The sequence below is a fragment of the Diabrotica virgifera genome, chromosome 1 (assembly GCF_917563875.1).
Source record: "Diabrotica virgifera virgifera chromosome 1, PGI_DIABVI_V3a".
In the NCBI taxonomy this organism is placed as follows: domain Eukaryota; kingdom Metazoa; phylum Arthropoda; class Insecta; order Coleoptera; family Chrysomelidae; genus Diabrotica; species Diabrotica virgifera.
Genome location: NC_065443.1, coordinates 3716132 through 3788220, shown reverse-complemented (window position 1 = coordinate 3788220; position 72089 = coordinate 3716132). Strand labels below are relative to the sequence as shown.

Here is a 72089-nt window from a genome sequence, read left to right as displayed (position 1 = left end):
ACTCGTATAAAATTGATAAAATTTGATATCTGATGGTTGAGTTTTAGATTTTTGCCTATTCAGAGCATTTTATGAAGAATAACTTTTTTTCGTAAAATTGATAATAAAGAAGTTTTCCGTGTGGTTCCTAGCTACGCAGACATACTGTATAAGAGCTTCTGTATAAGAATTTTCAAATTGCAATGCCATATTCGGATTCAGCATAATCAAAAACAAAATAGAAACATATTTGATCAAAGTAAAATGATGAATTTAACGATATTTTTAAAATTATTAATACAAAGAAATTGTTATGGTTTAAACAAATTAATAAACAATTAGCGGCCAAATCCTCGAGTAGAACTTTTTACTTTAACATGTATATAAACTAACAAAAAAAGTTTTAGAAAAATATAAGCTTGTTTCAATTTTTCCGAAACAATGCATGTTTTCGTTCTAATTGCACTCCCCTAAATATAGGGGAAGTGCGGGTATTGCCGCCCACTTAAGCAATTTACTGAATTATTCAAAAACTACAGGTCTTGATAAAAACTGTCAACTGTCAAAATACAGTCAGTTTATCTACTTCTAATTATTTAAGCCTTAAAGTATTCATTTATTTTATTTTGCGGAGTATGACATTTATTTTCACAAACCTACACTTGGGCGGAATTATCAGACTATGCGGGTAATAGCGCCCACTGATGGTATAATACCGCCCAGGGTTTACATTGTATAAAAATCAAACACAAAATAATTATTTACGCACAAACAACATCTATATATTTTTTATATAAAAAAACATTCAAAAAAATACTTAAGTAAAAAAACATTTCAAACTACACTCTATTTGCAATAATCGCATATAAAACTTTTGTGATTATCTTAACCACTACATTCTTTATGCGCCCATTTATGGCAAACTCCGCATCTGTACCACATTTCCGATTTTCCATATTCGCCACAATAGATGCACTCTTCTTCTACGTCGCTGCTGGGATCATCGGAACTGTGGTCATTGCAAATCTCCATTTCATCGTGTAGGGATGAACCGCTTGAAGAACTATCATCGAAGACTTTCCTCGTAACACGTTTAATTTTTTTATTAACGTGTTTTACATTTTTTGAAAGTTTTTGCTTTTCTTTCTTTTGTATTTTTCTATTTTCTTTTTGCTCCAGTTCTATTTTTTCTGGAGTTGCCGTCAAAATCTTTGAAATGTCTAATTTTCTACCCCTCTTTTTTAATTTATTTTCAGTTATGACACACAACGGTGTCATTTCTTCAATCGATATATCTCCTTGTCTTTCATTTGTAATTCCTGATTTTGATGTTGAAGGAGTGACATATGCATGAGCTTCGTTGGCTTTTGATGTACTTGGAATAACATTAGGTTCATTTGTTTCCAAGACTGCATCTTTTGAAGGCACTCGATTTGTTTCAGAGGTACAGGGAGTAAGTTCAGTTTCAGGAAGTTGTAGTTCAACAGCGGGAATATTAGAAAGGGTAGAAGGCAAAAAATCTTCGTCCGTGAAAATATTTGGTCTATATGGAACAATACCGCTTATTTCAAAGCCTTTTTGAGCTTTTTCCATGGTAGCTACACGAACGAATGCTCGATTCAAAATTTCAGATACATCAAATAGTGTTATTTTTTTGTGAACATATCGTCTCATATAGAGTGAACATTCATTTGAATAGGCAGATTTTAGCGGCCCAAAAAATGTCAAATCTAGTGGCTGTAGCTTATTGGACGTGTGGGGCGGAAACGATAACATAATGATCCCATTTTCACGGCAAAATTCATAAGCAGCTAAAGAACAATGACTGCTGTGATTATCTAGCAACAGCAATGCTGGGTTGTCGTTCGAAGTAGATGCGTGTTTATTAAAATGTTTAAGCCAAATCAAGAATAATTCTACAGTCATCCAGCCTTTGGCCGAGCATTCATATATGGCACCTACCGGTCCATTGCGTTTAAGCTGTTCCGACATTCGGATTCTAGGATAAATAAACATCGGAGGTATATATATCCCTGATGCACTTACTGAGCAGCACAGAGTTATATTTCGACCTCTCTCCCAACTTACAGCTTTTCCCAGTTGTTTGACACCTTTTGGAGCTACAATTTTGGATGGAACCTGCACCGTGGTAATGCCTGTCTCGTCAACATTAAATATGCGGCAGGCTTGAAAGTTATATTTTGTTAAAACTATATTTAAATTTTTGAAAAAAAGGCCTACACTTTCAGCATTAAAACCCGAAATTCTCCCTAAACTGGTTGCCTCGGGTTTCCTCAAACTAAGATTTGGATGCCGTTTTAAGAAAGCTTGAAGCCAGTCTTTACCGGCCATTTTTTTGTCATCGTTGAAGCAGTGTTTGATATTATTTTTAACCGCAAACTCGTAGACGATTTTTCGTAAATCAGTGGCCGTTAGACCATAGAACATCTTTGCCAAATAGATGCAGCGATCAGCCACTCGCTTTTCTTGTTCAGTGGAAAATATAGGATGACGACCTAGTTGTGCTGCACAAGCATTGTTTGTATTTAACCTATCTTTTAATGTAGAATATGGGATACCTGAAAAAAGAACATTAGAAAATGGATTAAAAAATGAAGATCATATATTACCAAACTCTCTTGCACTTTGCATTTTCCCCTTTCCGCTTCTAACTGCATTTATAGCTTCCTGAAGCTGTTCTGCGCTCCATGTTGCCTTTTTCCGCGAATTCATCATTGTCTTTGGCATTCTTAATCCTAAATTAAAAATGTATAAATCAATGTATAATACCGCCCACTGGAGGGTAATGCCGCCCAAGTTGGGCGAAATTACCCGCCATCGCCATATTTCAAACAAAACAATTGTTAATCGTTATTTCTCAAAATATTGAAAGAAACTGTTTCGATTCATATATATAAGAGGACCGGTTACTAATTAATAAAAAAATCAATAAATTAAGTATAAAAATAAGTTACTCACAAATTATTTTCGAGCTCCTAAAAATTATAGTGGCACCACACAAAACACGTTGACTTCTCTGAAACAAATAAATATGCTTATGGCCGGCGACCTTGTTGCACGGTTCTCTCAGTAGTATCGTGGCGTCATTTCGATGTTGCCAAAGTTACTATTTCTCTATATTTAAGATATTTTATAGAGTGGGCGGTATTTGCCGCTGGGCGGTAATACCCGCAGTTCCCCTAGTCATTTAAATGAAATAGGTATAAATATAACAAAACTAAAAAATTAAGGTAAAAATAAAATAAAAGCCTGTGGCTAACGGATCTAACTGTATCCAAGCCATCTTTTCACACACACACACACACACACACACACACACACACACACACACACACACACACACACACACACACACACACACACACACACACACACACACACACACACACACACACACACACACACACACACACACACACACACACACACACACACACACACACACACACACACACACACACACACACACACACACACACACACACACACACACACACACACACACACACACACACACACACACACACACACACACACACACACACACACACACACACACACACACACACACACACACACACACACACACACACACACACACACACACACACACACACACACACACACACACACACACACACACACACACACACACACACACACACACACACACACACACACACACACACACACACACACACACACACACACACACACACACACACACACACACACACACACACACACACATAAAAAATATAAGCAAGTTAAAAAAGAACGTTAAGGAAGTTGATACACATCCTATCAATTTAACAACAATATGTACATTTTTGAAAAACTTTTAAATGGTTTTTTCCCTAATATCTTGGTGGCTCAGGCTTGCTAACCTGAAATAAACACTGATGATGGAATTGTAATTCCAAAAACGTTTTGTTTTTATGTAGCCCTTTTTAGGGATTTTATAAATATACCTTTTTACAAACAAATTGAACCATAATAAACAAAGGTTCTAAAATATATTTTATGTATTTGTGGACTGCATCACCTGACAATAGCGACCACCTTTATATAACGGCCAATAATTTTTCATTTTTAGTGGCCGTTATTGAGAGGTTTTACTGTATAACAATTTATATTTATTTTCTCTTTAGAAATATTAATATGTATGTAATTGTTTTTATTTTCAGATAGAAAAACGCTCTGCCTGAAAACTACACTAAATCATCAACCTCAACAATGTAATAAGATAATAAGAATCCGTCCATTTACTTCATCGATTGCTCATCACTGCTCAAAATGACGCTCGAAGTGTGCAGCTCTATGGAAACCATAGAGCACTGTGATATCCAATTCAACTTTCAGGCCATGGAGCCCGATCAAGAAACGGAAATAGCCGCAGAAAACCTACAGAATATAAACAAAGAGTTAATGTACCAGACTAGCACAACTGACATAGACGCGAGTATGGAGTATCTGCCGGCTGATATACAGAGCTGCGTGGAGATCGAGTCTAGTAACGTTATAAGTATACCAGAGAATCAAATAGTAGAAATACAATTTCAAAATGAGACTGGTCTGATCAATACAGAGTATATAGTCAATAATAATCTAATAGAAGCTGATAATATTATTAACTTAAAGGATGGTGTTTATGAAAAAATCATTCCTTACGAAATCTATGATTCTACAGAGCCTAGTACTGAATCTTTTGAAGTAGTTCAAGAAATGGAAGAGCCCAAGTTTAAATCAGAAATATTAACTCAAAGCATTATTAATATTCCTTTGTTGAGTCCTCAAAGCGAAAACGATGAACAAAACGAGACAGACCTGACCAGTTTGACTTGGCTGCACAATATCACTAACATTATGTCAGTTCCTAACATTCCTACTCCTCCTGTATCTCCTACTCCTAAACCAAAAAGAAAACCCACTGGAAATCAAGAAGACTTAACGATTAACATTAACTATTATAAAAAGAATGGCGAGAAAAAGCCACCGTTTTCGTATGCCACTTTGATATGTATGGCAATGGGGAAAAACGGTAACAAAATGACTTTGTCTGCTATTTATCACTGGATTAGAGAAAACTTTTTGTACTACAGGAAAGCTCATCCTAGCTGGCAGGTAAGTACCTAGTAATTTCTTGATGATAATTTTCCGTAGAAATTAACCATTGTTTTCTTCTTCTTCTTCTTCTTCTTATTATTATTCTTCTTTTTCTTCTTTTTCTTCTTTTTCTTCTTCTTCTTCTTCTTCTTCTTCTTCTTCTCCTTCATATTTTAAAATATCAAATAGTACATTCTTTCACGGTTTTTGCTCTAAATTTTAAAGAACCGCTTGAATTGACATGAAATTTGGCTCAAAGAAAAAAAGTGATATTGTGCCGATGTGTGCTTTTGCCATGGGGGTGACGTTCACCTCCTCTTGGGGGTGAAAAAATATATGTCCAAAATAAGTCCGGAAATGGATAAACTGACTGTAACTTTTGTTCTATAGAGCTTTTTCGCCAAGTCAACACTTTTCGAGTTATTTTCGAGTAAATATGTTAATTTTTCAACAAAATAACCACATTTTTAGACGGTTTTTTGCAAATAACTCAAAAAGTAAGTAATTTGCCGAAAAAAACGTTCTTAGCAAAAATATAGCCTGTAAAAAAAGTAAAAAAAAACTATGTGTGTGTACTTTATACGCACGTAAGAAGTTATACTTCTATTATATAACTTCAAAGAAATAAATATACTTAACAGGTTATTTGTATTTTATTTAAATATTAAACTAATTTTCTTACCTACCACTTTTAAAAATGTTTTATTAAAACGATACCAAAAAAAAATCGGGACCTCTCGATCTCCGGTCACGCGCTCTACCACTGCGCTATACTCCCTTTGCTTTGACAAGTTACAAGATTTCTCATACATACTGACAAATTTAATAGACCAAGTGAAGTACATATACAAAAATAGACACAGACACAAAAGTGATAATAAATAATACATCTACTAAAAACACTAATATCCTTTTAATGACTTATTTGCGCTGACAGCCCTGATACATACATATCTTGAAAGATTAGCAACGAACTACATACTCTCTGTGTGCGCATGCGCCCGGTATTATAAAATTTCACTCTCGATCGTAAAGAAGTATAACTTCAAAAATGGTGTAAGCTTCAGGTCTCTGGACCTCGTAGAACCAGAGTTAGAGCCATTAAAACTCATTAAAACTTTTTTAAAGTGTTTAAAAAAAGCTTTATTTCTGTTTTTATAAAAAGTTTCTAGCATCAAATTTAAGCAAGTTACGCTCAAAATAAAGTTAATCCCTTTTGTTTTGGCAAAAAAAATCGGGAAGACCACCCCCTAATTAACAACTTAAATGAAATTAGTCGTTACCGCTCCACAAATTATTTTACTTATGTTGTGTTTATATGATCTGTAAGTTTCATCGATTCAAAGTACTTATTTTTGAAAAAATTTGGTTTCAAAGTAAAATTTTCAAAAATTTTAATTTTGAAAAATATGCTTTTTTCAAAATAACTTAAAAATTGTTAGAGATACCAAAAATCTCGAAAAACAAAAAAGTCAGCATTGTTTTTCTAAATATCCTGTATTCTTTTGTTTTTTTGTAAGACAAAAGTTGATTAAAATTTGGTGTTTCTAAATTTGCATACATTCGTGATCAGTGACTCGTTCAACCCCTTTTAACTACAGCCATTTCAAAAATAAGAACTTAGAACAGATTATATAAACAATACATACACGAGTCAAGAAACTTGTGAAGTCGTAACGGTTAACTTCATTTGAGATACTAATTAGGAGGTGATTTTCCCGATTTCTTTACCAAAAAGAAAAAGGGACAAACTTTATTTTGAGCGTAACTTGTTTACTTTTGATGCTAAAAATTTTTTTCATAAAACAAAAATGAAGCTTTTTTTAAACACTTTAAACACGTTGTAATGAGTTTCCCCGAAAAGTGCTTCATTTTTGGTTATTTCACGTTAAAGTATTCCATTTGGAATTTGACGAATATGAACCTATTTTTCATTAGCTATAACTCTGCTTCTACTAGGTATAGAAACGTGATATACACACCATTTTTTTTTAATTAATTTTTTACAGGCTATATTTTTGCCAAGCATGTTTTTTCGACAAAATACTTACTTTTTGATTTATTTGCGAAAAACTGTCTAAAAGCGTGGTTATTTTATTGAAAAAATGAACATATTCACTGACAAATAACTCAAAAAATATTGACCTAATGAAAAAACTTTATTGAACAAAAGTTACTTACAAAGTAAGTTAGTAAATTTTTTCACCCCCAAGGGGGGGGGGGGTGAAAACCACCCACAGGGCAAAAGCACACATCGGCACAATATCATTTTTTTCTTTGACTTGTTAGCTATGTGTACGCCAAATTTCATGTCAATCCAAGCGGTTCTTTAAAATTTACAGATTTTGCAATATTTTACCATTAAAGAACGTACTAAAAAGCCTTTTCTATATCAAATGCAACCACTATGACGTCTTATTTGCACTAAAAGGAGTTACTGACAAAACCTGATGGTGGTAAATTTATTATTTTATATTTTTCTAGGAACCATAGGAGTCTTTTATTGATCATTTTCTTCATAAGTTTGCACATTGTGCATATGAGAGAAATTGGTCTGTAGGAATTTGGATCACTGAACAGTTTTCAATATTTTTTTCGTCTTCCTCTTTTTCAATGCTGCTTGTTCATTGGAGGATAGATACCTCTATGGAAGGTTGTTACCCCATCTTTTGCGCGATCGTCCGATATTTCTTCTGTCGGTTTGTCATTTATCTCTTGCTATTTTGATCATACGGGTCTTCCCATTCTGCTTATGTGGTTATTCCATTTTTTTTCTATTTAGTGTCCATTCGTTTATACACTGTACGTTACATTTTCTTCTAATATCTTCACTCCTCTTTCGATCTCTCTTATTTTCTGTAATTCTCAGTACTCACATCTTTGCCGTTTCCAGTAGTCTTTGTGTCGTTGCTCTGTCGGGCCTTTATAAATTCTGGACTTTATCTAAGTGTTAATACTTTATTTTAGTGTATGTCGGTCTCGCCATATAGTGTTGTTACGGCATCCTGCCAGTCTATTTGTTTTCTGTACTTGATCTCTCATTCTTTTGTCCAGGTCTTTATAGCCGGAGAGCCGGGAAAGTGTAATTTCAAGGTATTTTATTTCCATTACTTGTTCAATACTGATGCCATCAATTTCTATTTTACATCTGATTAGTTCTCTGCTTGATCGATTACTATTTTATACTTCTTTGTTTCCCATTCTGTATCATCTTCCTTTGTTGACAGTTTTGATGACCTTCATCCATGATTAAATTGAAGAGATGGGGCTCAATGAGTCTTATTATGGTGCCTATGTCTATAGGATCTGTAAGTTGTCCATATATTCTGACTTCCATTTCGTTGTTTCGGTAGATGTTTTTAATAGTTTTTATGATCTTTAGGGGAACTAATTTATTACACATAGGCTAGATTACATATTTCAGTCCTACTCTGTCAAATATTTTCTTTACTTATGCTTTATAACACGGGCGTTAAAATCACCCATAATGATTATCTATTAAAAAAAAAACAGTAAAATCCTTTATAAAATGTATATATTTAAAATCCCTAAAAAGGGCTACATCACAATCACATAACTAGTTTTCGATTGGTTTACCAGTCATCATCAGTGCTTACGTGCAATGTACATGCTAACCACCAAGATAGTATTTAACAAAAATATGTGGGTCAAAGCCCAGTAAAAGAAGTCCGTCAAGGAAACATTGGTTTAAAAAGCTTGGTTTAAAAAGCATTGGTTTAAAAAGCTAAAAAGCTAAAAAACGTTGGTTTAAAAGGCTTTTTAAACCAATGTTTCCTTGACGGACTTCTTTTACAGGGCTTTGACCCACATATTTTTGTTAAATACTATCTTGGTGGTTAGCATGTACATTGCACGTAAGCACTGATGATGACTGGTAAACCAGTCGAAAACTAGTTATGCGATTTTGATGTGGCCCTTTTGAGGGTTTTTAAATATACCTTTTATACATGATTTTACTGTTTTTTTGTATTACATGGTATACAGCCAACCACAGGAAAACTTTTTCCTTGTGAATGATTATCTATTTGTCATTTAGGGTCTCGTTTATTACATTCTGAAGATGTTCATAGAAGTTTACTCTTGTGGTGGTATCTTTTAGGGCAGTCAATGAGAGTATTTGGCCCGAATTCCTTCCTACTATATCGATTTACTTGATATGTTCACAGTAAGTAGGGAATAGCTTAAGAAACAAAGTCTACCCTATGCCAATGTGTGCTATTATCTTGGGGGTGGTTCCCCCCTTCTCGGGGGTGAAAATTTTTTTGGTTAAAATAGCCACGGAAGAGGCTAGAGAACCGAATTCTAAGCAAAAACTGTTCTATAATTTATTTTCGAGAACTCAATACTTTTTGAGTTATTCGTAGTTGAAATAGGGCCATTTTTCATTGAAAAATGGCACCTTTTCGGACGGATTTTTGCGAATACCTTGAAGACTATGCATCTAACAAAAAAAACTACATAAAATATTTTTGTAGCTTATAGAAAAACAAAGAGATTCGTTCCTTCATAAATCTTCTAGTTATAATACAAAAGGGGACATGATAGGTGAGAAGAGTTTGTTTTTTTAGTGCATGCTCAAATCGGTGTATTCAACTTGAAATAACAGAGAAACGGTCGATTTTAAGTGTATAATGATACTAATAACTTTTGTAGTTCTTGAGAAGACCTTTAAAATGAGCAATATTAAATGTCGATTACATTCAAACTAAGCGAGATATGCTGCAACAAAATTTATGACTAATGTATTTTCAAAAAGAAATAATAATAATAATAATAATATAATAATAATGGAGTTTATTCGTAGAAAATAAATTATACATATAATAAACTCAGTTCCTCACTGAAGTTGTACGTACAACTTGTGCGTGAGGGTTCAATTTTGATTGTCTTAAACAACAAATGAGAAGTATATTTAAGCCCTCATCCATCAGAATTTAAATACACTGTTTTCCTTCTAAAATACTTTTTATCCTAGTGTTATTTTTATGTTCAAAAAGTTGGACTGGTTTAAAATGAATGGTTTTTGAAAAAAAATAAAATCAAATTATAGAGAGCATTTTTAAATTTTTTTAAAAATTTTCCTTTTTCTCCATGTAACTCGAAAATGATAAGAGATACGAAAAAAAGATACCCCACAAAAATGTAGGGTTTTTTGGATAAAAATTTCGTTTTCATTTTTCATTACTGTATCTATTATTTTTTTCAAGTTACATGGAGAAAAGGGAAGATTTTTAAGAAAATTTAAAAATGCGCTCTATATTTTGATCTTATTTTTTTTTTTCAAGAACCATTTATTTTAGTCCCGTCCAACTTTTTGAACATAGAAATAACACTATATTAAAAGGTATTGTAGAAGTAAAACGATGTATTTACATTCGGGTGGATGGGGGTTAAAATTACTTTTCATTTTTTTTAAAGTACCTACATTAAATCAACTTTGTTTGCAGCATATCTCGCTTAGTTTGAATGTAATGGACCTTTAATATTGCTCATTTTAAAGTAGTGCGGCCGATATGTGAAACAATTGCACATTTAATGATACAAGCATATAATTTGCACCACATATACTACACATTTAAAGGTTCAAATTTAGATATGAGGATATCTCAGATTTTGTCTTTTAAAAAAATGGCGGGCGTTCAAAATGGCGGCTATACTTATGTGTTTAATAGTACCATAACTTTTGAACGAAAAGTCCGATTTCAACCAAATTTGGTATATAGGTTTTCTTTTTGATTTACAAGAGGGATATGGTGAACCGGAAGAATCGGTTTACCAGAAGTTGTGTTTTTACTGGTTGTTTATGTAAAAATATGTTTTTTTTTCAATTTTTTCCCTCTGTATATATTAATTTTTCAAAAAGGTAATACCGCAATTGAAAAGAGCGTAAAAATATTTATAGAAAATATTTTGAACTTTTTAGTTATGTTAATTATCATTTAATAAATGCATAACGTATCATCACAAGTACCTATGTGTGGCAAATTCGTGCAAACATTATAAGAATTATTGTGCATTTAATGGTAGAAGCATATAATTTGGACCACATATACTACACACATCAAGGTTTAAATTTAGATATAAGGCCATCTCAGATTTTACCTTTTACAAAAATGGCCGGCATGCAAAATGGCGACTATACATATGTGACTTATAGCACGATAACTTTTGAACGAAAAGTCCGATTTCAACCAAATTTGTTATATAGATACTTATTTTGATGTGTTAGACCAAGGTCTTGAACCGGAAGAATCGATTTACCAGAAATTGTGTTTTTCCTGATTTTTATGTAAAAACATGTTTTTTTACCAATTCTTTCACCCTGTATATATTAATTTTTCAAAAAGTTAATACCGACGTTGAAAAGAGCGTAAAAATATTTTCTAGGAAATATTTTGAACTCTTTAGTTATATTAATTACCAATTAATAAATGCATAACGTATCTTAACATGTACCTATGAACCTATGTGCGGCGCATTCGTGCAAATAATATAAGAATTATTGTACATTTAATGGTAAAAGCATATAATTTGGACCACACACACTACACATACAAAGATTCAAATTTAGATATGAGGCCATCTCAGATTTCGTCTTTTACAAAAATGGCACGCATTCAAAATGAATCTACCGCACATAGGTACATGTGAAGATACGTTATGCATTTATTAAATGGTAATTAACATAACTAAAAAGTTCAAAATCTTTCCTAAAAAATATTTTTACACTATTTTCAATGGCGGTATTACCTTTTTGAAAAATTAATATATACAGGGTGAAAGAATTGAAAAGAACAACAACATATTTTTACATAAAAAACAGTAAAAACACAACTTCTGGTAAACCGATTCTTCCGGTTCAAGACCTCGATCTTATTCATCAAAAAAAGAAACTTGATACCAAATTTGGCTGAAATCGGAGTTTTCGTTCAAAAGTTATCTTGCTATTAGTCACATATGTATAGCCGCCATTTTGAATGCTCGCCATTTTTGTAAAAGGCCAAATCTGAGATGGCCTCATATCTAAATTTGAACCTTTATTTGTGCAGTATATGTGGACCAAATTATACGCTTGTATCATTAAATGTGCAATTCTTATAATATATTGCACGAATCTGCCGCACTAAAGGTCTTTTCAAGCACTATAAAAGGTAGTGCAGTCATTGAAGGTTTTCACCTCCGATTTCGTTGAACCTCCATCGATTTTTATGAAAATTGGTGAGTAGTTAGAGGATACCTCAAGGAACAAAGGTGACATGATGCCAACTTGCGCTTTTACCCTGGGGGTGGATGCCACCCCTTGTCGGGGATGAAAATTATTTCATTAAAAATAATACCATAAATCGATAGAGGGCCAAATTCTAAGCAAAATTTGTTATATAAAGTTATTAATATAAATCAATACTTTTTGAGTTATTAAAGATCAAAGATTTTATTTTTTCGTAAAAAAATGCATGTCTTAAAGCTGTTTTTCACGTACAACTCAAAAACTTTAAGCTTTTGCAAAAAAGTTATTATTACCAAAATTAAAAATAATAAAAAATTGAATACATTTCTCATTTAAACAACTACACTAATTTTAATTCAAAGTAAGTTATGTGTAATTGAAAGTATATTTTTTTCGACGAGTACGCAAATCTAAGTATTCAAGCCTAAATAACGGGAAAACGATGCATTTTATAAAATATACCTACCAAACACTTGTCAAAGTACTTCAGAATACCTATCAAATGAGGTCCATAAGACGTTAATAGCATCAAAATTAAGCAAGTTATGATGAAAATAAGAGAACTATTTGGAATTTTTTTGGAAAAAGTGAAAAATAAAACATCGCCATTTCCACAAAAATTAAAATTTATAGAAATCCTTATAAGAGTTTCTTTATATTAGCATAAGTAATGATTTCAACAATTTTGACCGGTTTAGAATGCATATTTTTGAAAAAAAAACATATAATTTAAAAAAATCAGAATTTTTCAGATTATCGTAATTTTCATTTTCTTTTAATCATAACTCTAAAAATACTCAATATACGAAAAAAATTATATATTATCAAATTTTAGTTTTTTCTGTATCAAATATTTTACCGTGTTTACTATTTCTGTAGGGTACAAAATAACCGAGATAGAAACGTTTTAACCTTAAATTTTGCCTGCGAGAACCATGTAGCCGGGCAATTTAACCTTTTATTTTTAAAAAAGTAAGGGGTTTAAAAGATTAAATTCAACTTGGTTTAAAAGCCCTTAGTTTAGCTTTCAAATGATTTTTAGGCGAATCTCATGTCTCAAAATTAACGGAGTTATTTAAAAAAAAACAATAACATTTTTTGAAAAAAATTTTAAAAGATAACTTTTGAAAAATTTTTGGAGCATAAATTTTAATGCTATCAACTTGTTCGTAAGCTCATCTGATAGATATTTTTAAATACTTTGATAAATGTTTAATAAGTTTGTGTTATAAAATGCATAATTTTCCCGTTATTTAAGCTTGAATACTTAGATTTGGGTAGTCGCCGAAAGAAAAATACATTCAATAACCTATAACTCACTTTTAGTTAACACTAAAAGATTTTTCTATACTCCGTCTACCGAACAGGCAAAGTAATCACTTGAATAAATCATAATATTTCTTCAAAATACCTTAACTCACGCCCTTGTACACAATACCGATCACAAGGTATTCGGTATTGTTGTTATCAGTATTATGTACAAGGGCGTAAGTTAAGGTATTTTAAAGAAATATTTTGATTTATTCACGTGATTACTCCGTCTGTTCGGTGGACGGAGATTAGTAAGGAATTTATTTGATTTTTTATTATCTTCAATTTTGGTAATAATAACTTTTTTGTAAAAACTTGTAGGTTTTGAATTATTTATAAAAAAATCGGTTAAAAACATGCATTTTTCTCAGGAAAAATTAAAATCTTTAATCTTTAATAACTCAAATAGTTATGATTAATTTCAATAACTTTATATAACAAATTTTGCTTAGAGTTAGTCCCTCTATCAAATTATGGGGTTATTTTTAATAAAATAAGTTTCACCCCCGTGTATTAAATATTGTGATGTTAAAATGCCTTTTAGGTCCAAACTAATTAAAACTCTCTTTCTTGGTTTCTTATACATTATATTTACACTCAACTCCATCAATGACTAACTATAACAACGTGTTTACATATAACAGTAACGACCTAGTACAATAATTAAATGCTGAGTACAATAATCTTTCTCCACCGAGTTAATGTTTATATACACATTTAAATAATAACAAAACATGACACTTCAATGTTACTTGCGGTTATTGATACAAGAACAGATACTACATGGATTAATGACTTTGAATGAGTTTTAAACATATTTTGTACAGGGTGATATTATAATACCACACCTCCCCATTTTGTTAAAATTACATATTTTTAAAATAAGATTGATTGTCTATCATCGCCGTTTTTAAAAAAAAAAGAAAGTCCTAAGAAGAGAAGAAGAATATCTGAGTGTATATCCCTCTTTCCCTTTCACAGAGTGTTTATGATTACCTAATACTATTTTCAAAAATTAAATTTCCTAACTATCCTAACTAACTGTAACATGGTACATTTCAGATCAATCGATTTTTCCCTAAACATGTATATTCTTTTTCCTATTTTACACAAAAGTTCATATTTTCCCTATACTAAAACTGGTATTTTATAACCTATTACTAGTTCACGTACTTTCACGTCGTGTCTTTTCGTCCTTTTTTTTTTCGTTCACTAATTCACTTCATCAAAACAGTGTCCACAGTGAATGAAATTGATCCTAACTTTTAAATAGTCTTTTAGTGCCTATCAGCCGTAACTAATCTAATTGTAATAAAATCTCGACTTTAATACTTCCTAAGCTAAGCTAAATATTACCTAAACTTCTATTAAATGGTATATAAAAAAAGAATTTAACGTTACTTTACTATTTCATCTTATTATTTCAGTCTTATTTTGATTTATTTATATACGCCTTACTAACTTTAAAATATTGTACCTATAATAGAAATGTAATCTCTCTAAAACTTTTAATATGTGTCTCTAAAAAAACTTCTAATAACTCTCTTGTACCTATAATAAAGATTTAATCTCTCTAAGAACTTCACTTTTTGTGTCCCTTTGCTTACTATCTACTAACACTATTGTAAGTTATTGTCTATCCTTAATTTAAACACTTCCATTTTACGCGAAAATTTAACCTGAATTCATTATATACAAAAAATAAGTTATTTATAATTTACGATACTTTAGAGAAAACAAAAATTTACAACTTTAATTCTTAGACAAAAATTCAATGATTAGCTACTTATTTGATATTATTCTTAATTCTGCTTTATTTTGACATTTCTGACAAATTTTATTTTCCTTGTTCCATTTTTCCCACATATTTTAATAAAATTATTTTTTTTCTCTCTCTCTTCTTCTTGTCTGGTACTATAACTATATTTCTTCATTTTTCTCCACATAATAACACTTCTACAGTGTACATAATTCATCTTCATATAACAATCATTTGTCATTTAATCATCAATATATCATTTCATAATATAACATCATAATAATCACTTCCTTTACTTATCCCTCAATGCCTACGTTCGACTAATCAAAGTGGCTTTACTCGAGAGAAAAGTTCCAATTCTTCTACATATTCCATATAACAATCATAATACTCAATACTAGCCACGAAACCTCTACAATCTACCTTAACAGAAGCGGGTATAACATCGTTGGCTAGATCAAATTCTTTTACAAATTTCACAACCTCAATCCCTTGCTTTGAGGCCGTTGTTTATTCACGAATAATCATGAATAAAATAGGTACTCTCAAAACACAGAGTGGGTCTCTAATAAGCTTTCAAGCTTCTATAAATCACTTAGTACCTTCCCAATTTGACAAGAGCAGTGGGTTTCTTATTGTCTCAAGTTGTCTCATAATATTTAGCTAATACTATTGTTAGTTCTTCTTCTTATCTATATAGTTCTTCTCCAAATTCCTTATCTCGACGCATCAGGTTGGTTCGTTAAAAATAAATCTCTTGCTTATAGCAATGTTTGTCTTAAGCTCTTATATTAACGTATGTCATCACTAATCATTATTCATTAACAAAAAATCATTTATATATCATTTATCACACAAAAATTATTAATTCAGGTTCATATCATACAAAATTTAACACAAAATCGATGAAAATGTATCTCTATAATCAATAAATATCAATAATAAAAACAACTGGCTAATAAAAATTCAATAATAGTATACATATTCGACAAAAATTCGATAAAAATTCAAAAATAGCATATGCAAAAGTTAGATAAAAATATTCAAAATAAGTTTATATCTCAAACTTCGATAGAATTTTTTTTGGAAAAAATTCGATATTCCATAAAATGTTCAAAAATAACCGTACTAAAAATCGAAATCGGATAGAGATTTTTCAAATAAATTCAATAAAATTCAAAATTCAATAATAGCATATATAATAAACTTCTATAAAAATATTCAATTAAAAAATCACTTCATATTTCAAAATTTATAGATATTCTTAAAAAAAAATCGATACTTCATAAATTATTCAAAAATCAGCAAAGATAAATATTCAATGTTCAATAATAATATAAAAACGAGGGAAGCATTTTTAATAAAGATAGACATTCTTACTTACATTTTATCACTTGTGTCTTTTTTCACTGGGTCTCTGCATTCTTCCTGTCCTGGTCTGGTCCATTTTCCGCCGTCGGTGTTTCCAATCTGGTGCCGCCATCTTTGTTCCTTACAGAAGATTCTCCTCTAGTCTGCAGAATCAGCCATGTATTAAATATTGTGATGTTAAAATGCCTTTTAGGTCCAAACTAATTAAAACTCTCTTTCTTGGTTTCTTATACATTATATTTACACTCAACTCCATCAATGACTAACTATAACAACGTGTTTACATATAACAGTAACGACCTAGTACAATAATTAAATGCTGAGTACAATAATCTTTCTCCACCGAGTTAATGTTTATATACACATTTAAATAATAACAAAACATGACACTTCAATGTTACTTGCGGTTATTGATACAAGAACAGATACTACATGGATTAATGACTTTGAATGAGTTTTAAACATATTTTGTACAGGGTGATATTATAATACCACACCCGAGAAGGAGTGGCATCCACCCCCAGGGCAAAAGCGCAAGTTGGCACCATGTCACCTTTGTTCCTTGAGATATCCTCTAACCACTCACCAATTTTCATCCAAATCGATGGAGGTTCAACGAAATCGGAGGTAATCAGGTGCGGCTCGTGATAGTACAAAATGGTGAGGCACACTCAATGAACTGTCAAGACGGATGGAATAGGCAGGAAGACAATTAATGCAGCCACGATACAAGAGAGAGGTCCTAGAGAGAGACAGACAAGGTGCTGGAAACTTTGACAGGCCGTGTAATTTGAGTTGCCTATATCAACTTAAATCGGGGAAATATAAAAGTAAAATTCTAAATATAAAAGTAACATAAAAACATAATCAAGGACTTCTTCACTTTATATAAAACAGTCACTAATTTAGTATTTAAATAGTTTTAAAATTATTTAACTCCCAAATAGTTTAGGAAAGTAGGTATTTGTTTTAATAAATACAAATAACAATTCTGAAAAGTATTTAAACTGATTTAAACACCAAGTATGGTACTCTGTACTCTATTTACTCTGTAAATACAAAAAAGTATTTAAATTTTGAAATATGTGCTGCCAATCAGCCCTGAAAGTTAAAATATGAGGTCCATTCAACGAACTGTCAATACTGATTCAATCGGGTCCATTTATATAGGCAACTCAAATTACACGGCCTGTCAAATTCTCCAGCACCTTGTCTGTCTCTCTCTAGAACCTCTCTCTTGTATGTTGGTGGCAATCTCGCTTCACTATTTGAATGGGACAGGGCCATTCCATCCGTATTGACAGTTCATTGGGCACACTACACTTGAGGATTATTATTATTATGGTTAGATTTTCTTTAATAGCCGGAAGGTCGATTTTGTGACGTCATAACGTCACAGAACGGCACCGTATTTATTTTAAGGCTTGCAAACGATATTAAATAACAATTTTATTCGCAAAAGAATAGCTACGAAAGTTCTAAGTCTCTAACAGGTTCATACTCATCGTAGCTGTTTTTTTAGCTTAAAATAATAATTAATATGATACCACATATCAAAACAGCATGAATCAGATGTTTCGTCGTTGGCTCATCAGCGTTGAACACTTGAACAGCCATATTAAGCAAAATTTACATTATATACTACATGAAAACAACGGACAACTGATTCCAGTGGCGTAACTGGGGGGGTTGGGGGTTATAAGCCTTAAATGCCTTAAATCCTTAAAGCCTTAAATCCATACCCCCAGAGACCCACCAGTTGTAGCCCCCCTTAGGATCATTCTGGTTTGGCCGTTGACTGATTCTGTTATTATTAATCACTTGCCAAAATGAAATTATGGTACGCAAACAATATACCTGCAAACACGTGATAATTTCATTTTAGAACCAATTTTATTATATTGTAAATGTATTGCATATATGCAAATAGAAACAAGCAAGTAAGCAAATTACGGTTATATTATAAGATTGTTTTTTATGTTAAATAAACTAAGGGTTAAATTTTATTTTTTTGGTTTTTTATTTATTTTATAATAAACAGCGTACTTAAAAGTAAATGAATTATTATGAAAGAAATCATAATTTCTAATTTTTTTATTTTAATTAATTTATTTATTTAATTGACATTGGCAAATGACTTTCAGCCAGTCAGAGCATAATAACATATTCTAAACATCTATTGTATCTCTTATACTAATAGTAAGTACACGTAACTAGAACAAACTGCTCTAAAAAACTACCTAAAACTGCAAAGCCACGCTAGGCATATTTTTGCCTGCCTCTGAAAGGATACTTAATCCCCCTTCCAAAAATTATTCTCATGCTGCTAAAGCTGCCGGCCGATCTCCGTCGGCTTCGTTCGTAATATGCTAGACGAGGTAGTGCCTCTAAAGGCTGATTCACATAATAGCTCAGGTCACGCTCCGCTCACGGTCAGCTCAAGCCACGATCAAAATATTCTCTCGGAGAAACCACGCAATCAAAAAAAAGGGACGGAACTTGACCGTCGTGTTTAGTGCGGATAGCATCATTAAGATGCGTGTAGGAATAGTTGACCGAATCTTGAGCTGAGCGTGAGCGGACCGTGACCTGAGCTATAATGTGAATCAGCCTTTATGGTACCTTGTAGAGTATAGGTATATCGGTGTGTTATGAAGAACGGGTCAGGGCCGTACTAATTTTTTTTTATCATAAAAATAAAGTTAATAAAAATTTTTATAATAAAAATTAAATTTAGCAATTTTCAAAAAGTTAAATTGTATTTAAAGAATTATTGATGATGATATAACGAAAATAAAGTTATTTAGCAAATTTCAAACAGTTAAATTGTATTTAAAGAATTGATGATGAAATAACGAAATAACGTAAATAGTCGATTGGTATACTGGTGAGGCACTGCCTCACCTGCCTCATAGGACCAGCCGCCACTGGAGGTAATAGCTCATGTCCACCTTCAGTGACTCCACTAAGGTATTGGTTGTATTAAACACATAAAATCGACTACCAAAAAAAAAAACAAAATCTTTTCACCTACGATATCTCTTTGTGTATTATAACTAGAAGATTTATGAAGGCAAGTTTCTCTTTTTTTATATCCCACAAAAATGTTTTATACAGTTTTCTTAGTTAGATCCATAGTTTTTAAGGTATTCGCAAAAATCCGTACGAAAAGGTGCCATTTTTCAATGAAAAATGGCCCTATTTCAACTACGAATAACTCAAAAAATATCGAGTTCTCAAAAAAAAATTGCAAAACAGTTTTTGCTTAGAATTAGGATCTCTAGCGAATTCCGTAGTTATTTTAACCAAAAATTTTCTACCCCTGAGAAGGGGTGGGAACCACCCCCAAGATAAAAGCACACATCGGCATAGGGTAGACTTTGAATTAGGAGATAAGTAGAGGTTATTCCCAAAATTTCATTAAAATCCATGCAGTAGAATAGAATTCGGAGGTAATATCCTATTCTTGCTCCCATTGACTGGCGTATTTGTTGTTCTCAGGTGCATATGTTGCTATCAAATTCAGAGGCTTGTCATCCAATTTAACTTATATAATAACTATTCTTTCAGAGATATATTTACAGAATAAGCTAAATAAAAACGGAACATATGCAGTTAATACAGTGTATCGGAACTACATTTGAAATAGTCGAACAATATAAAAGTTTGACACACATAAATCATAGCAACTCGACTACCTGTCTCCTTTTAGGCTCAGGCTACGGCCAGACAAGCGACAATTTACGGCGCCATAAGAGCAGTAAAATGAAGCGCGAAAATGGGTCCCGCGGTGAGTGTAGTGGATGGCCAGACTGAGCTGTAAAATAACGCGCAACAACATCGAACGGGCCCATCTTCGGTGTCGTGTCGCAAACGAATGTACCTGGGTCCAAATTTGTAGCTCATCTAGCCACAACCACGACGAAAACACTGTATTTACATCTCGCGAGACGCCGTAGTTTACATCCTCGTCTGGCCATGCTTTTTACTGCAGCTACTGCCGCTTCATTTTACTGCTGTTACAGCGCCGTAAGAGCAGTAAAATGAAGCGGCAGTAAAAATCATTACCAGATGGGGATGTAAATTACGGCGTGTCGCGAGATGTAAATACATTGTTTTGGTTTGGTCGTTGTTGTGGTTAGATGAGCTACAAATTTGGACCCAGGTCCATTTGTTTACGACACGACGCCGAAGATGGGCCCGTTCGATGTTGCTGCGCGATATTTTACAGCTCAGTCTGGCCACCCACTACACATTTACGTATGTCGAACTTTTATATTGGTCGACTATTTCAAATGTAGTTCCGATACACTGTATTAACTGCGTATGTTCCGTTTTTATTTGGCTTATTCTGTATATGTTTTTTATTTCAGAATTCAATAAGGCACAACCTTTCCCTGAACAAATGTTTTGTCAAACATCCTCGATCAAAAGACCAGCCCGGCAAAGGAGGTTTTTGGAAACTGGATTTAGAACGACTTGAAGAATCTAGGCGGTCAAAAAGAAGATCAAGTTTGACAGTAAGGTCACCAAGGAATCGACATTGTGATCAGAAAACGCAGAAACCGTTGAGGAAACCAAAAAGGTAAGTATTTGTAAGCATTAAGGTGATACAGTAGCGATCAACAGGTAGCCAAAACGCGTTCCAAGATTGCGGCTGTAATTTTGAATATTTTTTCGAGATATTTGGCACACGTATTCGTAATATAATAAAGAATGGCAGTACAGAGCCCAATTTGAAAAATATACTAATATGTGGAAATTACTCTGTAATTAAATACAATATTAAAAAAGCGAGCCTGTACCGCCGTTAAGAAGAACAAAAAAATACACTTTCTTCAAATAAACTTTTTTATCCGATGCCTAGATTTTGTGTCATTTTGGAACTACTAATGAAATAAAAAATTTTAGTAGTTCCAAAATGACACAAAATCTAGGCATCGGATAAAAAAGTTTATTTGAAGAAAGTGTATTTTTTTGTTCTTCTTAATGGCGGTACAGGCTCGTTTTTTTAATATTGTATTTAGTACAGAGTAATTTCCACATATTAATATATTTTTCAAATTGGGCCCTGTACCGCCATTCTTTATTATATTACGAATACGTGTGCCAAATATCTCGAAAAAATATTCATAATTACAGCCGCAATCTTGGAACGCGTTTTCGCTACCTGTTGATCGCTACTGTTTCCTCTTAAAAATAACTTTAATTATAATTCTTTACAGTTCTTCTCACACAATATTTTGCTCATGAACACATCGACATCATCGATGCTTTCAGATGGTTCAGGTTTTCGCCTTCTATCATCATTCATTTATTTGCTCATTCTAAAGTTCGAAACATATCTTCTAGAGCTAAAGTCAATAGCTTGGTTGAAATATAATCTCCTTGTGTAACCCCTCTTTGTAGTTTTACTTAGTTAAACTATTTGGTTTATTGTCTCACGTTATATTATTTTACATCTACCAAAGGTCTTCATGACGTAGATACTGCTTCATCTTTATCTTATTTTTGCTTATATCTATTTATTTATTGTTTCCTCAGGTATCGATCAAATCAAAACACTGGCGAAAGAAAACACAACATTCTCTCCAACATATCCATTTGCGGAGATACTGACATAGACAACTTCGAAGACGAAAAGAAAAAGAAAGAAAACAAACCGGAGAAAAGGTCTCAAAAAGAAGTGCTTCTTCTACCGAAACTGGACGAAATAGAAGACGAATCTCATAAAGATGACGACACCAATGACTTCGTACCAAGCTCCATGCCAAACCAATCAGTGGTGACGGAACCAGTCAACCAGATGCTAGCTGAAGACGAACTAACTGGCTTGCTGCTGGCGACGAACGGTTGGGATGACTGTCAGTTAGAATTATTGGATTCTCTGTTAGATTCCTTGTAATATTTTGTAGGGAAAAGTGTATAGTTAGATTTTATATGAAACAGAAATGACGTGTAGTTTTTTATGGAAACTAAAAGGCTTACTAGAAGATTGAAAGCTTCAATGAAAGAGTAGGTATACTATGAAAATAGTTTATCTAAACATATAAGCAACTTATTATAGAAATCATGTATACAAATACCTTATTTTTCAAGTATCTATTGATTTTTCTTCATTATTCTGTTCTTTTAAACTTTCTTCATCTCGTTCAGTTTCATAGTGGACTCTTTTTGTCTGAAAGCTCCTGGTCAAGTTGCTTCTAGTTATTCTACCTCTTCGAATTTTTGTATTTTTCCTTCTCTGATTGATTTCAGGTATTGTCCTTGTATGTATTTTCTATCTGTCCATTCCATATATTTGGCATTTTTTTCGTTTATTTATATCCCTTTCTTTCACGCTTTTGCTTCTAGTCATTTTAGTATTTCTTTTAATTCCTGTTTACTTCTGGCTATCAGTACTATGTCATCTGCGAATGCTAGGCATTGGTGTTTTCGTTTATATAAAAGTCCTGTTCTATTGATTTCGGCTTCTTCTTTGACAACAACTTCTTGGATACTGAACAACAGTGATGACAATGGATACTCTTGTCGCACCTTCTCACTAATTTTCATTTCAAGTAGTGTCTTGTATATTTCTTTCTGCTTTACTCTATCAAAAGCTTGTTTAATGTCGATAAATAAGGATACTGTAGATTTCCCATATTCGTAGCTTTCTGTTTGTATTTCGTGCAGCTGGAAAATTTGATCTACTGTACTGCGTACTCTCTATTATTTCTGTCATTTCTTTTTCATTAGGCGGTATTTCCTATGTTCTTTCTTGATTAGTATTTTCCTTCAGTTCTTCTTCCCCATTGTCTGTTATGGGTATTTCGTTTAAAAGCTATTCGAAGTATTCTTTCAAATCTGTTCAATATTTCTTCATCACTTAGTAAATTCCTTCCATTTTGGCTTTTATAGTGTAGAGCCTACATTTTTACTGAGTTTTACAATTTAAAAAGCTTCAATTTTATTTATTTTTAAGCTCGACATTAAATTCATGTTCTAAGAAATATAAATATTCTACTGAATTTTGCTGGTAAAATGATCAAACTAAGTCATCTTCAGTTTATATATGCTCAAATTAAAAAAAAATATTGATTTGCTCAAAAAGAAACAGTACAGCAATTTGCTCAAATTTTTCATCATTAGTGCATTATTTAGACTTATTTCTGAAATAATGTGAATTTTGGAGATATGTGAGCTTTTTTGTTAATCTACTAAAATGTATTAGTACTAATCCAAGTACTTAGTGATAAAGATGAGCAAAACCTACCGGTTATAACCTAAAACCGGTTTTTTTACTAAGCAATAGTCGGTTTTACCGGTTGTTTTTTTGTCCCGGTTATAACCGGTTTTTTCGTTTTAAAGTAATAACCGGTGAAAAACCGGATAAGTGGAAAAAAATAATGAATTCAGAAAAAAAATGGGAAGATTTTTACTTCCACACGCACGAATGAAAAATTTTAAGCTGACCGAAACCGATTTGACTGATTTCTATACTGATATGGATTGATATCGATTAGAATGGAGTATCGCAAACTAAAGCTCAATATAAATGTAACCTATTGGGTATTGCCTATTGACTAAAAAACCGAAAACCGGTTTTTGAAATAACCGGTTTTTTGACCGGTTATAACCGCCAGGTTAAACCCTAGGTGAAAAAACCGGTATAATCGAAAACAGGTGTTTTGTCAACAACCGCCATCCCTACTTAGTGAGGTTGATCATACAGTGGCCAACAATTAGAGCGGATTTCTATCCACGTGATCTAGATTTAGAGGATGACAAAAAACTTATGGGAATACATAAAATATACTAAAATACTATTGCCATACCTTTAAGAAATGATTTAACATGTTTAAAAAAATTTAAAACATTTTTAATCTATAAAAAAGCTCGTGTATGCTCAAAATATGCACAAAATAAATTTTATTATGTGTTTTTCAGCTCAATAATATTATTAAATTAAATAACCCCATATTTATGATCCGTGGAATTGAAAAACTTGTGACACAGTGTGTTTTTGTGCCTTTTCCAAACACGTGTGGAATTTCTTAAAAATTGTATATATATAAATGTTGATAACTTGCTTATAAAGTGTGGAAATTTATTAGACATTGGGCACACCCTTAAAAAAATGATTACCTCTCTCATGAGACTTTTTTTATTCAATTTTCCATGTCGAGTCGGACAACTTTTCTATTTCGGAAAATTTTCGGGAGGGGGGCGTTTAGTATGGGTAGTAGTTTAGACCATATATCGAGGTTTCTAAACTTTAGTGCGCCAGTGCGTCCGAAAACTGGTGTACCCTTAAAAACTTGTCGAACAATATTACGAGTAAATTGTAAGTGTTTTTATCAAACAATCCTGCAAAAAATCATAATTTATGAACTAAAAAGGGGTAGTTCCCTAGGTTGGCTGTATACCATATAGTTAAAAAACTCTAACATGAAGTAAAAACCACTTCTATGTAATAGGTATATTTATTAAAAGTTTTAAAAAATCCCAATGGATTGAATAAAATATGTCCAATTCAAAACGTTTTCGGACCTATCAGTCCATCATCAGTGAATTCAAATACTTGCTAAATACCCCAGAACCAAACAATGGTTGAAATTATAAATCAATCTACATTATGTTGAATTAATATTGATCAGGCTAAACGCCGATGTTAAAAGATATAACCTTCGGGAACATGGTGAAACTCTATCAAGAAACTCAATCAACCATCTTAGGCCAACGTTGACTACCAAGTAGTCAACGTGACTATCAACGTAGCCAACGTAGTCAACCAAGTAGTCAACGTAGTCAAGATAGTGACTATCTTGGTAGTCAACGTTGGCCTAAGATGGTTGATTGAGTTTCTTGATAGAGTTTCACCATGTTCCCGGAAGTTATATTTAAAAAAAAATAGTAAAATCCTTTATAAAAGGTATACAGGGTGTTTCATTGGGAAACGGAAATACTTTAATGGTGAATAAAGGTCACCGAGCCGGTTCTAGATGTACTACATTTTTTGCCCTACCGACTTTTATAACCGAGTTACAGGGTGTTTTATCGATTTTGCCCATTTCTTTCCTAAGCCATAACTTTAGAACCACCCGGTATATTTTTTCAATATTTGGTACACGTATGTCTCATTCAAAATCCAAACGACTGACATAGTAATAATAAGAAAAATCCAGGTCCGGAATAACAAAAAATTATAAAGTAATTGTGACCTTAAAACAACACCCTGTATATTCAAATTTTGAAAATCTGTTTGCATATTTGAAAAGAGCACAAAAAACTAAGTTTAATGGTTCGCTTCAATTTTTCGGCCAGACAATTTTATGACTTTAATTTTGATATTATATTGAATTTTTTAAGAACTCTGACATTAAAAAGCAGGTATTACTAACTTTTAGTTATAAATTATTAAAGTTAATGAATAAATACTCATTTTAAAAATAACCAATACTTATTTACCACATTCGAACGACCCAATTACTAATGACAAGAAAAATCCAGGTCCGGATTAACAAAAAAATATAAAGTAATTGTGAGCTTGAACCAACACCCTGTATATTGAAATTTTGAAAATTTGTCTGCGCATTTTAAAAGGGCATCAAAAACTGCGTTAAAAAGTGCATGTCAAATTCTTGCGCAGATAATTTAATTACGGCAATTTTGAAATCATACTGATTAATTCTGTCAAGGTCACAAGAAGCTGCCAGAAAAATGAAGAACAATTCCAATGTAATAAGAAAATCGATTTGAAATCTTTTAAAACGAGCAAGGAAATGCATCTAACAAAATGTCGGACATTTTGAGCAACTGTTATTTCTAGTTCAAATATTTTTAATTAATGTTAAATTGTTGAATTGTTTAAACAATTTTTTTTTTATTAGATATAGCTGTTTTTTTAATTCTTTACTAAATCATTAAAATATCCCAATTCTTGCAATTCTAATTTTTAATGATGTGCATACAGCTACAAATACAGAGAATCCATGAAGTCAGCGTAGTAAATAAGTATTAAGTATTTTTAAAATAAGTATTGATTCATTAACATTAAATTATTAAAAGTTAATAATACATATCTGGTTTTTAATCTCAGAGTTCTTTAAAATTTCAAAATTTATGTAATTAAATCAACGGCGAAAAAATTAAAATGAACGTTTAATCACAGTTTTATATGCTCTTTTAAAATGGGCAGAAAATTTTTCAAAATTATAATATACAGGGTGTTGGTTCAAGCTCACAATTACTTTATATTTTTTTGTTAATCCGGACCTGGACGTTTCTTGTCATTAGTAATCGGGTCGTTAAAATGTGGTAATAAGTATTGCTTATTTTTAAAATGAGTATTTATTCATTAAATTTAATAATTTATAACTAAAAGTTATTAATACCTACTTTTTAATATCAGGGTTCTTAAAAAATTTAATATAATTTCAAAATTAAAGTCATAAAATTGTCTGGCCGAAAAATTGAAGCGAACCATTAAACTTACTTTTTTGTGCTCTTTTCAAATATGCAAACAGATTTTCAAAATTTGAATATACAGGGTGTTGTTTTAAGGTCACAATTACTTTATAATTTTTTGTTAATCCGGACCTGGATTTTTCTTATGGTTACTATTTCGGTCGTTTGGGTTTTGAATGAGACATATGTGTACCAAATATCAAAAAAATATACAGGGTGGTTCTAAAGTTATGGCTTAGGAAAGAAATGGGCAAAATCGATAAAACACCCAGTAACTATGTTATAAAAGTCGGCAGGGCAAAAAATGTAGTATGTCTTGAACCGGCTCGGTGACCTCTATTCACCGTTAAAGTATTTCCGTTTCCCAATGAAACACCCTGTATATTTAAAATCCCTTAAAAAGGCTACATCACAATCACATAACTAGTTTTCGACTGGTTTACCAGTCATCATCAGTGCTTACGTGAAGTTTACATGCTAACCACCAAGATATAATTTTACAAAAATATGAGGGTCAAAGCCCAGTAAAAGTAGTCCGTCAAGGAAACATTGATTTAAAATGCTACATTAAGCATGGATGTTTAAAATATTTACTAATAAGGGCATAGTAAATATTTTAAACATCCATGCTTACGAGACACAGTAGCGATCAAAAGGTAGCAACAAACGCGTTCCAAGATTGCGGCTGTAATTTTGAATATTTTGTCGAGATATTTGGCACACATATTCGTAATATAATAAAGAATGGCGATATAGAGTCCAATTTCAAAAATATGTTAGTATGTGGAAATTACTCTATAACTAAATAAAATATTGCAAAAAGGAGCCTGTACCGCCATTAAGAAAGACAAAAAAATAAACTTTCTTCAAATAAACTTTTTTATCCCGTGCCTAGATTTTGTGTCACATTGGAACTACTAAAAATCGATTTTTTTTATAACAAGAAATCGAACGTCACTGACTTGTCAACATTTCGCGCCTATGTGTATAAAAATTATTGTTTTTGATAGTATAAACGCAGAACTTTCGCAATCTTGGACCGCGTTTGTTGCTACCTGTTGATCGCTACTGTTTGCTCTTAAGTTAGCATTTTCAACCGATGTTTCCTTGACTGATTACTTTTACAGGGCTTTGACCCTCATATTTTTGTAAAATTATATCGTGGTGGTTAGCATGTAAACTTCACGTAAGCACTGATGATGATTGGTAAACCAATCGAAAACTAGTTATGTGATTGTGATGTAGCCCTTTTTAGGGATTTTAAATATATACCTTTTATAAAGGATTTTACTATTTTTTTGTATTACATGGTATACAGCCAACTACGGGAAAACTTTTTCCTTGTGGATTGTTATATTTTTTAACATCGGCGTTTAGCCTGATCAATATTACTTTAATTTCAACCATTGTTTGGTTCTGGGGCTATTTAGCAAATATTTGAATTCACTGATGATGGACTGATAGGTCCGAAAACGTTCTGAATTGGACATATTTTATTCAATCCATTAGGATTTTTTAAATTTTTTAATAAATATATCTATTACATAGAAGTGGTTTTTACTTCATGTTAGAGTTTCATAATTTATGACTCCATGCATCATAGAGAGTCATAAAATTTATACCCTCACAGTTGATTTTTACAGGACTGTTTAATAAAAATATTTACAATTAACTGGTAATATTGTGGGACAAATTTTTAATAGTACTCCAGTTGTCGGAATGAACTAAAGTTTAGAAATCTCTATATATTTACGAAACGCCCCCTCCTGAAAATTTTCTAAAATAGAAAAGTTGTCTGGCTCGACATGAATAACTGAATAAAAAAAGTCTCATGAAGGAGGTAATATTTTTTTAAGTGTGGGCTCAAGTTCTATATTATATTCTTTTTATCCAAACAACAAAAAACCTGCCGTCTTGGATGCTTTTGATTGTTTGCAGAAAAAGAAAACTATTTTGTAGAAGCTTATTGTTATAGTAAATCATATATTTCGGAGCATTAATATTGTCAAAATGTATTTACTGTTAGAGATTATTATCAGAACTAAGTCAAAGTGTCTATAGCCCTTTGGAATTCCAGAAAGGTCTAACATGTTTAAGGGATTATGGAGGATTTAAGAACCAATTAAGCATACCGTCTCTGAAGTAGTCTAGAATAGATTGTTTGAGGAGTTCTGGATGACTAAACCAAAATATATCTACCGCCTCTGAAGAGCTAGAAAACTTCCAAAACCTTTAAACAATTTCAAGTAACTCAAAAATGATACTAAATATTCTGATTCTGTAGGTGCCGTGTCTGTATTCAGACGTTGGCCGTCATCATGTTTACAATTTTAAGAAACCATTCTCTATCGGCTGCTGTGCGAAATAATTCTTCTGATGTGGAACTACCCCATTGCCTAATATTATGCAGCCATGGAAGTTTCTTTCGTCCAATCCATCTCTTTCTCTTCACTTTTCCTTGTATTATAAGGTGAAATAGGTGGTATTTAGGTCCTCTAATTATGTGGCCGAAGTATTCTGTTGTTCTCTTCTTTATGATATTTATGGACAGACGTTCCGAATTCATCATTTGAAGAACATCTTCATTGGAAGTGTGCAAAACTTCGATATCTTTAGGATCCGTCTATAGCACCAAAATTCGAGTGCTTCTAATTTACTGAGCAGCATTGAGGTTTTTAACGTCCATATCTCACAACCATACAGCAGGATAGACCATACATAATATTTCAGGATCTTCTTGCGAATATTCATCAACAGGTTTCTGGTACATAAAAATAATTATTATCTCTTCATCAGAGTCACAATTTACACTTAACCAGCTGCCAAGATATCTGAAATGGTTTACCCGTTCTATCTCTTCTCCATTAAGAGGAAACCGACCTTGATTTATAGTAATCTTTACAACTGCCATCCACTTTGGCTTTGGAATGTTGATTTTAAGACCTCTTCAATAACTTGATTTACTGACTAGATTTACTAATGTCTGGAGATCTTGTAAATTTTCTGCTAGAATAGCTGTATCGTCAACGTATCCGTTATTGTTGATTTATTCTCCGGTTAGTCTTACTCCCTCTTGTCTGTCATCCAAAGCCTTTTTAAAGATTTTTGCAGAGTACAGATTAAAAAAACTGGGTGACCAAACACAACCCTGTCGTACTCCACGTTTGAAGGGTAGCTTTTCAGTACGACTATCTCCAGTTTGGGTCTTTGGGTATCCATAATTCCAGAATAACAATTGAAACGCGTAATAAAAAACTGCATATGATAATAGTAAATATGATAATTGATGCTCTCGAAGTATACTATTTTATATAAACATTTTGTATAAATAAATATATGAGCTCTGAACTCTTCCGTCCAAAATCTGAGATAGATTAGCTTTAGATAGAAATTGTGGTCTTTATAGAATATTTTGTCCAGTCATTTCAATATTGATTAACATAGATATTGACAATGGCTGGTCAATTTACTTTTAGAGTTTTATCAAAGTTGCAAGAATAATAAGAATGTTTACTTAACTATGTGTTTTTGACTTATCTATTCCTCCCGTTCTATTTTAAACAACTGATTCTATTTTAAATACCATGGCTCTTATGAGTTAACAAAGATCAAACTTAACATTTTTTTCTTCTGTTTTATTCCACATTCCACACCCTTCAAACACTAGGGTATAAAAATAAGTGTAATTGCCGTATACCATTACCATGGTGGCGACATTATCTTTTCATTGAACAACTGTAATAGTTATCCACTTTATTTCATAGTATAGCGTATATATTTGCTTCGTAGACCTAACAAAAGCATTTGACAGAGTCAGACTTAGCGATATATTACAGAAAATGAAACAAAAAAGGATTCCAGCAAACGTGTTTGAAGTCATAAAACAAATGAACAATAACAACATGACAAAAATTAAAACAAACGACACCACGACGGCCAACATACCAACACCAGGGGGAATCAGGCAGGGAGACAGCCTCAGCCCATTTCTATTCAATATGCTAATGGATGAAATAATAAAAGATGTGGAATCGCTACAACTAGGATACAGACTCGTTCACAGTAGAATCAGTATAGTGTGATATGCGGATGTTGCAGCCCTGATTGCTGAGGATGAGGATTACCTACAAAGACAACTTTATCGATTCTACCAAGCATTTCGACGACTCAACATGAACATATCCACGCAGAAAACAAAATGCATTACCATTGCGAAAGATTCAATTAGATGCAAGCTCGTGGTAGAGGGGAAACCCATAGAACAGCTAAACCAGTCAAATACCTTGGTGTAGACTTATCAAGTTATCCTGACCAAGCCAGAGACCTAAGAGGACAAATAAACAAGGCCGCAGTCATGTCCGGATGTTTGAGAGATGTGGTCTGGAATAACCCATATATGAGAATGGAAAGCAAAGTTAGAATTTATAAAACTTGCATCAGACCTGTTATGACCTATGGTATTGAATCAAAAGAAGACACCAATAAAACCAAATCCATGCTACGAAAAGCCGAAATGAAGACACTAAGAAAAATAGCAGGGAAGACAAGAAGGGATAGAATACGAAATAACATCATCAGGGAACAATGTGCCGTGCAAGATCTAGGCAAAAACGAAGAGATGGTTGAGTCATGTAAAAAGAATGGAGGAGCACAGACTACCAAGAATTGCGCTAGAAGGAAAACCAGCAGGCAAGCGTCCACCGGGGAGACCACCAAAAAGATGGAGAGATAGCTGGCAGTCTACCTCTCAAGAAATACTTCAACGTCGGAATTAACAGATCGACAGATCTACAACAAGTATAAGAAGAAGAAGATTTCGAAGCAATCAATTAACCGCAAGTTTAATTAAAAATACGTTTGTTTTTACAAGAGAATAGTTTCAGAATCCTCATACTCTTTTAAAACGCGCTTTTTCTTTTATTTTAATGTTTTTCACTCAAAATACATTCAATACAAAACAAACATTCATCTTATTCTTGCAAAAAACTTTTGTGCCTACTGTAATTTTTTGTATTTTAGCATGTAAGAGAAATTGTTACAAAGTGTATTCTAGTCTTTTGCAATATTGGTATTCATACACAGTTTGCTCAAGGATTATGCTAGCCCTATTAGCAATATTGATGAATGTCAAACAAAAATTGTATTTTAACAAATAGAGGTGATAAAAAGTAGAAATTTTTTTATTCATTTTAACTGCCTTTCTTGCAGCGAACGGGAAGTTAGCTTCGCAGTTTGCAGACGACACTGTTGTGGTACTATACTAAGGAGTCAATGATATTTTTTAATAAAAGTCCTGTAAGTTACGCTGCCACATATTATTAGGAACCAAATGGGAGATTTGATCATGTTCTGGTTGATACCAGAAGGGGTAGTAACTGCCTATGGTAAGAACAAGAACAGCATCCCAACAAATCCAGAAGAATACACCAACAACATTATGGAATGCCGAAGTTCTGTGCGATAATGGGAACGAAGAGAATTTTCAAAAGGCTATACAAATAGCGCTAATACAGACAGAAGATTATAACAACATATCTTCTTAACGTGCCCTATCAAGTCTTCTTGACGTTGGCGATTAACATGGCGAAACTGTCTCTGTCTCGAGCTATTCTAAATAGTTGTTCTGCTTTCTTTATTCCTGTCCACTCTCGGATACTCTTCAACCAAGAGGCCTGCTTTCTACCAATTCCTCTGCGTCCTTCGATTTTACCCATCATAATAAGTTAAAGAATATTATACCGGTCTCCCCTTACTACTTGTCCAAAATAGGCCATCTTTCTACATTTATTTGATGTTATCAAGCAGCTCGCGGGCAGCATTTGCTCTCTTAAAGACTGCCACATTTGTCATCATAGCCGTCCATGGTATTTTCAGTGTACGTTTGTGCAGCCACATTTCAGAGGCCTCCAAACGATTAATGGTGGATATTTTTAATGTCCATGCTTCGACACCATACAAGAGGACTGACCAAATGTAAAATTTAATCATGCACTTTCGAAGTTGAAGTTGAAGTTGCAAGTTATCATTACAGAAAAATGACCTCATTTTTAAAAATGTCGTGCGGGCTATCTCGATTCTAAATTTTATCTCTTTATCTGGATCTAGTTGTTCAGTAATATGGCAACCAAGATATTTAAAACTAAGTACTCTTTGAATTATATGACCATCAACATATAACCGTGAATCTTGATGTGCCAAACGGCTAAATACCATGTATTTTGTTTTTGAACAGTTTATGTTTAGGCCAAACTCTCTTCCCACTGTGTCAATGGCATTTAAAAGGTGTTGTAATCCATTCATATCATCACTTAAAATAACTGTCTCGTCTGCATATCTGATTGTATTTATCAGAATTCCATTAACTTTCACACCCCATTTCAAATTATGCAGCGCTTCCTTAAATATTCTATCTGAATATAAATTGAATAACAGTGGGGATAGTATACAACCCTGTCTGACAACTCTTTGTATTTTGCATATTTCTGTTGATTTTCCATTTATGCAAGCTGTCGCTGTTTGATACCAGTATAATTTTTCTATGATTCGTACATCTTGACTATCAACTCCTTTATCCTTTAATATTTTAATTAATTTGTGATGTTGTACTCGATCAAAGGCCTTTTCATAGTCAATAAATACAGCAAAGGCGTCTTTCCTTTGATCTCGGCATTTCTGCAATAATACATTTAGTGCAAAGAATGCGTCCCGGATTCCTAGTCCATTTCTGAAGCCAAATTGTGTTTCATCCTGGTCTTCTTCACATTTACCTCTGATTCTACTGTGGATGATACGTAGAAAGATTTTCAAAGTGTGGCTCATAAGGCTTATCATTCTATAATCGCTACAGTTTTTCGAGTGTTGTTTTTTTGGTTGGGTTATGAATTCGGACTTTAACCAATCTTCAGGGATATCACCAGTCGAATAAACATCATTGAAAAGTTTGACTAGTATTCCAATGTTTTCCTCATGTATGAGCTTTAACGTTTCTGTAGGTATGTTGTCAGGACCAACGGTTTTCTTGTTTTTTGCTAATTTTATAGCATGTAGTATTTCTGATTTTAATATTTCTGGCCCTTCACCTTCATCTAAAGCAGGGGTTCCCAAACTGGGGGGCGCGCCCCCCTGGGGGGCGTGAGGACATATCAGGGGGGCGCGAAAGAAGTTGAACATTAAATTAAATTTAGTTATTTTTCTAAAATTAAAAATTAACCGCTTCAAATACCTCTTTTCGACAACACTGTGAAACGCCGCATTGATGATATGACCGAAGACATACAAATTAGATAGTTGATGCAGTAAAATAATCGCCATTTTTTGCTATTCAACTAGACGAGAGTATTGAGTACTGACATATCACAATGTTATCAGTTAATTGTTTATGTTCGGTATATTCAAAACAAAAGAATGAAAGACGAGCTACTCTTTTCTACAGAGTTGGAGACTGGAGACCACAACAAAAGCTATTAATGTTATGAAAGCAGTGTGAGAGTTTTTTGACAAACATGAACTCTCTTGGCAAAAACTGATCAGTTTATGTACAGATGGCGCACCTTCAATGCTTGGTTTTCGCTCAGGCTATTTACAATTAGTAATAGAGAAAAATGCTGATGTGATTGGGATACACTGTTTTATACATCGACAAGCCTTGGCAGCAAAAACCCTTCCAAATGAACTTATGGCTGTCTTAAAGTTGTGTATTAAAGTACTACATTAAAAAAACAGTGCGTTGAATACTCGACTGTTTAAAACTCTTTGTGAAGATTTAGAAAGTGATCACAAAACACTGTTACTTCATACAGAAGTACGATGACGACTCTCAAAAGGAAACATGTTGGCAAGATTATTTGACCTTTGAGATGAAGTAATCACCTTGGAACATCAAAAGCAAAATGAGCTAAACATGGCCTTCAAAAAACATTGTACCCAAGTAATATTGGCTTATTTGTCAGACATCTTTGACTCGTTGAACAGCCTTAACCTAAAACAGCAGGGTGGAGACTCAAATATAGTAGTTACTCATTGTGATTGAGGCTTAGTTACTCAACTTTGGAGGCGTAAAATATCAGCAAACCCCTGAAATTATTCAAATTTCTCTAAAGTAGAGCCAATCTCAGAAGAAACACGCTTCAAGGACATTTATGAAGGATCAAGTTTGAAAATCCAAATATCAAACCATTTGGAGAGCCTAATTGAAGAGTTCCAGAAATACTTCCCAAACACTTGTGACAATTTTATTTACAGAATGTCAACTGATCCATTTCATGTCAACATAGACTCCCTGCCTGAATCGCTTCAAGAAGATGCTTTGCAAATAAATCCAAATTATTTTTTGCATGATTCCTCTGCCAAATACTTTGTTATAATTGACAAACCTTCATTTTGGTTCAAATATTTCAAAGTGTATCTTAGTGTATCACGGGAAGCTCTTCATTTATATTTGCCTTTTTCAAGTAACTATTTGTGCGATTTTCAACACCTGTGGCAATTAAAACAAAGTATCGGAATAAACTTGATGTTGGTAGTGACTTGTACTGTGCACTTACTAAAATTCAGCCACCAATAAGCATACTAGTAAATAAAATGCAAGCATATCCTTCGCACTAACCAACCTAATCTATTTTTCTTTTATTAATAATTTTTGTATTTAATGGAAACTGATATTGTTGTATCTTATGGCAGAATAAATAAATGTTTTGTTTTCAAGCTAATACTTATTTGTTTTTGTTTTGTTCCTATTTAGGCTCATACAATTTATTTTAAAGGGGGGGGGGGGCGCGAGAAGCTTTCATTTCAACAAAAGGGGGCGTGATACAAAAAAGTTTGGGAACCCCTGATCTAAAGTTTCCAGTTCTTCGGGTCTATCATCATCATACAGTTCATTTATATAATTATACCAGGTAGTTCGAATTTCGTGTTCGTCTATTATCATTTTTCCCGACGAATCGGTTATAGTATGTGGAGTTTTCTTATAATAAAGACCAGCTACTTCTCTAACTTTTTTAAACATATTAAAAGTATCATGTTTTTCATTCAACTTTTCTAATTCCTTGCATTTGTCCTCCATCCATTTTTCTTTAGCTACCTTTATTTTTTGTTTAATTAGTTTCTGTTTTTCTTTGTATTTTGTCTTGTTGTCTTTCAATTTTCTTCTCTGCTCCATCAATTCCAGGATTTCATCAGTCATCCATTGTTGTTTTTTGTGCCGCTGCATCGTTGTTGTATATTTTTCCATTACTTTCCAGGTAAGATCTTTAAACGTGTTCCATATTTCTGTATTGTTTTCATTTGTTTAATTCTTTAGCTGATTATTCAGGTCATTTGCTATTAGCGTTTTGTTGGATCCTGAGATGTGTAATTTTGTTGTTTTGGAGCTATAACAATATATACTCTGGAAAAATATAAAATTAACAATTCAATTCGGAGTTTTATTTCCGGAGAAATAAAACTTCTAATGAGACCAATTTTTTATTACTTACTTACAAACCAAACTAATGCTGAATTTAAAAATACACGGGAGGTCTATAATTTGCACCTCACTGCCTGCCTATTCAGCGTGGCAAAATTCCAATGAAAACTTGGTCTCGATACTTAGTTACTCCTAACTTATACAGAAGAATTCGTCGTACAACGAAATATCAAGAGACGTATTATATTTCAGTTCGTTCAGAAAGCGTCGTAAACACCCTTACTATTTTCACTCTCATTAGAGATAATCAGAGAGTGTATATATGGCTATCTCTGAACGAACTGAAACAAACCAAGCCTTGTAATACCGAATCACGTCAAAATAACTCGATATAGATGCCGTAGCAACATCTGCCTAAAACAATTCGAAACAATTCGGTAATAAAGCTTCGAAGTCCGACATAATCAACCAAAAAAGAAGATGTATTTGGTGATTTTTCTAGTGATTTTCTTGGGTGTGAATCTATCTTTTTAGTTTACTTCTTCTGGTTTGAAAACAAAGCATAGTATATCAGATTAAAACAAAAATACATATTAAAAACATTTTTTATTCATATAAAAAAATAAAGACACTAATATGTACAAAGGTAAATAATTAATAATTATCGCTTAGCTCAAATAACTATTTACCGAAAACAACTAAGTGAGATGAAAAGAGAAGGAAAAAGAAATGGAAAGTAAAGAGAATGAAAAAAAGAAGATAAAGATAAAAGGCAAGAGCAGAAACCAAAATCAACGAAAAACAAATTAAAACACGAACAGAAAAGGAAATAAAGCAAAAGAAAAGAAAACAAAAGAGAAAAGAGAAGAAGAAAAAAGAAAAGAATAGAAAAGAAAAGAAAAGAAAAGAAAAGAGAAAGTAAATAAGTAGAAAAAAAATTTAAAAATATACTAAAGTACTATAAGTTATTTATAAAATAGCTAATTAATACTTAAGTAAACTTATCGATATACATAATATTTAGGTAGTCCCCAAATTTCTTTGCTATGCAAGCTGGCTCCGTCTTTCATCTACAAACTGAAAATTGGTCAATATTCAAATTATTCAAACATAAAAAATAAAAAATAATAAAAATAAAACAGTACGAAGAGTCATCACAATTTTTTTAACTTCCTTTATTCATTGCAATCTGTCATCAAACAGTTTTGACAGAGATAGAAAAAATGACACAGTGGGAGCTACACCCAGTGGTGAGCAACCTTTACCTATATTCAGTTTACATTACCAAATTTTTGACTTTTATATAAATTACACCATAGAGGTATATATTAACATAGAGAGAGCCTACCTTCCGCGCTTCCTGACGACAAGATCTCATGGACTGGTTTGCTGCATCTCTTTCTAACACATTGTATCGAAAATCTATGATGACATTCACTGTGAATATAGGCACGGAAGAGGAGGACAACTGTAGCAGCTTTACTATGCGTAAGAGTGAAACAGCACTAATCCAAATAAAAAAGATGGTGTCGTCACTTCGCTCTGAAAGATACTCTCTCTATGCTAATATATAACTCTATGAATTACACTGGGGAACACATTTTTTGTTGAGTTAGATCTGACACTTGTTTTTCATTAATTTTTGGCGTCTGAATCTGAGAATGACCTCAGATTTTCTCTATCACGTCAACTTTTTAAACTACAGGATATCCTCAAAAATCATGCATATAAAGGAACGTAAAATAAAAATCAGTTTACAATACAGTTTACAAATCATTTAATTTAAGTTAAATCGAGTTCATACAAATAAAATTGTTTAATAATGAACATTACTTACAAATTAAGAAAAAATTTGCGTTTAAGGCTTTTTCTTGAGTGTTCAGTTTATGTACATTCGCGCTTGATGCTCCAAAAATAGTCAGCCATCAAATGTGCATCCCATCTACCTTGGTACCGTGCTTTCATGATGCAACAGAACCAAATAAATTTCCATTATGGAGAACACATTTCAAGCTCCACTTTGAGCTATCTATAAACAGTCTCGAGTCAGATGCGTTATACATAGTTTGAAATTCCCAATTCTTTCATTAAACCACTTACATTATGGCAAAACACAAATCCACCTTCACTTTGAAAATAGTGCAGAAATTCCCTTTCTCGTGTTCGAAAATAGGATACCTTGGCTCCCTTTTCAAGCAAGTTTTTCTCATTGAGTCGTGATGCTAAGAGCTCTGAAGCTTTTTTGGATAGTCTCAAATCTAGCACCAAATCATTTAGCTCTTGTTGTTCGAATCCCTTACGTACGGAGTTATCTTCAATTTCGAAATCTTCATCGTTGGAGTCGCTGTCAACTGCACCATATCCGTATTCCTCTTCTTCCAAAGAGGGAAATTCATTGAAAACTGGCACGGGATTTTCGGCTGAATACGGCACTGGGCGTGTAGCTGACAGTAAACTAGGATACTCTATTTTACATTTGTTTTTCTTGTTTATATCCTGATGTTTTCACTATACAAAAGTAACAATCACTTGAATGATCTTTGGGTTCACGCCAAATCATAGGTATACCAAATGGAAGTTTAGCACGTTCTCCCTTGGTCCACATCCGTAAACCCGGAAATGCACTTTATGAGGTGCCCATACTTTATCTTGATCACCAAGTTTCACTTTAAAATAGGCAAAATATGCTTGTCTGACAAATGTACTAATGTTTGTCCTTTGACTGGGAATGGTAAAACTGCCACATATATAACAAAACGAATCGGGGCTGTTTTCGAACTTACGACATATAGGAGCAGAGGTAACCATGAGGAAACGTTTCAGTTCAAACACACTAAGCAGTTCTATACACTTCAGTAACAAAATACTAAATACTGCTAACCGAAACACAACGTTTCACCACAATATAACAGACATAACTGAATTTAACAGGCAAGTCTAGACAAATTGCAGTTATCAGAGCGACATTACTCCCACCAGGCGCCCCACCCCCATAGAAAAAGAACGTGACGTGATAGAAGAAAACTAAAAACAGTTTTGAAATCAGCATGCCTAATTCTATAGAAAACAGCTAAAAAATCTAACTCAACAGAAATTAAGTTTCAAATTGTTCCCCAGTGTTATTAACTTCTATCTAGTTCTTAGCGGTGGATAGTTCTAGAGGATCCGACCTATTTGGTCTTCTAAGCAGTGGTGGAGTCAGGAGATCCTTGGCGAGTGGATTTTGATGAGATGATTGTCTCTTGAAGTAGTTTGTAGCTTCCTTAACATAGTAATAACATAGCTTGACACATTCCATGGCGCATTGTAAACATCACGAAAGACTTCGGATTGTAGTCTTTGCATATTTGCATTACTGGTAGTTCCCCAGATTTGAATCCCCAGACCGATTGTAGAATAGCTTTATAGAGAAAAATATTATTCTGGATACTTAAGAGGATCGGTACGTATTTTCGGCTGCAATGCTATTCAAATGGGGATTCATTTTTTTCGAATCCTGAGAAAACTAATAACTATTTTTGAAAAATTTAAACGCAGAATGAAATATTACGTTATTAGCGAGGGCCGAAAGTCCCTGGGAACTTCTATAATGTTTATTTTAATAAGTTACAGGGGTGAAAAACTAAGAGAAAATTTAGTGTGACTTTTAATTTCAAATATCTCATTCAAAATAAGCATTTTATTTATTTTAAGGGACTTTTGGCCCTCGGTAATAATTTAGTCTTTCATTCTGCGTTTAAACTTTTCAAAAATATTTATTGGTTTTTTCAGGATTCAAAAAAAATGAACACAATGCCGTGTTATTGGTAATATTTTCCAAATCTATCTTTGTCTTACAACGCACTCAGCCGAATATAATATTGTCAGCATATATTATCAGTCAGACACTAACAATCAGTGACAATTTTAAATATTTGATATTGCATCGGGAATATTTTGAGTTATTCATTAAATATTATTGATATATATTGTATTTGATAAATAATTTATTTAAGACGTAAACTTAATAAAAAGTTATTTATTGTGTATTATTTGTGGAAGATCCAAGCAGAGAATACATCAGGATAATATATTCTGTGATCCAAGTATTTTGTTGTTAAATATGTTCAAAATTGTAAGCGTTTCATAAGAATATATTATAATAAAATAACTTTTCCTCTTTTCTCGATTGAGTATTAGTTTTTGTTGTAAAAATAAATTATTACAATCACTGAATACATAGTTAGTGAAAAAATTATCACATTTATTAACTGAATTAATAATTTGCAATTATAAAAATAACAGTTATCCAAGAACATTCAAAAGCCATCTCTTTAAATTAATGATGACATTTTCAAGTAGCATGACATTCTAGTAATGTTTACATATCCATACCAGTGTGAATTTTACTACACGTAATTTGCCGTGTAAAGACAGAAAAAATAGGGATACACGTAAAATATTTGCGAATTCATAAATCAGATTCATAAACCAGTACATTTTCTTTTAAAATATACTCAGTTGTAGTAGTTTGGATAGCCCAGTAAATTAACGGGAAATTCGGCGATACCGTGTAATTTTCAGGGGCAACTCCGAATTGCATGAAAATTTGGATTTAGGTTCTACTTACCCTTTACTTCAAAGTTGAAATTGTGCCGTTGGTTGCTTTTACTTGGGGGGTGACAGTCACCCCTTGTCGGGGGTGAAAAAAACATACGTTCAAGATAAGACCGGAAATGGATAAATTGACTGAATTTAAGCAACTTTTGTTCTATAGAGTTTTTTACGTAAGTCAATACTTTTTGAGTTATTTGCCATTGAAAATGTTGATTTTTCGACAAAAAAACTACGTTTTCAAACAGTTTTTCGCAAATAACTCAAAAAGTAAATATTTTATCGAAAAAAATATCCTTAGCAAAAGTGTAGCTTATAAAAAACCCAAACATATGGTGTATCAGTAAAGTCTACCAATCAAACAAAAACAAAGTTGTAGCTCATGAAAACTGCGTTCTTATTCGCCTAATTCCAAATCGAATATTTCAAGGTAAAATCACCGAAAAATTAAGCACTTTTCGGGAAAAACCAATTTAAACTTTTTTAAAGTGTTTATAAAAAGTTTTCTTTTAATTGTTGACAAAAGTTTTAGCATTAAAAATAAGCGAGTTACGCTTAAAATAAAGTTGGCCCTCTTTTTTTTGTAAAAAATCATGAAAATCTCGCCGTGTTTAGCTCCTCAAATGAAATTAATCGCTACCGCTTTAAAAACAATTTACTTACCTATCTATTTTTTATATGATCTGTCAGTCCCACCGGTTTAAAGTGTTTATTTTTGAAAGGGTTATAATTGAGAAAGCTTGAATCGGTCACTAATCACGAGTGTATGCAAATTTTGAACAGCCATATCTTTACCAATTTTTGTCTGACGGAGAAACAAAATGAAACTAGCATATTTATAATAGCAAAACCTACATTTTTTTTACTCTTTAAGATTTTTCTTATCACTAATACTTTTTAAGTTATTTTGAAAAAATGAAATTTTTCAAAAATTTTTAGAAATTTTTTTTTTCCTATAAAACCAAATGTTTTCAAAGATAAACACTTCAAACCAATCAAAGTTACAGATTATATAAACAATACACATACAGTTAAAACAGATGGTAAAGCCAAACGATTAATTTCATTTAGAGTGCTAAATAGAGGGATGTTTTCACGATTTTTTTTACCAAAAAAAAGGGGCCAACTTTTTTTTCAGTGTAACTCGTTTATTTTTGATGCTGTAAACTTTTGTAAAAAACAAATAATAAGCTTTTTTAGATACTTTCAAACTGTTAATAAGGTTTTCCCGAAAAAACGCTTCTTTCTTCGGTGATTTAGCGTTGAATTATTTGATTTGGAATTAGACGAATAAGAACGTATTTTTCATGAGCTACAACTTTGCTTCTACTCAATTTGTAGACTTTACTGGTACACCATTTTTTCGATTTTTTATAGGCTACATTTTTCTAAAAATATTTTTTTCGATAAATATTTACTTTTTGAGTTATTTGGGAAAAACTGTCTGAAAACGTATTTTTTTGTCGAAAAATCAACATTTTAAATCGAGAATAACTCGAAAAGTATTGACTTACGTAAAAAACTTTATAGAACAAAAGGTGCTTAAAATAAGTCAATTTATCCATTTCCGGCCTTATTTTAAACACGCGTTTTTCATCCCCCGAGAAGGGATAAATGTCACCCCCCAAGTAAAAGCAACCAACGACACAAATTCAACTTTGAAGTGGAGTGTAAGTAGAACCTAAATCCAAATTTTCATGCAATTCGGAGTTGCCCCTGGAAATTACACTCCAAAACGGTCATTTATTGGGCTACATATATTTTTCCCCACTTTAGGTGATAATACATGTGGATACCCAGATCTTTCACATCTTTCCTGGCAGGCAGTAATTTTCGATTTATAGATACCTTAGAACCGTTCTCTCTTTTTAACTTTTTAACGTGAACGTAATGTGAGTTCTTCTTCTTTTTCTTTGATATAGGCACGCCTGCCTGTTTTTCTTCAACGGTGCCTTGTAGTCTGCTCCTAAATTGTCGTTTCATCTTTTCCTTGAGGGTCCTATACTTCTTTTGCCTAACAGTGACTTGTGTCTGGCTGTTCTTTCTATCCTTGATTCAGATATCCTGCTTATGTGTTGATTCCACTCGTCTTTTCTGTTCTTTACCCAGGCATTTTTATTGTCTACTCCATACATATGCGTCTGATTTCCTTACTTAGTACCCTGTCCTGAAGTCCTTTTCCAGCAATTATTCTTAAGATCTTCATTTCATTAGTGATTGTGATGTGAGTTGAGTTGGCTTAAATGCTTTTGCAAAGTACCCCGCACAAACCTTATGGAAATTAGGTCCCGGTGGATTTCGTTCATATTTTGGGAAAATACTCTTTGAAGCATCCTGATAAAAAGTTCTCATGGGCACAACTCAATCGTATAAAGGATTTTCAAGATATAGAGGCACAAACTCGGACAATTATAAGATTTACTTGGTATTCCAATTCCCTGAGTCACTGGATATCTGGCAACATGTAGAAGTTTGAATCAAGGAAAAGTACTAGTAGTCTAGGATTTTTTCCTGGCTATCCAATGGCGACCTTTACTTTGCCACTGCCGGAGCTCCAGAACCGACTCCCGGAGCACCTGGTTTCCAAGGTCAATGAAAGGGGCTCCTGGAGTTTCGAGGGTCTTTGGTACTACACTAATGCAAACGGATTAGTTATAGGTTTTTGGGGTTGCTAAACACGAATACGTGATCAACATATCCACAGGAGCACCAGGTGTCTAAGACAGGTTATCTTCTGGAGTTTCGGTGGAATCATATGGATTACTCTTAGGTTTTTAACTCCAGAAGATATCCTGTCTTAGGCACCAGGTGCTCCTCTGTCTGTGTTGATCACGTATTTGTGTTCAGCAACCCCCAGTAATTCATTTGCATTAATAATTAAATGCCGAAAACCATCGAAACTCTAGAAGATAACGTCCCTTGCAGTGGCCCTGGACACCACGACCTCCGGAGGTCAATTCAAAACCCATGAGTAGTCTGTTTATATCAATTTAATGCCGAAAATCCTCGAAACTCTAGAAGATGACGTCCGTTGAAGGTCAAGGTCAAAGTAAAGGTCGCCATTGGATAGCCAGGAAAAGATCCTAGACTACTAGTAATTTTCCTTGATCCAAACTACTACATGTTGCCAGATAACCAATTTTCCGAGTTTGTGCCTCTATATCTTGAAAATCCTTCATACGATTGAGTTGTGCCCATGAGAACTTTTTATCAGGATGCCTCAAAGGGTATCTTCCCAAAATATGAACGAAATCCACTGGGACCTAATTTCCATAAGGTTTGTGCGGGGTACTTTCTGCCATTATGACAGTGTCATCTGCATAACTAGTAGTCGTAGTATTATTTGTGGTAGCTATATCACAGGGTGTGCAGTAAATATAGGGTTGGGCCAACACTACATTGAGGAACTCCTGCCGAGATCGCATGGCGAAGTGCAAGCTTCGCCATGATTAATTAAGAAAGATTTATCTGTTACATATGACTGTTGAATTTTGGTTATTTATAGGATGAGGTATTGTCAAAGAAAAAAAGACGTATGTGCAATAACCTCATTGGCATTTTGAATCAGGAAATGGTCGAACAAATGTTAATATCGTTATGCAATTGATACAAAAATTAATTGGAACCCTGCTAAGTTAAACCAATAATAAAAAAAAAATAAACCAACTTTTTCTATTCTAAGTCATATATTGATACCCGTCTTTCAACATTGTCATACAAAGAGAGCTTCCTTTCATTCATTCTTGCTACAACAGAGGACCGTCTTCGCTCACCTTTATGAGATGATTTGGAGAGCCTTCGTTCTTCCAATGACGCTTTCGATCCACCATCTTTTAACAGTGGTTCCTTCTCTTCGATATGTTTAGGTTTCAAAACAACGATTTCCGGAATATCCTCCGATCTGCTGCAGTAATTGAAGAGACTTGGATCAGCCAAGGCTTCGAGAGTTTTTAGGTGATCTTCTTTAACGTTGATGAGAGCGAGGTTCTTTTCAGAGGTGTTGTACATCTGCAGTAGCTTTTCTAAAGTCTACAAATTACAAAATAAAATATTACTTTAACAAATACACAAAATAAAAACATATATTCACAAAGGAAATGATATTAGGCTACGAGTATAGTCGTAGTAAAGGAAGACCACTAAAACGATGGCTAGAGGACGTCAAATCAAAAATGGGAATAGAAAGGAGAAAAATGGCTGAATATAACACAAAAACTGTATAAACAAAAAAGGTGTAAATAACGTTAGGCAATGAAATAAAAAAAAGATTATCATAACAAAAGATCTAAAAGAGGTGGTTTATCTCCTACGCTTTTTGGTACGCTATCCTACGCTAGATGGTATAAAACATACTAAACAATGGGCATACCAGTAAAGAGAATATATTACATTCATTACTTTTCGCAGATGTGATTTTTTGCCCAAGACACATTGTTTTCTATCGGATAGCCTAGCGGGACGAGAAGTGGCCCGCACATCACTTCGCCGTGATGAATGCGAGTTCAAATCCTGACCCGGTGAACATAAAATAAAAAGGTTAATGCAGCAGTTTAAAATTCTATATGAATCTGAGACTTAGACTGGAATACGTTGGCGTCTGATCGGCCTATGGGAGAGCAGTACGACAAGGGATAAGGGCTTGCGGCTCTGTAATACTCCTCCATAGATCCCTATCGGAAGGGCGTTGATGCCTAAATACTGGTGTGTATGTATATATACATATTATTTTTATGTGTAACTAGTACTTACCTTTGCTGCTGAATAATCCAAGGTCAGTATAGTTGAGCAGTCTAAAATGATGGACAAATTGGGATTTTTATTGCTGACCTCTTTGATATATTCATAGACGTAATCAGCACCTGGGTATAGCAAACCTAACTCAGGTTTTATGTATAAATATTTACCCTTGTCATCGAAGTCCTGAAAAGATCAAATTATTGATATCAACAAAACAGGATTGTATTCAATTTCACATTTTTGTGTCGTTTATTTGATACTATAAAATCAAATATCTCAAAGAACACTATCTACTCAGTGGGACACAAACACTTACTTGTTTCGTATCAATGTGTATTTTTGGCCTCGCCCACATCTTAAGAATAAACATAATATTAAAGATAGCTCCAAGAAATATAGCTGCTTCCACGCCGAACAAAGCACCAACCATCAGTGTTCCAAGGGTCAAAAAGAAATCCACTTCTAATAAAATAAAAAAAATCATTTAATTATCGAATTTATAATCATTTAATTATTTATTTATAAATGAATTTCATTTATAAAATATGTGGTAGAGTGTGTACTTTAAACGATTATGGAGCTTGTTTAAATATTTACAAACCAAACGTTATGGTACAGAAATTTATTGAACTAACGGCATGTTTTTCGGTAGAACCTTTTAATGGATTAATTTCTATATTTGCAAACAAAAGCTGATGGCAAGATAGTCTCAATTCAATATAATTGAGATTTATACAGAAGACACAATATGTAGGCAATATATAAAGCACACAATATTTAGGCAAGAATTACACTAGATGGTAACAGTATAACGGGGATTTTATTGGCGCGACCAACAAAATGATTTTGTGAGAAATTTTTTACAAAAATTAAACTTATATACACAGTCTTGTTGAATGAAATTTAATAAAACACAATAAAGTTGGACAAGATGTAACATATCGGGTTTTGAACAAATTACAACCTTTAGGGCCGGTTGCTCGAACGCTAATCAAAAATGATCATTATCAAATATTTAATTACTGTCACCAACTGTCAATGTCAACTTTGATTGGGTTGCTGAAAACATAATTATTGATTACAATTATGAAAATAGTTAATCAATTATAAAATAAAAATGTATACCATTTTTATTTATTATTCAGTTGCAATGCGAAGGCAAAACAATCTTACTTTTCAATTAGAATACGGAGTACAATCCAGCTCTCTGAATCGCGATTTTCAATTCTTATTGGAATCTCATCGGAGAGAGCGCAGGCTTGTTTTTCCCACACATTGCAACTGGAACAAATAGGGTAGGTGACTAGCGTCATCTGGCAATTGAAAGATAAAGCTTTTTAATCCTAATAGCAACATTAATAATATTGAAAATATTAAAAATATTACTAAAAGATTTTTATATTGAAAAACTTATTGGTACATTTTCCTGGTGACACCTCCAAGGCTTCTACAATTTGCGAGCCAAATGGATGCTGCAGTGAAGATAAAGGGAAGGAATTCTACATTATGCAATTTACATCCCCGTCTGCAGCTTGGTAAAGTTCCAACGGAAGCTGCAGACGGGGATGTGAATTGCATATTGTAGAATTCCTTCCCTTTGTCTTTACTGCAGCATCCATTTGGCTTGCAAATTGTAGAAGCCTTGGAGGTGTCACCAGGAAAATGTACCAATAAGTTTTTCAATTTAAAAATCTTTTAGTAATATTTTTAATATTTTCAATATTATTATTGTTGCTATTAGGATTGAAAAGCTTCATCTCTTAATCAATTATGTTAATAATTGTTATGTTAGTTGATTAACTAATCTCATAATTATAATCAATTATGTTTTCAGCAACCCAATCAAAGTTGACATTGACAGTTGGTGACAGTAATTAAATATTTGATAGTGATCATTGTTGATTAGCGTTCGAACAACCGGCCCTTAGAATACAATAGAAAAATCTCATATGGGATGAAATAATTATTTTAATAACTATGCTGAAACCATTAATCAAAACAGAACTGTAGTTGACTGTATCGTCAACTGTAGAAACCAGTTGAATGGAAAGCAGGAAGCATGTTAAAGGATGCAAGATTCGTCATAGTTGATGATTCATAATAATTCTTAATGTTTCTTAATGGTCTTTAAAGCTTCTTAATGATTTAACGGTGATTTATTTGTAATTTATAATCTATGATACTTACTACTGCATCTCCATAAGACCGGGAATATGGCATAATCAAACAAGGAACTTACTGCCGTGATCAACACAGCTCCTAGAGCAGCTTTGGGGATGTAGAAGAAATATGGAGCAAGAAAACTTAAAGCCAAGATGATCACAGTACCTGAAAAAGTATAATATCAAAAGATCAAAATCATATTTACATCGTAGCTATATTTATATTATTAGATGCGTTCGCGGGTACAGTTGACAAATTGTCGCCGACAATTTCTAACCTCACTTAATATAAATAATACCGTTAATAGATAAATGTACAATGTATATTTACTTTTAATTAATATTAACAACTAATTATTAAATTATACTAGGTAAATATACCTTGTATATTTATCTATTAACGATATTATTTATATCATTTCAAAGTGCGCATGCGTTTTGCTGCTAATTTCTCGTCGACTAGTCGTCGACAGGCACCCACGAACGCACTTATTATTTTTTTGAAGATATTCTTCTTTAGCGGCGAATCGATTGAGGGTAAAATTTGATTGATCCGCGCGCATGCGCACACCGACAGTATGGTATTAGTTGTTATACGGGCTCTGATTGGGTGTTGAAATTTTGAAATGATCTGTCAATAATTGTTCAATATGGAGGTCATCGGTAAACAAAAATATTGTATAATATTAGTTTTTATTGATGTGTGGACAGAAATAAAATCAAATTTATAATTATAGTGACTTTTTAAATAGTTTTGAAAAGCTGCAGGTACGTAATTCTAAATGTTTCAGTTGGAAATACCTAATAGTTTCAATACCTATGTATTTGGAAAATTTAAACAAAATAATGTAGTTACCTATTAGTAGGCAATGCTTTAATTTACATAATCTGGTTACGAACAAACTTTCTACAAATCTTCATCTCATATATCGTTTTCTTACTCTATATTTTGTTGTATTTTATTTCGACAAAAATCAAACTAATAATTTTATTAAATTCATATAAATTTATGGTGTAAACGTTTAGTTTGTGTATATTCCCACATGACGTATACGAGAGTTTGGTGCAGTTTGAAATGGCGTCAACTTTCGTACGGCGCGGTAGACGTGAAGTGGGTTCAAGCCCCAAGCAAGTTATTATTTTTTTATTTTTTTTATAGATTTTATGATTGTAAGTATATTATTATATAATTTTTGAAGATATTCTTCTTTTTTGAAAGTGGTAGATAAGAAAGTTAGTTTGATTTTTAAATAAAATAAGTACAAATAACCTTTTAAGTATATTTACTTCGTTTAAATTACCTATTATATAATAGAAGAATATCTTCTTACGTGCGTACAAAGTACACACACATTCTTTTTTTTACAGATTTTATGATTGTAAGTATATTATTATATAATTTTTGAAGATATTCTTCTTTTTTGAAAGTGGTAGATAAGAAAGTTAGTTTGATTTTTAAATAAAATAAGTACAAATAACCTTTTAAGTATATTTACTTCGTTTAAATTACCTATTATATAATAGAAGAATATCTTCTTACGTGCGTACAAAGTACACACACATTCTTTTTTTTAATGGTCGGTCTGATAATCTTTAAGATTCGAATCGGGTGAACAAGAGGGCCACTCAATACTACCTAAACTACCAATCCATCGTCCGGGAAATGTCTGATCTTAATAACGCCGGACGTTCACACCAAAATGAGCTGAAGCTCCGTCTTGCTGAAATTTTATCTCATTAAAATTGGCTCCAAACTTGTTTTTCACGGAAGGTATAATTTCATTTTTAAGTAACATTTGATAATTATCGCTTATTAAATTTCTTTCCATAAAAACGGCTCAGTTAACTGAGTTCCTCCTACACCCGAACATACATTTAGTTTTTATGGTTTTTGAGTATAGCTTTCACGTATCCAGTGTGGATTTACCTCAATCCAAAGTTTCCAGAACTCACTTAAACTTTATGGAAATTAAGTACATATTGGAATAATAAAAGTTTTCTAAAAATAAATGAAAACGAAAGTTAAAAGATAGCCTAGTAGTTACAATCTCTGATATTATTGGTCTTATCTTTTTCATCACGAATATTCCAATGTCAACAAAAAGCTTTAATTTAAATTGTAGTAACTGTCCTACGATTACACAAAATACCAAGAGAAACAATGGTTTTACCAGAACAATAAATGGCAGTACTCAAATATTTTTCTATGTTTAGTTTATTGTGGATTACTGTGACGTACCTATCTCAATGATGTTTGAAATGGAGTTATCTATACAATTTTCTTAAATACTATTAAGCAACCATTTTTATATATATATATATATATATATATATATATATATATATATATATTCGGTTTTATAACGTCTTACGACGTTGTCCGACTCCCAAACGCCACTGTATTCTGTCCTGAGTTAGGTCTTCATTTAGATTTCGAGCGCTAATCGCTTTCCTAACTCCCAGATTCCAGCTCTGTGGTGGTCGTCCTCGTTTTTTCTTCTCTGGGGGTTGCCACATCATAGTTTTTTTAGGCAATCTTTCGTCCCCCATTCGGCTCACATGCCCATACCATATGAGCTGTTTTCTTTCAATATCCTCAACTATAGTGCCCTCTACACCCATTTGTTGTTTTATTACTTCATTCCTTATTCTTTCGGCTCTTGATATTCTCATCGATCTTCTGATGGCATCCATTTCCGTGGCTTCGACCTTTTTCTTATATTTCTCGGTTATTCTCCATGTCTCGGCTCCATAAAGTAGGCTAGTTTTAATCATTGTCTCATATATGTTCCATTTTCTTTTCTTTGATATTTCTTTACTCCATAGAACTCCGTTTAGACATGCTATAGCTCTTCGGGCTTGTATGATTCGATGTTCAATTTCTCGTTCATCTTTTCCACTACGGTCGAAGATGACGCCCAGGTATTTTTATTCGTCACATGGATTTATTTTTTGATTGTCTTCGATATCGAGTTGTTCTGCTTCAGCGCCAATTGAGAGGTATTTTGTCTTTTCTAAATTGATATTTAATCCCCATTTCTGGTATTCTTCAATTAGTTTTCTAAGCATATATTCCATGTCATCTTTGTCATTTGAGATCACCACCTGATCATCTGCAAACTGTAAAGTATATATACAATCCTGATCGTTCAATTGTATACCCATTCCTTTGACTTTCCTTTTCCATTGTTTCAGAGCTGCAGAGATATAAATCTTAAACAAAGTCGGAGAGATACAACATCCCTGTCTGAGACCCTTAGTAACTGCAAATTTTTCAGCTAAGAAGTTTCCGAATTTCATTTGGGAGTTTGAGCCATAATATAGATCTTTGAGAGCACTAACCAATGTTTGATGTATGTTTGATGTGCCCAGGACTTCCCATAGTTTATTTAGCGGGGCTGTGTCATATGCCTTCTCAAGATCTACAAAAGTCATATGTAACTCTCTATTTGTCACAACTTTCTTTTCTATAATTTGTTTAAGACAAAAGATGTTATCTGTACATGAACGACCTGCTCTAAATCCTCCTTGTTCTTCGTCTTCAGACGATTGATAATCTTCCTCTATCAGGTCCCGTAGTATTCGACTATATAGCCGACTCATTGAACTTGTGACCGATATCCCTCTATAGTTTTTACAATTTCTCCTGTCACCTTTTTTATATATTGGAGTCATATATGCTGTTTTCCATTTATCTGGTGTTGGATGGCCATTAATGTATTCGTTAAAAATATCCCAGTGATCATTCTGTGTAATTTCTCTGAGCCATTCTTTATTAGTTCCGTAGTTACCATTTTTAACCAACGGAAAACAAAAAATTTAATGCAAAGCAAACAGAAGATGTATAGAGTAATGGAAATGTCATCTTGTAAGTGTGTGGTCCAGCCATCCTCATTTTCTTCGCCTTATTTGCTTTATGATGTTTTCCTTGAATGGCTTCCATAAATTTTCTTTCGAGATTCGATTAGTCCAAAATATACGAAAATGATTTCTTAATGCTTTGTTGATAAAAACTTGTAAGTGGTGTATTATGGGTGCTAATATCTTCCACGTTACACAGCTATATAGTAACACAGCTTTTACATTTCTGTTGAAGATTTGTAATTTCATACTGGATTTACACATATTGTACGTATTACAGGCCTTATTAATTCTTTCATGTACTTCACACTCTGTACTACCGTTACAGTAAATTATGCTGCCCAGATATATCATTTCATGCCCAATACAGGGTAATTGATTAGTAGGGTAAAGTTCAATAGCTCCGCTATAGTAATAGATAGCAATAAAAGTTAATAACAAAAATTTTAGCCACCTTTGAGCTTCACATTACAAAATTAGTTAGAATGTTACAGGGTGTTCGATAACACAGTGGCAGACCAAACTTAAGTTTTTTTTAATGGAACACCCTATATTTTATTTTATATTCGAAATCGTGGTAACTTCTCCATTACAAAAATATAAAGGTTTGTAATGTTATACAGGGTATTTACAAAGTTATAACCAATTTTGTATGAAAATCGTAACAAGTTCAACTCCCTGTATAAATAAAAATAAGCACAGCAGCAATGGTTTATTAATGCCATATTTTTTTATTTATTGTCAAAATTTTTAAGAATTATTGATATTGCTAATTTTCTTTATATCAAAAATACAGGATGAGGCAAAACGCAAATACATTATTTTCTCAGTAATGTTAAATAGAACACCCTATATTTTATATCATTATTGAAAAGTAACATTAACGTACGTTAATTTTTATATAACATTCCCTATGCCCAAATTTATTAGTTTTCGAGATATTTTCATTTTTCAGAGCAAATTATTTTAGGTGTTTAAATTTATCTAAATTTTAAGTAAGCCATGACTGAATTGACAATTGAAGATTACCGATTATCAATCCGGTAATCAATGTAACACTGTAGCAAATAAAGAAATAAAAATAATTTATTAGTAATACATTTTACAAACAAGAACACAACCACTACATGCAACATTTTTGAAACAATTAAAAACTACCTTTTTATGTAAATGCAACAAATAAACAAAGAAAATTAGTAATACATTTTACAAAAAACACACAAAATACAATATTTTGTGAAGACAATTAAACACTACTTTTGTATGTAAATGAAACAATGTAACAAGAACGAAACATGATTTATCAGTAATACATTTTGCAAACAAAACATGTTTGAAAAAATTAGAAGCTACTTTTAATAAAATATTTTTAATCTTTAACTACATAAGGTGTTCAAAATTATCTCCTAACACATTTATGTACGCCTAAAAACGATCATTGAATGAGCTACTTACTCTACGGAGCATTTGTAAATTAACACATCGAAATACACTTTGTATTCTATTTTAACTTCATTATTAACGTAACCCCAAAAAAATCAGTCCAGTTTATTAAATTCTGGTGATTTGGGTGACCACGCTACTGGTCCATTGAAAAATGAAAATATCTCGAAAACTAATAAATTTAGACATAGGGAATGTTATCTAAAAATTAAAGTACGGTAATGGTACTTTTCAATAATGATATAAAATACGGGGTGTTTCATTTAAAATTACTGAGAAAATAATGTACTTGCCTTTTGACTCACCCTGTATTTGATATAAAGAAAATTAGCAATATCGACCATTTTTGAAAATTTTGACAATACGTTAAAAAATATGGCATTAATAAACCATTGTTGTTTTGCTTATTTTTATTTATAAAGGGAGTTGAACTTGTTACGATTTTCATATAAAATTGGTTATAACTTTGTAAATACCCTGTATAACATAACAAACCTTTATATTTTTGTGATGGAGAAGTTAACAGGATTTCGAATTTAAAATAAAATATAGGGTGTTCTATTTAAAAAAACATAAGTTTGGTCTGCCACTGTGTTATCGAACATTCTAACTAATTTTGTAATGTGAAGCTCAAAGGTGGCTAAAATTTTTGTTATTAACTTTTATTGCTATCTATTACTATAGCGGAGCTATTGAGCTTTACCCTACTAATCAATCACCCTGTATAATATATTCATTGTGAATTCACCGCTAGCTTAATAAAAACATGCTCACCGACAGAGTATTTCAAGTAACAGAAAATTCCAAAATGGTCCGCCACAAGGTTCGGTACTTGCACCATTGCTTTTTAGCCTTAGTCAGCGCAGACATGTGGACAACAACATTAACAAAGTTTGGCTATGCCGATGGCTGGGCTTTATTAATACAAACAAAATGACTAGAACAAGCTGAAGAGATTCCGACAGAAGACCTAGGAGTTATGGGAAGTTACTTTCACAAATGGAGACTTCATCCCAATGCCTCCAAAAATCTGCTTCCACCTAAACAACTATCTGGCGTCAAAAACACTTAACGTTCAACCATAATAAACATCCACGATACCTAGGCTACTACACACCGACTTCGTGATTTTAGACAGAACGTTAAGCTTTAGAGAATATTTAAGTACAATTTCTGAGAAACTAAAAACCAAAACTAACATCATTCAGAAGCTCTGCTCTGAAGTAGCTCCTGCTATTCAGGTACTACATGGGCGACATCGCTATCCACACTAAGGTCCTCAAGCTTAGCTCTTGTTTATTGTGTAACTGAATACTGCGCACCAATATGGATCAACAGTGCTTACGTTCTAAGAATTGGTGTCCAGCTAAATAACACCATGAGAATGATTGCTGGAGTAATCAAATCTAGTAGATTTAATCTACACAAACCCATTGGCTACCAGTGCTGAGGGACATTCCACCACCACACCTTCGCCGACTCAATCTGCTAACTAAAGAATATAACAAGATTCTTAGCAACACTAAGGTTCATAACTATATAGAATATGCAACCAAAAGTCGACTGCGCTCCAGAAAATCTCCAATATAAACCGCAGAATCGGCTGCAGCCACCGCGTTTAACATAATCACCAAATGGATCTATGCATTGTCGCAAGCTCAAATAAATACAGTTATACCTTGCATCACAGAGTCGCCTCCTGGATTTGACCTACCACGTAAGACCTGGTGCACATTTAACCAAATCAGAACTCAACATGCAGTTGCGGCGCGAGTCCAATCTATCAAGGCAAGTAACCATTATGTTGGTGTTCTGCGCTCCTGTAACTGCTCCGCATAGTGGATATGTTGGCGCTCCCCCACGGTGCAACAGTGCTTGGTACGCCTCGGTGCTCCAATCGGTGGCGGTTTATATGTAGAGGAGCGCATGCCGTATCGATTGGAACAGTTGCACAGAGTACGGAGCACCAGCATAATGGATACGTGCCTTAACGGAGAAGTGCCACCAGCGTGCTTAGGAGGGCTGATGTTCACAAGATTTCCTGTTTGCGACGATCGAATCGATTAACTACATAAACAACTTCGACGTTTGTCTATGTATTTTTTATATAGGATCAATTTTAATGTAACTTGTTTATTGTAATCTTATAAATGTGTTTTCTTCTTTACGCGCCATCTTCGCGACGAAGGTTGGCAATGATTATTGCTATTCTAACTTTTAACACTACAGCCTGAAAGAGTTCAGTTGAGCTGCATCCAAACCATTCTCTGAGATTTCTCAGTCAAGACATTTTTGTGACCCAAATATTGCAGTTTTCTTATTTTGATTGAATCCAGTATCTCCATGTTGTTCTCTATTCTTTTTGTTCTTAGTACTTCTTCATTGGTTATTTTGTCTGTCTAGGAGACTCTCAGCATTCTTCGATATGTCCAGATTTCAAATGCTTCAATATAAATGTGCACCATAGGTTAAATAAAAAAATAACGTCAATAAAAACTACACAGAAACCAGTAAAAAGTGCATAATTTTAGACTAAAAAGTAATATTAATCTAAAGCATTGATTGTTAAAAATGAGATTATAAATGTTATTTTTATTAAATAAACTAAAAATAGTAGATAACAATCACTACCACGTGCCTTCGTTAATTTATTAAAAACTCTCTTAATGGAATTATTTATCACTAAATCATGTTTTTATTTTGTTGATTAAGCATATACTGTACATTTCCATATGAAGATCTAATAAAATGTGCTTAACATTATTTGTTTTTATTAGAAACATCAACATACCCTTGAGACATTACGCAGTGCGTACGATTTTTTCCATTGTGTACCTACATCAGTCAAAATATTGTTCTATAAACATCTTCGTTAAATTAAAGTTAGGAATATCAACAATTTAATAAGATTTAGTTGATAACAAATTATTTTTCTTTCAATGCATTACGAGTGAAGATTAGCGAATCAGAGCAATCTTAAAAACCACTGCTCCGTCTAACGGCCAATTGTTTTATGTTTCTTTCTTTATTGGCTTAAAACTCGATTACCTTAGGAAGATATTTTTTACGGAAGTATCGTGTTTCACTTAAAAAACAGACTTGACACTGGCCAACTAGCAATTAAAAATCCATTTTGAAGACAGACTCCTCAGTCACACTAAACATCCAAAATATTTATGTGTGATAATCGATAGAACGCTAAGCTTTAAAAAACATCTTTTAAAAACAGCTGAAAAACTTAGAACACGAAATAATGTTCTGCAAAACTTAGGCGGGATCACATGGGGTTCCTCAGCCACAACAAGTAGATCGATAGCACTAGGACTCGTGTATCCTATTGAAGAGTACTGTGCACTGGTGTAGCGTGTAGCTCAACAGCCCATACACCAAACGTGTCGATACCCAACTAAACCACGCTTTGCGTATTTTATCAGGCACAATCAAGGTCACGCCAACGTACTGGGCCACGTAGCTTCCTCACACGCCCGCCTAGAAAGTGTTTTTTAGGGAGTATAGAATAATTAACGTCGATCCTGAGATCCGCTCCGATCACCAGCAGAGACATAAGTAGGCTTCGTTCAAGAAACAACCCTCTACTAGACTCAAGAATTCTAATTGAAAGGAACTTCAAGGTAATCAACCGTTGGCGAAAAGAATGGGAGAACAATGCACCTTCTGCCACCCGGAATATGCCAGTGTGTTGGAGCCAATGTTGGCGCCAACGTTTTTATGACTTGCTCCAACGTTGGGAGTTTTCTGTCAGCTGTCGGTTTTTGCGTACACATAAAAGGGATTGGCACCAATACGGTATTGCCGTAGATGCCGACCACCCATTGGTGCCAAAGCAGTGTTCCAATCGGCGTATAATTTAGTTGCGATTTGCGCAGTATTTAGTTGTTGGCGCCTCAATTTTCGCACCGTGCATAAAATTACCAAATTCCGCACAATCTTGCAAAGCAAAATAAAATAAACCAATGACAAGCCACAGTTTATAAAAGAGTCCTCGTTTTCTTATCGAAGAAAATTTCCATTCTATGGTGGGAATTAAAAACAAATTAAGAACATGTAAAAATCGATCCACTATTATGAATTGTTGTCATCCACCATCTTCTTCGACGAGGAGGCCTTCGCCTTTTTGAAGCAAAATATAATCACATGCACTCATTATCACAACAGTCGCAGCCGCAGCAATTTCCATGTTGGACATATTGACGTTGCCTCAACGCTCAACCCAATGTGTGGATGCCTCACCGAACATGGGAACACAGTTGACCCAACATTGGCTCCCATGTGTGGAGACAGCATAAGAACAAACGCCATACGCTAAATACATAAATATTTAAATATTCGATTTTACTTCCAACACAAAAACCATCTAGTGATAAACAATTAGACAGAAGCCACTCATTTCCTCATTGTATTCCCAGGATATATCTTTAAAATTTCTACATGTGGCCTTTCAAAAGCACTATTTTTAATAAATAAGACACAGATTCTGCTTCATTACTTGTAGGCAAAATTTTAGCAGATACATAGTATGTGTTGTATTTGTAGTACCTGAGTAAAGTCCTTGCAGAGGCGTTCGTACGTCACTGCTGCTAGCAACGGCAGATCTCGAGAAGGCTCCGGAACTGGGCATAGCTCGAACTAAGGAACCAAAGATGTTGGCTAAACCGAGAGATATCATTTCCTGTGAAGCATCCACTACTGAACTTGTACCTGAAAATGGGTATAACAATAGTTAAAGCTATATTAGACATTCTGATAATAACCATAATATATTCTTATGAAAATATCAACTGGAATACAACAAGACGACTCTCTATCAACATCAGGATTTAATGTCTCTATAGAAGGAACAATAAGAGCTACCGAAAGAAAAGGTCATTATCATCATTTGGCTCTACAACTCTATGTGAGTCTTGGCCGCGTTTACTATTTCCCTCCATTGTTGTCGTCGGTCCTGAGCAGCTATTTCCCATTGCTGTACTCCCATTGCTGTACTCCCATTTTGCGTAGATCACTGGCTACTGCATCCTTCCATCTCTTTTTTGGGCGACCAACTGATCTTTTTCCAACGGACCTTTCCCAGAATGTGGCGTTCAGAAGTCTTTCGTCACTCGATCTTAGCACGTGACCCGCCCATCGTATTCGGTTTACTTTAATGTAGCGTACTATGTTTTCATCTCCATATATTGTGTGGAGTTCATCATTGTGTGTTCTCCATTCTCCTGTTGTCTCTTCTCTGCAAGGCCCATAGATAGTCCGCAGTATCTTTCTTTCAACTACCAGTAATTTTGTCGTTTCCCGCTGGTTCAGAGTCCATGTTTCGCTTCCATACGTTATTGTGGGACGAATTATTGTCTTATATACTCTTATTTTTGCTGGTTTTGAGAGTATTTTTGATTTAAGTAGGGTCATTAATAAGTAATATGCCCTGTTTTCTGCAATGATCCCGGCTGCCACGTCCTTTTCGTATTTATTTTCAGATGTTATGATCGCTCCCATGTACTTAAATTCTTTGACGACTTCAAAGTTGTATGCATTAATTGTTACGTTTTATCTAACCCTTGGTCTTGGGTTCTTCGTAACCACCATGTACTAAAATGAAATAAAAGGTACCTACAATATTATAACATCGACGTCGCAACTTGTGGCGCACGGTGATAACGCAGCGTTGATTAGCAGAAACCTAAACAGTTTAAAGGAATAATTTGCAAAGGTGTACAAGAAAGCATCCAAGAAGGGGTCTAGGACGTTTCATCGCCGCCGTTTCGATGCCGCCAGTTCGATGCCGATGCTGGCCGATTCATCGCCAGTCAATTAATCGCTATCTGATATATTTCCGAATTTTCGACAGTTACAATAGGGAACTTGCATAAATTTTTAAATTCGAAAAAAATGTTATAAATCACAACAGAACATAATTTAAAACATGTATCAAAGATAAAAAAGTTTTGTTTGTCTTTCGTTTGGCCCCTAAAGACGATTAAAAATTCAAATTAAAACAGGTGGTCCAAAACGCATAGTGACGTCATATGTGCATGTACATTCTGCACCAACAAAGTAAACAAAATTGTATATAATTTTAAATTAGACATTATAAACGTCAGTAGAAAATACAGTAATGTAACGTCACAAGCGTTTTTGATCGTTTGAACTATTTTACATTGGCTAAGGGTTCTTCTAAACCAAGGCCAGAAAACAGAAAAAAATATATAGATTTTAAATTATCTTCTAAGTTATTATGAGGTTTTACCGCGTGAAAGTTTGGAAATATTATTTTTAAAGGAAACTGAATAATATTACGTAATAAAAAAATGTGTAAGTTCCCTCATAGGTTTGGCATTCGTTTTGACACTGACACTAAGTTTTATAAATATATTTGATAATTTCTATTTCTGATATATTTGAGTGTTTTTAAGTATTTTTATTGGGGTTTTGAATGCTTGTACTTGTACAGAATGTCACTAAACAATACTTATAAAGTTTTTCTTTATTTTCCATATTAATCTTTCTCTTTTTTCCTTCAAAAACTGTAAACTCCAATCCCAACAAACTGGTATATTTTTTATATTATTACAATGACATACGATAAAAAATGTCATTACAATATAAATATTTTCCCATATTTCGCGACGATGCTGTGGCCAAATACCCAAGTAGGTGGAGGCCAATAAACTAAAGAAGAAGAAGAAGAATATACTTACATATAACCCTCCCACATCACTGATATAACCATATAAAAAACTAATGTAAAACTATATGACGTCACGGGCCGTTTGAACTACTTTAAAATAAAGAAGTCTTTAAATTTGTATTTCTAAGTTATTATGAGTTTTTGAAGCGGGAAATTTTGCAAATCTCATTTTTATACAAAACTGAACATTATTATGTAATAAAAAAAAATGTGCAAGTTCCCCATTATTAGTTATTTTTAGTATTAATTAGGCATTCTAGGAAATGCGAGATATGACGGCGATGAAATGGACTGGCGATGAACCGGCGGCATCGAAACGGCCGGCGATGAACCGGCGGCATCGAAACGTCCCATTCCGTCCAAGAAGGGTTTGGCAATAAATCAAAATTAAAACAAAATATCTAATATGCTCAAGAAAAAATACAGTTAATGTGACAACATTAAATATTGGCAAATATGAGTTTGAAAAGGTAGAACACTTTAGATATCTTGAAGTCTCAGTTGATGGAAATAGTGATAGAAAGTAGGATCAGAATTTTGGCAGGAAACAGAACCCACTAGAAATACAACAACTTCCTCAAAGATAAGAAGCATACTCAGAATACTAAACTGAAAGTTTACAGAGCATCAATTAGACCAGCAATCACATATGGTGCTGAAGTAATATGCCTGACACACAAAGATGAAGAAAGATTCTAGAGAGAAAAAAAAATCGGAGAATAGCAGGCCCACAATGAATGTAGAAAACAAACTGGTGAACTACGAAGTAAGAGAACTTTTGAAAGGAGATGTCCTCGTCAAATTTATAAGGGGATAGGGCCTAAGACGGATGGGACATATAGAAAAGAGAAACCCAGAAGAAGGTATCAAGAAGATCACCAAATGGAGACCAGTATCAGGTAAACCATGCGAGAAAGACCCAAAGCCACATGGAAGAACTAGATAATTGAGAACTTTAAGAAGATGGGAGTTAGATAATGGGTAACCATAAAGCAAAACCATAAACGAATGGAGAAATATTGTAGAAGATGCCAAGTCACACAACCAATTGTAAAACCAAAATGTTAATGCGGGCTGACTACCCGCGACTAACGAATCGGGAGAGAACAAATAAGACTTCAATCGCTCAGCTAGGAGCGTAGATGACATGATGATTATGATGATTTTTTTTTAAATCCAATTGTTTATATAGCATTCAAAAAATAGAGCAGACTATGCACCATTAAGGACGGGCAAGTCACAAGCATATGTAAAGACCAAGTAAAAAATAAAATTTACTTACTATATGATTTAGCTATGGCCACATTGCTAAGCACTGCCACCAAAGGCACCACAAAAACTCCACTGCCCAAAGATTGCACCATCTCGACAGTTTCTACAGTCCGGTTTCCTACATGAGTGCTGAGAGAAGGAAATGCTAAAACTGGAACACCTTTGGGAACATTTCCGATGATCTTGAAAGGAGTACTGCCAGTTTTGCTCCAGGATCCGGCTACTATAGTAGCTAGAAGGACAACGATAGCATTTTTGGAGATGGAAAGTAACCATATAATTTTCTTAACTGTTTTGTTTTCTGTCTTAACTAATCGATTAAGGTTCTGAAAATCAAACAAGATTAACGTAATAAACTGGAAACTGAGCAAAGCAGAAAGAACATAGAAAGAGAACGAAAAATAAATGAAAAATTAATTTAATTGCAAAATTGCACTTCTTCATCTAAAGTCTCCCACAATAATTTAAAAAGAGGTTTATACATAGTTGCAACTGAAATAAACTTGTGTATTTAAGTAAAACTCAAAGTTCAATATCATCTATCTATGGTATCATATATGGTCAGTCTGGCTAGATATTCTAAAAATTGAAAATTCTATTGTAGACGGAGAAGAAGAAGAAAAAGGAGAAGAACAAGAAGAAGAGGAATTCTTTTTCATGGTTAAGTCTAAAAAGTTGATAGGTTTGTTGGTTTGACCATTAGACTGTTGTAGACTTAACTATTAAAAATAATTCCTCTTCTTCCGGAATTAGTTAAATATTTTTTATAACCTACCTTAAAAAACAGAAGTACAACAATGCAAGTTACACCCAGTATAGTGTCAGGCATCCTTATTTCATTAAACTTTTGAAATAATTCTTTCGTTACTCCAACAAAGTCGTGAGAATGTATATTGATTCCAAACAGGTTTTTCAACTGGTTGGATATGATGATGATGGTACTGGCAGATGTGAATCCCGACGTAAGACATGGTGATATGAAGTCCACCAGAAATCCTTAAAAGTAAAAAATAGTAAAAAATATGAGAAATATAATAAGATATTCTTGGAAATAAGAACTTACAATAGACACGAATTTTATATGATTTTATGCCAACTTCTTTTCATCAAAGCACATATCAATATTACATCTTCACAACAAAAGAAAACTTAATTTCTGCTTTAGCAAAGATATCATCATCACCATAAACAGCTATTCCATCCTCGTCGGATGTAAGTCTCACTTAGGTGTGCCCATTCATATCTGTTTACTCTTTTTTGCATCCGATCATGGCCAGCTATTCACTTAATTTCTTTACTCCATCCTGTTTGAGGTCACCACCTACTTCTTTTGCTTGCCCTTGGTCACCATTCGAGAATTCGATTGGTCCAAAAGTTGTCTTTCATTCTTCCTATGTGTCCTGACAAGTTCCGGTATATATATATATATATATATATATATATATATATATATATATATACATATATGACTCAACCTTTTCTATATTATTGTTGTCCAGAGTTATATTCCCAGTTATATCTAGAGATTCGGTGAGATAGCAAAGATATGTACTCACCTAGTTTTAGTATTCCCATAAGCAGTTCCACACATCCAGCTGTAAACGCCAGAAGAATAACACATTCTATAGGTTTGCCAACTGTATAGGAGAAGGTTAAGAGTGACATCAAACTGGTCGGCCCAATAGAAACCTATAAATGGTAAAATCTATCTACAGTATTTTAAATATTTTTACAACAAGGAGTACGACAAATATGTGCTCAGAAGAGATGTTTAACGAGACACCAATGAACAGAGAAAAGACATTAAGAAAGACATGTCAATTAAGATATGTCAATCAAGAAAGATAAGTTATTAAGAAAGACATGTCAATTAACGTAACACTATTGAATAATCTCAAATATGCAGACGATAGAAATGAAGACTTTGACAGACAGCCTGTGGAGTCAACGGAGACAGTAGCAGCAATAGTCACCAAAATAACAAACGAGGAAGTGGCTCAAGCTCTTCAAAAAATAAAGAAAGGAAAAGCGGTAGGACAAGATGATATTCCTGGGGAAGTATGGAGAGCATTGGGAGAGACAGGAACAAGGTGGCTATCAGGTTTATTTAATAGAATTATGGAAGCTGGACAAATGCCAGACGAATGGAGAAGCAGTATACTACTACCTGTCTACAAAAACAAGGGAGATATACAACAATGTACAAACTACAGGGCTATAAAACTGCTTAGCCACACCATGAAAATATGGGAAAGAGTAATTGATAGACGGATACGTGAAGAGACCGAAATATCCGAGAATCAATTTGGCTTTAAGCGGGGCAGATCAACAACAGATGCAATTTTCATTATAAGACAGTTGATGGAAAAATACAGGAGTAAAGAAACAAACGCTCATATGGTATTCATAGATCTTGAGAAAGCATCTGATAGAGTTCCTCGAGAGATTCTCTGGTGAGCACTCAATAAAAAAGGAGGCCCTGGTGAATATGTAAAGATTGTGAGGGATATGTATGAGGGAGTATAGACTAGTGTTAGGACAGGTTGGTGTGGGAGAGACTGATAAATTTCATGTGAAAGTAGGATTGCACCAAGGCTCGGTGCTTAGTCCGTATTTATTCTCATTAGTTTTGGACCAGATAACAGCGTAACTACAGGGTAACATTCCATGGTGCTTAATGTATGCTGATGATGTCGTGTTAGTAGGAAATAGTGAAAGAGACTTAAAACAGAAACTGGAACAGTGGAGACAAGCTCTCGAGGAAAAAGGTTTAAAACTTAGTAGGACATATATAGAGTATTTGGAATGCTTATTTAAAGATGGAGTTACTACAAATAAAATGGTATCTTTGGATGGTGAACTGATTGTAAAAGCAATAGTTTTAAGTACCTGGGATCGGTATTACAGAGTAATGGAGAAATATATGGAGATGCAGGCAGTAGAATAAGGGCTGGATGGATGAAGTGGAAAGAAGCGAGTGGTGTGTTGTGTGACAGAAAAATTCCAATGAAGCTGAAGAGAAAATTCTATAAAACAGCCATAAGACCGGCTATGATGCACGGAACTGAATGTTGGGTAGTGAAAAACAAAGAGGAACAACAAATGCATGTGGCGGAATAGAGAATGCTTAGATGGATGAGCGGAGTGACAAAAAAGGATAAAATTAAAAATGAGTATATTAGGGGAAGTCTAGGTGTGGCACCAATTGATGCCAAAATGAGAGAGCATAGGTTGAGATGGTTTGGTCATGTCCAACGTCGAGACGTTAATCACACAATACGAAGAATAGCTGAAGTGCAGATTCCTGGAAGGAGTAGGAGAGGAAGACCAAAGAAAACGTGGGGGAGACGATTAGGCAGGACATGTTGGTAGAGGGGATTAATATTGATATGACCCAAGATAGAAGTGTGTGGAGAAATGCAATTACTGTCATTACTGAAGCCGACCCCGCATAGAGATAAGGCAAAGAGAATGATGATGAATGCAGACGATAGAATACTCCTTGCAGACAGTAGAGAAGGGCAACGACAGGTATGGAATGACTTTCAAGTCAAAAAAAAAACAAAAAGCATGATTGTCAGTAAGAACAATATTGAAGATGAAACAATCTATGTTAAAAGAAAAGATGTAGAGAAAGTACCCAAATACAATTACTTGAGATGTGAGCTAAATGACCAATGCGACGGCAACCTTGAAATAAAACGAGGCATTAAGATGGCCAGAAGCGCTTTCAATAAGATGAAAGCAGTATTATGCAATGAAAACATGGGAATAGAAATTAGAATTAGAATATTGAGATGGTAAGCATTATTTGTTATTTTATATGAAGTTGAAGCCTGGACAATTACGAACGCAACTGAAAAAAGACTTGCCAGCTTTGAGATGAGGTGTTATCGAATAATGTGGAAAATATCATGGACATAACAAGTAAGAAACATAGAAACATTAAGAAAGATGAAAAAGTAGAAAAAAAAAGTGGAAGCAAAAAGAGGATCGGGAATACGGCGCATGTCCTGGTCGGAAAATTTAAATCAGTCGAGTGAAAATAGCACAATAGAACTCTGCAGATCCGCTGCATTAGAGAGTAAAATGGGTCGTGATGATCGCCAATGTTCTTAAGGATGATATATAATTATAAAAATATAATAAATATTGTAAATATACCAATAATTCTACTTACTTCTTTGATAGTGCCCACAAAAATATACGTAAATGATCCAATAAACGCTGTATATAACCCATACTGGGCAGGAAGACCAGCCAAGCCAGCGTAAGCAATCGATTGGGGCATCATGGTCAGGCCCACCGTTAGACCAGCTATTAAGTCTGCCAGAATATCATTTTTGGTGTACTTAGGTAGCCATTGTAATATGACTAGTCGCTGAAGTATAACATCCTTTACCTTGGTACCCAAGGAACGGTCAGAGTCCGTTTGTTTTCCCACTAAAATGATAAATAGGTTAATGGAAGAGTAGATTTTAATATTTTTAATTACAAAATTGGAAGGGAAGGAAATTGGAAGGGAAAATGACCAGATAAATTTTAAAAGCAAAAAACCATATTGATGGACAACAAAGGAAAAAATCCAAATAAAAGAAAACCAAAAGTGGCTGATCAAAGGAGATCAGGAAGGTGGAATATAATACAGAAGGCATACTTATGAAACAAAAAAAATAAAGAGCAGGAAAAATCAATTTTTCCAAAGAATATGAAGATATAGATAGCTTAATGGGAAGCTCAAAAACAAGAGAGCCAAACGTTGAGGAACTTCAGACAGACTCCTGCCCATGAAAGGATAAAAATAGAACATAAAAATGGACCAATGGGTAAAATATTACTCAGAATTATTACAAGAAAATAGATATCTACAGGGTGTCCAGAAACTCTACCGACAAACGAAGACAGGAGATTCCTCAGGTAAATTTAAGATAATTTAACCCAATTCACTTAGTCCGAAAATGCTTCTTAAGGGAGCTAGAGCTCTTTGAAAATGGCGTCTTGTAATTAGTTTTTCTTAAATACCTCCAGAACGCTTCTATTTAGAAAAACGAAAATTGGTATGCGTATTTATCTTCAAGATATAAATCTAAGCCATACATTGCAAATTTCTAGTACCGATCATAGGCGTCCGTTTTGGATAGGGCAACGGTTATTTTATCGCATAACTTTTTTATCTTTAACTTTTATGCATTTCTGACACTGGATTATTAAATTGTGAAGTTTTCTAGTACTAAAAGGTACTCTTGTTTTAAATCGGTAAGACACACCGTTTTCTAGAAAAATCGATTTGAAAATTTTTCACTTTTTGAATTACAAAAAAAAATTTCAAAACAAAACTGTTTAGAAAGACGAAAACTGGTACATTTATTTATATTCCAGAGATAAATCGATTTCATTAATTGCGAATTTCTAGTACTGGTCATAGACGTCCGTTTTGGGTAGGTCAACAGTTATTTTATAGCATAATGTTTTGTCTTGAATTTTCGAGCATTTTTGACACTAGATTATTAAATTATGAGGTATTCGAGTACTAAAAGTTACTCTTACTTTATGTTGGTAAAATACTTCGTTTTTTGTTGAAAAGTTCTTTCAATTTTTTTTCAAATTCCAAAAACGAAAAACTTTCAAATCGATTTTTCTAGAAAAAGGTGCATCCTACCGACTTAAAGCAAGAGTACCTTTTAGTACTAGAATACCTCACAATTTAATAATCCGGTGTCAAAAATGCATAAAAGTTAAGGACAAAAAAGTTATACGATAAAATACCCGTTGCTCTACCCAAAACGGACGCCTATGGCCGGTACTAGAAATTTGCAATAGATGAAATCGATTCATCTCTGAAAAGTAAATATGCATACCAATTTTCGTTTTTCTAAATAGAAGCCTTCTGGAGGTACTTAGGAAAAACTAATTTCATGACGCCATCTTCAAAGAGCTCTAGCTCCCTTCAGAAGCATTTTCGAACTAGGTGAATTGGGTTAAATTGTCTTAAAATTATCTGAGGAATCTCCTGTCTTCGTTTGTCGGTAGAGTTTCTGGACACCCTGTATATTACTCCCCCAACTTACGAAATAAAAGAAAAACAAACACCAGTTGCATAATATACATCTTAAAATAAAATAAGAAATGCGTTAAAATTGATGAAAAATGTAAAAGAAAATAATCGACAACAGAAGAAATGCAATGGAAATAATGTTTTGGAGAAGAAGACGCAGAATAACATTAATGGAAAAAGTTAGAAGCGAACGAATTAGAGAACTGGTGTGGACATAATATGGACATATGGTGTGTGGAAGAAATGGAAAACTAAAACTTGGAAATGGAGACCAAATAGGAGGAAAAAAGAAGTCTTAGGTTACAGTGGACAACATTGGCGATTGGGAAATGGTACACGTCAAACAGAGTATGCTGTGATTTTAAAAACTAAACAAATCTTATACAAAAAAGAAAAGAAAAGAAAGAAATAAATATGAAAGAAATTAACACATCAAAAGAATATGTTTGGCGCGAAAAACAAAGAAACAAGAGGACAATTACAAGAATATTGCCTAGCTCTATCGTTACCATTTTTTAATCTACACACTTTGAAGACTTACTTTTTTATCAGCTCACCGCCAGTATACTAAATTGCATATATTTTTGCGCTCCAATTAATAACAATCTTCAAAAATAATTTATAATTGTATTTTCCAGGTATACTATATTTACCTATGTATACTTCTACAACCATATATTATATTCCTCAGATACTAAAATATATAGTTAGTTGCACACGATAAACAATATGTAATATATATTCTTAAATAAGATTGAAAGGTACATACTATATATGATATTTTCCCACCTTATCAAACAATACTTTGACAAACATGGGTTTTTTGATAACTAATACTATTTTAAACAAAACTTTTCGCAAAAATAATACGAAAAAAATAAAAACAATGTAATGTGTTCAATGTAGAATCTTGGTATTTGAGAATTTATGCGAAAAGTTATATTTATTGTGGTGATTTATATTTATTGGTGTAATTTTAACAGTCTTTTATTTTAATTTATTTACACTTATTTTTAATTTATTTGTAGTAACACCGTTTACACTAAAATATAATTAATTTATATAATTTATATTTTACATTTATATTTATATTTCCCGACTTAACACGTCATACAATCAATTACGATTTATTATTCAGACTGAATTATTGAGTCTATTGAATAAAAAGAAGTATTTGCTTTTACTTACAAATATTTATGTATTTACTTAATAGTAATTGAATAAAGTCATTTATTTAATGCTTTAGAAGCAGCTTTAATAGAAGCCAGCTTTTTTCTCGAATTTTCCATTCTTGTACATTTATAGCTGGACCCTTCATTGGAATCTAGAGCAGCGTAGACCAAAATATTTGGGGAGACACTAGTCTCTTCGAGAAGTCAGGTAGTTTACCATTAGTTATGGGGTCGAGTAGGGCCTGCATTACATTCTTTATATTTATTGTATAATGTCCTAATGTATACTGTGTGGCCTAAATGTTCTAAATGTGTGTAATGTCCTAAAGTGTGGCCAATCACTTTAACGCGCAGTTTATTCCATCATTTTTGGTGTGTTAATTAATACGATAATGGACGTTCGACGTTACGTTCCTGTGGCCCAGCATTATAGAAAAATAAGCTGCTAGGACTTTGACTTAAAATACCATATTTTAATATAATTAATTGTTGGTAATTGATTTTTCAGCTGTTTTCTCTTTAGTGGCCTATAATGACTTTTGTGTCATGAAACTATATACTTACAAAAAAAATACTTACTCAGTACACATATATGTTTTCCAATGATAATAATTTTAATTGCAATAGACTTATATAATAAACAGGTGAATAAAGTCACTTACCGAACTGCATATTTTTTTTCGTTGCATCCTGTTCTAATTCTCGTTGTACATTATTGCTATACAAGAGGTGTATATGAGTATTTGTCCTCATTATAAGAAGTTTTATTGTTAAATGAATGACTGCCTTAATACAAATTAGGCAGAAAATAGCTTGTTAAATGTGAGGTTGTTAGTTCCTGCAATTTAAAAAAATATGTCTTCTCTCTTAAAGTAATACTGTAAGAAGTATTATAAGATATTATTTTATTTTTCTATTTGTTGAACTTATTTGCATCCATCACAAATCAATAAAATGTATAAATAATCATACAGAAGTAAAAACTTCGTTTGTACAATGGTATAAAAAAAGTTTATTAAAAACCAAGAAAAGTCATCCAAAAGGATTCGCAAAACGTTTTCAGTCTAGATCAGATCATCTTCAGTGCGTTTTGCTTAGTACATGAAACTAGCAACATTATGAAATTGGTAACATCGAGAAATATGGTTTACATGATACCTATATAATATTTATAGCGACTCCAAGTCGATGTTAAAAGATTAAATGTGTTAGGAGTGCTCAAAGGGCAACATGGTTCCCTGCTCGATAAAAACTTGTGGTTCTTGCCAGGTCAATCCACACAGACCAACAAAAGTGACTTTTGTCAACTTTTGTTTTCAATTTTTTTTTTGCTGATCCAAAAGAATGACATCTGCCAGATCCAAAGAATGTGAGCCGATAATGCAAAACTTTGGTATGTTGCATTATCTCTATCAATCTTCTGAACAGATGAAAAAGACTCAAACATTTTGTTTTGCAGAATGGTTGACCACAAACGAAGTTTTGCGTGAGATGTTTTTACTTTATTTTTAGCTGTTAAAATATCTATCAAAATGCTTAATTTCAAGAACCAAAAGGGTCAGAAAACGGTAAGCATATTTAGATTTTGTATGTTGTAAGAACATTAACAATTCAGCCCTTAGTTCCAGAACTCTTGTCAATACCTTTCTTTTGGACAGCCACCTGATATCTGTGTGATATAGGAGGGAGATTTTGATGAAGCGAGGCCATAATATCTTCACAAACGATTCTGAATAGCCGGGTTTGCAAAGCTTTACCTTTGATAGAATTTACAATGTTTATTACCTCCTTGAGTACGTCATTTAAATCAGAAGGTACTACCTTAGCAGCAAAACCTGTCGATGAAGAAAACAGTGTGTCCAGGATATGTTTGGCATTATCGATTTTATTTTGCAATGAGTCCGCTATTTTTGCCTGTCATAGCTTTAGCGCCATCGCTACAAATACCGATACATTTTTTCCAGTCAATATTGTAGTCGCAAGTGCTTTCTAAAAACATATCGTACAAACACTGGCCAATAGTATTTGCACGAAGTGCTTTGCAAAATAAGATTTCTTCCATGATACTGTCATCTGCTTCAAAGCTCACAAATACTACAAACTGTGCACAGTCGGAAACATCTGTATATTCGTCAAACTGCAAAGCAAAATGTTGTTCTTTAATGTTTGGCCCGCGTGAATAAAACATAGATATACCAAAATAGGAAAAAAATATTACCTAACATACTTAATATGCAGTTTTTAATTAAATTATTTCTTTGGCTTTCTATGACACCAGGGGGTCGCCAGAATATTTCAACCTGTAAAGGGGTCGCGAAATTAAAAAGATTGAAAAACACTGAATTAGATATACGTCCCTTATACGTGTATAATCAGAGACTACGTAACTTTAGCACTAAAATATTTCACATTGTAAAGGATGCTACAAATGTTCATACGTTTTTTAGGTAAAAGTATTAGGTACTAGTCACATGATGTGTTGGAATTTTTTAATCAGCTTTATTTCTTATTTTGTTAAATTTAAGGCTCAATAAATTCAATATTTATCTCACAGATTCTGGGTTTTTGTTCTGATAAACGTCTTATATCTTAAGCAATAAACAATGCTCTAAAGTAAATCTAAATGCGTATGTTATTTTTTTTATTTTATCATAAATCCAATAGAAGTTTGTTTGGTATTAATTAGATAATATGAATAAATATTGGACTTATACGTGTTGAACGTGTGTAGTTTGTTTAGGAGTAATAAATATGACGCGTCAAATATTATGAAACACTTAATAACTGCAAAAATATCAATAGGAGGCTGATTACTCTATCCCTAGTGCAATAGGGATGTTCACAAAAAATTAAAAAGTCATTTCAAACATGTAAAACGATTAAGAAACACCCTAGGAATAATTGTCCAAAATTTCAACAAAATTGAAAAAGCCTTTCTATAAAAAATCTTTATTAGAAATCTAGCATTATTTTAAATTTCAAGAACGCTTCTCTATTGGCCTGAGGTCACTAGTTGCATACCCCAAGCGCGAGCCATTCTCATAGTGTTACTGTTTAACTGTTTGACGTTTCAGGTCATTTTATTTTGTTCTCTTCTTGTTTTATCAGGGTTAAAGTGTCGTTTTATAGTGAATTTGTTTAGTTTAAAGTGGATAGACTGTTTGTAAGGACATATTTTGGGTTTTACAAAAATAAACAAATAAAACGGAAGAAGGTTTCCAGAAAGCCGATTCGTATAAACTACCGACTGTAGTGTAGATGTAACAATGGTGTATGATTTATTGGCATCTTGTAAAAAAATAAATCTACCACAGCTTTACTGAGTGTATATTCCATATAATTTTCCATGTCTTCTTTAAGCTAAAAAAATAAATGCTTAATAATCCACAAAAAAAATAGAGAAAGTTGTATGCATGCGTTGCACGCATGCATATTGTATACAT

General features: G+C 33.3%; 2 protein-coding genes across 4 annotated transcripts; one reads left to right on the top strand and one right to left on the bottom strand.

The window, feature by feature from the left end:
- The first annotated feature begins 4189 nt into the window (after window positions 1–4189).
- Window positions 4190–25256, top strand: LOC114335456 (forkhead box protein M1-like). The gene is made up of 3 exons (XM_050654026.1): window positions 4190–5124; window positions 21170–21381; window positions 22341–25256. The coding sequence occupies exons 1-3, from the start codon at window positions 4297–4299 to the stop codon at window positions 22699–22701; spliced, it is 1401 nt and encodes a 466-aa protein (XP_050509983.1). The 5' UTR covers window positions 4190–4296; the 3' UTR covers window positions 22702–25256.
- Window positions 25257–44911: 19655 nt separating this feature from the next.
- LOC126886873 (sodium-independent sulfate anion transporter-like) lies at window positions 44912–71027 on the bottom strand. 3 transcript variants are annotated; one of them, XM_050654005.1, is made up of 11 exons: window positions 70865–71027; window positions 69309–69484; window positions 65600–65862; window positions 62976–63108; window positions 62195–62415; window positions 61430–61745; window positions 58005–58166; window positions 48169–48309; window positions 46298–46443; window positions 45994–46164; window positions 44912–45273 (listed from the first exon to the last, which is right to left on the bottom strand). In XM_050654005.1, the coding sequence occupies exons 2-11, from the start codon at window positions 69397–69399 to the stop codon at window positions 44917–44919; spliced, it is 2001 nt and encodes a 666-aa protein (XP_050509962.1). In that variant the 5' UTR covers window positions 69400–69484; window positions 70865–71027; the 3' UTR covers window positions 44912–44916. The 3 variants fall into 3 exon arrangements, with proteins under 3 accessions (XP_050509962.1, XP_050509973.1, XP_050509967.1); XM_050654016.1 differs by lacking the exon at window positions 70865–71027 and adding an exon at window positions 68016–68168 and having other exon boundaries at window positions 69309–69407; XM_050654010.1 differs by lacking the exons at window positions 69309–69484; window positions 70865–71027 and adding an exon at window positions 68016–68218.
- Between the last annotated feature and the right edge of the window lie 1062 nt (window positions 71028–72089).

Excerpts from the sequence above, each read along its gene's own strand:
- LOC114335456 (XM_050654026.1), top strand. The coding sequence starts at position 4,297 with ATGACGCTCGAAGTGTGCAGCTCTATGGAAACCATAGAGCACTGTGAT. Across the intron at positions 5,125-21,169 it reads AAGCTCATCCTAGCTGGCAG|AATTCAATAAGGCACAACCT; the intron begins GTAAGTACCTAG and ends TTTTTATTTCAG. Across the intron at positions 21,382-22,340 it reads CCGTTGAGGAAACCAAAAAG|GTATCGATCAAATCAAAACA; the intron begins GTAAGTATTTGT and ends TTGTTTCCTCAG.
- LOC126886873 (XM_050654005.1), bottom strand. The coding sequence starts at position 69,399 with ATGAGGACAAATACTCATATACACCTCTTGTATAGCAATAATGTACAA. Across the intron at positions 62,416-62,975 it reads TATGGGAATACTAAAACTAG|GATTTCTGGTGGACTTCATA; the intron begins GTGAGTACATAT and ends TTTACTTTTAAG. Across the intron at positions 46,165-46,297 it reads TACACATTGATACGAAACAA|GACTTCGATGACAAGGGTAA; the intron begins GTAAGTGTTTGT and ends TGATCTTTTCAG.